The following is a 72089-nucleotide window of genomic DNA, read 5'->3' as shown; positions in this document are numbered from 1 at the left end:
CCGAAACTACCGTTCAATTTACTTTCGATGTTAAGTTAAATACAATGAACAACGGGTATAACATGCTCAACGGATATAAGGGATATAACATGCTCAACGGATATAACATGCTCAACTGATATAACGGATATAACATGCTCAACGGATATAACGGATATAACATGCTCAACGGATATAACATGCTCAACTGATATAACGGATATAACATGCTCAACGGATCGCTGATTTAGTTCGATATAACCGTAGTTCGTTAGAAGCATTTCAACAAAAATACGTGGCCGTGATTTATATTTCATATGTACATCAACCTCATCAATTGTACAAACATTCATCTGGCTTCCAATCATCTGGTTATCTCTAATTCAATCCTTGTACTTCACCTAACTGGTTTCCAATCAACGTATTTAATCTCTTATACAAGCTTTGTACATCAACCTCACCTATTGTACTTGGCGTCATTAATAAAGGGTCAAATGATATATAGTACATGTAAAGAAAAGTTTCTCAGAAATAATACAACTAAGAGTGTCATCATAATGTTTAATGCGTTGACAAACGTGACACATCGTGACTTACAGGCAAAAAGTTCAAACAACACTAGCAAATATCAGTTGTATAGACCAACCCCCCAAAATGAAAATGACAAACATGAAGCACTCGGTCTTTCAATATCTTGTGTACCCTCCTCTCGCATCCAAGACACAGGTGCACCTTGTTCTCATGCTCCTTATCAAGTTCATAAAGAAAGCTTGCGGAATCGTATTCCATTCCTCTACTAGAGCTCTGCGGAGTCCTGGGAGATCCACTGGTGCTGGGTGACAGTGTGTACACACGTCGACCGAGTTCATCCCAGGCATGCTCAATTGGGTGGAGGTCTGGCGAGCATGCTGGCCACTCCATCCGCTCTGCACCCTACTACCTAAGGAATTCCGTGACAATCCGTGACAATCCTGGCCCATAACGTTGTCGTCTTGCAGTAAAGAGGGTCGACCATATAAGCCATGCATGGCTTGCAGGAATGGTACTTCTGTAGGAACCAAAATCTCGTCCCGATAATGCTGTCCGGCAAGATCACCGTCGACCACGTGCAGTGGAGTACGTCCAGTAGGAGTTATCCCTGCCCAAACCATGACCGACCCCCTGCTTGGCCACAGTTGCATCTGATCTGTGATTCGCTCTCTATTGCGACGATAAATCATCTGCTGACCATCATGGAAGGACAAATTGAATCTGCTTTCATCTGCGAAGAGAACACGAGAGCATTGACGTTGATTCCAGCGGCCATGATGTCTACTCCATCTCAAGCGCGCCTGCCTGTGACGTGGTGGTGGACGAACTGCAGGTCGCCTACAGCAGAGTCCGACTGCCCTTAAACTTCAACAAACTGTGCTCCTGGATATCCTTACATTGTTAACATTGAAATGTTCTGTCTAAAGATCTGCTGTGTTAAGGAATCTGTTACGTAACGCAGTGTTAATCATGTGCCTATCGTCTCGGACTGTTGTGACTCTGGGGCAACCTGGTCGACGTGCATATTCCACGGACCCATTGGCTTGGAATCTCTGTCACAGTCTACGAATAGCTCTCTGACTCACATTAAAGCGGACAGCAACCTGCTGCTGAGTTTGATCAGATTCCAAAAGGCCTATAGCCTGACCTATTTCAGCAAGTGTCTTAAAAACGTCTCATTTTAAGTTGTGATTTCAAACAGGTACCTGAACAATGAACGACTGTGAAGAAGCATCAATGTTTATGTATAGTCCTCCACTTTCCATGGATAGAGCGACTTGCAGGTGCAAATAATTGACATTAGTGAAGGTGGATTTCCATATTGACAACTTAAATAAAAAATGTGCCATTTGTAACAGAATGTATCGGACGTTAAAGAACGTAATAATGACATTTCAACGGCCTGATGTGTTTTTCCATGCTGTAAAGACAGTTTGTAAATCATTCAATTGTATGTATTTCAAACAAAAACGAAGATTTTACAACATTTAAGAAATAGTGTTACCAATAGCTTGACCCTTCATTAATGACGCCGAGTAAACACATGTATATAAAGCTCATCCCCAATCTATTGTAATAACAACTCATGTATAGATTCTCTCTAATTCTTTCTCATGTATCACTTGCTTGACAACGACATTAGAATCTATGTCGAAACGTCGCCTTTCACAATGAAAAAGTTATATCTCCATAAAATGTATCACCATTCTTCGTTACAAACATGTTCGTTATAAAATTTGTTAACTTTATTCCCCATTAAGTGTGCAAAAAAAATACTTTCGGTAGTCAAGTTATCTGTACATATAATTAATTCAGTGAATAAGCACTCATCATATCAACCCTTAGATATGTCTCTTTATCATAACATATGATTTTACTTATCAGTTGTGCTTTAGTACACTATGTCTTGACATATCCCAAACAAAGTAAACCTACCCGTCGCCATTCATTAGCCTATTTCAATAAGGTACCGATATGTACATAGTCTTAGCTGAATCCACCTTAGGCAAGTGAGTTTGTTCAAAATTGTCTCTGTTCACCCAGCAGAAAATGGGTACCCGGTTGGATAAAGTCGTGTGACTATAACCTTCTAGCGCCTAACAGGCAGCCTGGGTTATCAGGGGTAATAATCATCAGATTCTGATGATGTGATTCAGCACGGCGAGCAATCACTTGGTGGACTGTGCGTTATAGAAGATGACTTATTATTATTATCAGAATACCAAGCACTTGTGTAAGTAATGTGTAAGTCATGAGTACATCATGTGTAAATCATGTGTAAGTCATGAGTATATCATGAGTATATCATGTGTAGATCATGTGTAAGTCATGAGTATATCATGTGTAAATCATGCGTACGTCATGAGTAAATCATGTGTACGTCATGTGTAAGTCATATGTAAATCATGAGTAAATCATGTGTACGTCATTTGTAAGTCATGTGCACGTCAAGTGTAAGTCATGTGTAAATCATATGTAAATCATGTGTAAGTCATGTGTACGTTCCATCCGTGGCTGATGTACAATGTATATGCAGCCAACTCATCGTTTTGTTAACAGGTATATTACCGGAAGATGTGTCACGATATTTGTGTCAAACCTGTCTATTTCTCACAAAGAGCCAATCCTTTTAGCATGTTACCCCAAATGTCACTGAGATAATTGTCAATGCATGTGCTTGCCGAAACATGTGTCTTCACATTATCCAGTATTGAAGGAAAGCATCGTTTTCATACTACATGTAAACACATTATAATTCGTATTCTCTAACAGTAACTTTTAATTACTGTACAAACTATATGCGCTCTTCTACAGTTATTAATCTTAAATAATGAATATGCATTAATAGTCTGTCATATATTTTCCTATAGAATCTTTCAATTTTTTGTGGAAAGATCTCAAAACTTGGGTTCATCGTTACATTAGGAAACCTTCAATAGCAATTCTCCTAGTACAACAATGAATAGAGGAGTGATTACTTGTATCCCTACATTAAACAAAGACCGAAGATTAATTAAGAATTGGTAACATATTTCTCTTTAAACGTTTTATATAAAATCGTAAGCACTTGTATCACAAACAGGGTAAAGAAAACATTAAATCTACTCATCAATGAAACTTCACTACGATATTATCTTTGAAACCAAGAGATTAAAAAAAAATGCTTATTAATAATGTATGATTTTGGAAAAAAGCATTTGACATGGTTTCTAAAGGATTTATTATGATGGTCCTGAATAAATTTGGCTTTGGGAACAAATTACAGAAATGGGTTAGCATTTCAATGTCAAGCAAAACCTCTTGTATTGTACAAAATGGACATTTATCTACTTTCTTCCAAAATGAAAGAGGTTGCTGACAAGGAGACCCAATTTCACCATATTTGTTGACGAAATACTTCGGATTATGATTCGTAGTAATGTCGAAATAAAAGGTGTCACCTTCAATGATATCGAATACATAATAGGTCAATATTCTGATGATACGAAATTATTTTTTGATGGATCTCTTAAGGAAGCAATAGATGCTCTATCAAGCTTTTATAAAATGTCTTGACTGAAAATAAACGTTGATAAAACCAAAGCAATTTGGCTTAAATCACTTGCTGGAAGTAATATAAAACTAACCCTCGACCTTAATCTAGATTGGCATGTAGGAAACTTCGACGTATTGGGAATAACACTGAACGCTTCTTTACAAAACCTGTGGGTCATCAACACAAGAAAGAGACAAGACAACATCAAAAGAATTCTTTGAACATGGAGTAGACATTTTGATTGGCAAAATTACTGTAATTAAAACGTTGGCCTTATCAACCGTAGTTCATATATTTACCTCCCTTCCAAACCCACCACCCGCTTTTATCGCAGAATTGAACACTCTTTTCTTCAAGTTTCTATGGAACGACAAAAAGGACAAAACAAACGAATCAATCTTATAAGAAAGTATGAAGATGGATGTCTTAGAATGACTGATATTAAAACATTCAGTGGATCATTAAAACAATTCATGTATAAAGCCATACATCTCTAAACAGAAACAATATGACCGCTCCGGTTTTCGGTTAGACTATATCTTCCATTTTGGTGCAAATATCCCGTTTTACTTAAAATTAAAAAAACCCTTCTGGAATGATGTTGTAAAGGCGTGGAGTAGATATGTAAAGATCCATTCTGTTCATACTGAGGATATCAACGACATTTTAATGCAGCCGCTGTGGTTAAATCAACACTTTCGTGACTCAAACTTTATTATAAAAACTGGTTTAACAAAGGTTTAGTTTATGTAAAGGATCTCTGTGATGAAAACGGATTAATTCCATTCATAAACCTAAAAACATCTTTCAATACAAAGGGTACCTTACTTGATTACAATCGTTTATTACTTAACATCTCAAAGGTATGAAGAACAATATTGCAAAATATTAAAATAGATTTTTTTCACATTAAAACTGTCTGCCCTTGGAACGATATTAATAATCCCTGTGAAGGATCTAGACTTATCTGTGATAAACTCATCTCAGCTACCAGCTTCCCGAATGTTTGTAATACATGGGAAAGAGAGGTTGATACATCTATTGACTAGCAGTGTATTTTTTCACGATGTAGAAAAGCCATAAGTGACACAAAACTTTTAGAATTTCAATACAAATTCTTACATAGAACAATTTATACCAATAAGAAACTACTAAAAATGAAATTGGTTGACTCCGATGTGTGCTCTTTCTGTGGTCCAGAAGGTGAAACTATCGACCATGTGTATATAACATGTCCATGAGTCAAATCCTTCTGGGAGGATTTTAACTACTTTGTTGATATGATATTCGGAAAACATATTTAAATAACAAACCATGACATTCTTTTTTCTTCTTGTGTTGACAGTTTATTAACTCATATGATCATCCTAGCCAAACGACATATATTTGTTATGAACATATAAGGGCACAAACCATGCATTAATTCATTTTAAGTTACACTAAAAGACGTCTTCACTGTAGAAAAATAGATTGCTTTGAAAATTGATAGAATCAGTCTTTTCAACAGAAAATGGAATGTACTACAAAACATTATTTAACTATTTTGCCCATGTATTAACGTTCACATCTATTGCTGTTTGTATATGTTTAGATCAGCTGTCTTAACTGATCACCTGTTACTACCAGTGTCAATGTTTATCTTGATATACGTTCCGATTCATCAGCTGGAATTGTTACTGATCTGATTTATGCTGCATCTTATTTTGAATGTACTCTAATTATGAGTCAAAAAAGAAACTTCACAAAATGTAATTTGAAAAATAATGAATAATTTTTCTCTGATGATACATCTATGTATCCGAAATGGGATCCCTATCTTTCGACTCTAGAAAAACGTTAGCAAAACCCACTCAAACCCATCCTTTCCTCGTGCAAATGACGTTAGTGCCAAATCAGGTCTTGCACGTGCAGTCGATCACGTGATCTTCGCATCGAAGTTTTCTTCATATGCACGTGTTTGCATTGGCCTCAAGAACTTTTAAACCACAGTTCTAACGGTACTTGAAATGCCACGATTGTCAAATGTGCAACGTGAACGTGCCGTTGGCATGTTGCAAGCGGGAAGATCAGTTATTGACGTCGCAAGTGCAATGGGATGCAGCCGTCGTACTGTGTATGACTTGCGAGGTCGTCTACAACAAACTGGCACCACTTCTGATCGCCCAAGGTCGGATCATCCACGTGTGACGTCACGAGCAGAAGACCGTCAAATCGTCCTACGTCACCTACGTGACAGATTTCTGCCGGCTACAAGAACCAGGGCTGAGATGTTTAGAGGTCGACTGTCCTCACAGACCATTCGAAATCGGTTGCGGGCTGCCAATCTCTATTCTCGACGTCCATATCGTGGGCCAATATTGACGCCGTTTCATCAACGTCAACGTCTGCTGTGGGCCCAACGTCACCTCCGATGGACCCAGAGAGACTGGAATCGAGTCGTCTTTAGCGATGAATCCAGGTTTACCCTCAGATTCGCGGACGGCAGACATAGAGTCTGGAGACGACGTCGTGAACGGTATGCCCAATGTTGTGTACAGGAAGTCGACAGATTCGGGGGCGGAAGTTGCATGCTGTGGGGTGCTTTCTGTGGGAACAACCGTTCCCGACTTCTGGTCATCCGTGGAAACCTCACAGCTGCTGCTTACCGCGACCAGGTGCTCACCCCTGAACTCGTTCCTTTCATGGCGGCTCATGGCCAGGGTCTACAGTTCCAGCATGATAATGCTCGGCCGCATACCGCGATGTTGATACGAAATTTCCTTCAAAACGCTGGAATCAACGTCATGGACTGGCCATCGAGGTCCCCTGGCCTTAATCCAAAAAAGCACGTTTGGGATGCACTTGGGAGAAGGATTCGTTGTCTTAGGAACCAACCTCAGAATTTGCAGGAAATTGGCGCTGCCTTGCAAGAGCAATGGCGCAGAATCCCCAACCACGTGTTCACAAGCATCAGGCAGTCGATGAGGAGACGGTGTTTGGCAGTGGTGAATGCGCGGGGCGGCCACACACGATATTGAACTGAGAAATTTCGCATTTTTATTCTTGTGACTTGACATTCTGTATACCCATATTTTGGAACGGCGGTGTAGCCTAATGGAACTGATTATGGCACTGTCAGTGTATCGAGTACATCACACAAATCTCAGCAATGAAATAATAACAATTTAACCATCTTACCATCTCTTGTTCTTTTATAGTGCCCTGAAGAAAGAACGTGAAGTTTCTTTTTTGACTCAGTATAAATAGAGGATACTAAACGGCCTTCCGTGTTATACCATTTTTATTAAACGAGTTAAAGATTTGATGCTAAATCTTTCACGAGTTTAATAAAAATGGTATTTCACGGAAGCGAGTTTAGTATTCTGTTTATTACTCTCCATCATTTATTGATAGAAACTGCCTACAGTGTGATGGCTCTCAGCTTCTCACGAGTCAAACAAGGTCTAATATAATTGTGATAGAGGTATTAGCATTGTGACGTCATAACTGTATATCATTATGACGTCATACGTCTAGCGGTATTACACTAATGTAATATTGCCGTAAAAATATTACATTGCTGTATCTTCCACGGGCGAGTAATAAAGAAAAGGAAAAAAATAGTCTGTCATACAGACCCAGAAACAAATATATCCAAGAAACCCAGAAACAAAGCTGTCTTAGCGCTACGACAGTCAAAACTGCCATACTTCAACACACATGCACATGTTGTAAGCACAACCAGGCAGGTGTTAAGAGTTATCGCCCCTGCTATGTACCCGGGTCTACATGCACAAACCGGTCTTAGCGCTACGGCGGTCTTTACTGCCATACTTTACCGCAAACTTACGAAAAAGGTGCCGTTAAGAACGCTTTGTGCATGCGAACCCGGCTAACCAAGGCGGTGAACATTTGTGTTACAGTACTACTGCTCCTGGCGGCTGCGCGTGAAGACGGGTGTCATCATGTTGATCACGTGGTCCAGTGTTTCCGGCCCGTTCTACAAATGACCGAGCAGTGCGTGGAGAAGAACGAGATGCGGCTCATGGCGGGTGATGTGGAGAAAGTGATGGAGCTCTGCAGGTGTGAAGTTACCGTATTTCCCCCCTAATAAGCGTTCGGGCACATATATCTTCAACGGACTTCCAGACCCGGCGCTTTTTGCCCTTACTGAGTGTAATTACCGTAATTGTTAGTGATCTGCTTTACCCGGCGCTTATCAGGGGAAATACGGTAAACCATTCTAGCGAGGACACAGGGGTACTAGATCTGCATCAGTGTTCACCTTTAAACTGATGTACAAGAGCATGTACACACCTGGCCCCGATTTCTCGAAACAATCTTAAGTCTGAGTTTTGACTTAAGTTAGAGTTTTTACTCAAATTTGAGAAACTGCATTTCCCAGAATGAACTGAAATCGATATAAAACTCAAACAAAGTAGACAATTTGAGTTTGGTGAATAGAATACTTAAGTTGTTTGGGCTTTTTTTATTCAAAATATGCAGCTGTTTCAAATTGTCAGCCTCAGTTTGAAATTTGAGTAAAAACTTAAGTTTGTTTCGAGAAATCGGGGCCTGGTGTTTTGGGATTATATTTGAAAGAGCAACAACCACAGTAAACATTTTACCCTCGAGAGTGGGTATGGTGAACTGGGAATCGAACCCATTGTTATTGTTATTCTATATAGCGCATTGCAGCGACATAGCACATTGAGCCACCTATGCTAGTGGATGTAGCGTCTGTCCGAAAACTGGTTTGCTTAGCTGCGTTGTTCCAAAGTTTTTATCCTGTCAGTCGTTCGGTTCCGACTCGGTAAGATGTCTCTGAGTAGCAGACCATGTCATACTGCATCATCGTAATTTGATATTTCAGTGGGTAGCTAGATATGCACCTACACGTGCATCCACCTCATTAATAATAATTTCCAGCACAACTTGTCCTGGCCTCCCATGGTTGGACTAACTGTCCAATGACCTATACTTTCAACCACTGTCTGCTCCACCAGTCTTTTGTTTCATAATGAGGACATGGATGGCAAACGCCTGTGATGGTTGATTCGAATGCCAAATTCGCCATATTCTCATTCTTTGTTTTTATGTTAACCAGTATGCATTATTTAACTAAAAGAAATACATTATTTTAATTTCAGTTTATTCTTGGTTTATGGGACTTATACTGGTGTTGGTATGTTTTATTAAAGTTGTAGGGGACCGGCATCACTTTGGTCATGTGTTCCCTTTAAAACGAGGGCGTTGGGCTAGCCTAACGGTTAAAGCATTCGCTCCCGAAGACCGGGTTCGATTCCCCACATGGGTACAATGTGTTCTGGTGTCCCTCGCCGTGATATTGCCGAAACATTGCTAAAGGCGGCGTAAAACTAAACTCACTCACTCCCCTTAAAACGCACACATCGTTGTATTAGTGAGCTGTTCAAAGCAGTGTAAAACCAAAAATTATTCTTGCAAGATGTACAAACCAAAGTCATTCACTCACTCGCTGTTACAGGCATTACTTCAGCGGTCACGGATGCCTGAAAGAAAACCTAAGACGGTGTCAAGGCCTGGATTACATATCCCGCGAGAACCTGAAGATATATGTGGAGAATGTGGTGAAAAGAGGTGTGATTCGTCTGTGCGAGTACCCCGCACTTCTACAAAGTAAGTGACTACTGATTCTAACTTTGTCAAACTGAAAGATTACGCGTTAAAGGGATGTTCTAAACTGGCCCCAAGGCACCCTTGGTGGTGGATGATGCCGAACTTCGACACGTGTTCAAATCCAACCCTCTTACACTGTGCGCACCGTATTATATATACGGGGCGGTGGGGTAGCCTAGTGGTTAAAGCGTTTGCTCATCATACTGAAGACCCGGGTTCGATTCCCCACAAGGGTAAAATGTGTGAAGCCCCTTTCTGATGCCATATGCCGTGATATGGCTGGAATATTGCTAAAAATATATTCCTCATTATTTATACATGAGCGGTGGAGTAGCCTAGTGGTTAAAGCGTTGGCTCGTCACGCCGAAGGGCCGGGTTCAATTCTTCACCAGTGTACAATATGTGAAGCCCATTTCTGGTGTCCCAAGCAGTAATGTTGCTGGAATATTGCTAAAAGCGGCGTAAAACTGAACTCAGTCAGTATGTGTACATCGCTGTGGTGTGGCCAAGTACCCACAAACCGATGCTCACGCACTCATTTAAAAATAAAATGAAAAACCCAATACATTATTTGCTTATATTTTAGAGTTTGCAGAATACAGCGAATGTTTCCGTGCCACCCAGAACACCACGAGCGCGTGTCTGCATGCCAGTAGACGTCAATTCCGTGCACGTCCAGTTCCTCAACACACGGAGTCCCTGGATGAGCTATCTAGAAGACACTGTGGGTTCGTGTTTTCTGATTACTTGGAGTTCTTCAATTATATATTTCTACGGATAGATGGGCGGTGGGTAGCCTGGTGGCGCCGGGTGCTTGTGTGAAGCCCATTTCTGGTGTGTCCAACCGTGATATTGCTGGAATATTGCTAAAAACGGCGTAAAACTAAATTCACTCACTCATACTTACGGATAGTTGTTCTGTTCCTGATGCTATCACCCGTGAAGATCCGGGTTTGAATTGGTCTTCATCAACCCATGCTTGTCGTAAGAGGCGACTAACGGGATCAGGCTCGCAGACTTGGTTTACAGATGTCATCGTATCCCAATTGCATAGATCGATGCTCATGCTGTTGATCAGTGGATTGTCTGGTCCAGACTTGATTAATTACAGACCGCTGCCATATAGCTGGAAAAATGCTGAGTGCGGCGTTAAACAACATCCAAACCAAACCAAAACCACCAGCTTCACGTATCATGGTCCGTACCAGTTTCAGTTTGAAAGCTAACCAAAATTTACCTTATGATGAATATGAAACATTAGTTACTTTGGTTATGGACATATTTGTACGAACCTCCTCTCCCCATAGGACCATTGAAGACCTGATGGCCTGTGGTTACAAGCCTGTGTCGCGCACCTGTGGGCACGTGCAAGGTGTGCTGTACCTGGAAATCATGCAGAGACTGCTCTCAAAACGTGCCGTCGACGCCTGCATTGGACCTCAAGTGCGTCTTCAGTACAGTATCCATGGTTACGAGCACCTGCCATCTCTCAAGATATCGTCAGGAGCAGGATTCGCCCCCATCTCATACCAAGTGTTTCTGGGATTATTCGGCGCCTTGCTCTCTGTGACCAGCGACGTCGGGGTGGATTTCTGACCAATGTCAGCGTTGAACCCCCACATTTGGAACTTTGTGACACAGGAATAATCACGACTTGTGAAGTGACGAGTGACCCTCATTTCAACACGACATCCAGTAACCTGCTGTAACATCTGACAACACATCTCCATCAGGTCATGTAGACCATGGGCTGTTCAGGTCCTCCGTGGAATCCAGAGCGTCGAGCTACACAGTTTGGATATGACGACATGCATCAGCCGTGTCAGCAAGCCTGACTACCTAAACACGTCAGTTGCCCTTGGCGGAAGCATTCAAACAAATGAAATATAAACATTAAGATAAACAAGGGCCACGCAGGTAACAATAGAATTTTGGTTTATGGTACATCTTGTAAAATTGTTTGCATTAAAACAACACATATCGACTAATGTTGTCCTGCGTTCTTGAATATACGGTGCCATAACGCACTCTCTGCCTGGAGCTCCTTACGGTCACCCTGGCACCTATAATCCACTGCATAATGGTGCCATCACGCACTCTCCTGTCCGGAGTTCCTTCGGGCACCCTGACACCTATAATCCACTGCATATACGGTGCCATCACGTACTCTCCTGTCTGGAGTTCCTTACGTTCACCCTTGTACCTATAATCAACTGCATATACGGTGCCATAACGCACTCTCCTACCTGGAGTTCCTTACGGTCACCCTCCTGGCTGGAGTTCCTTACGGTCACCCTGGCACCTATAATCCACTGCATATATGGTGCCATAACGCACTCTCCTGTCTGGAGTTCCTTACGGTCACCCTGGCACCTATAATCCACTGCATATATGGTGCCATAACGCACTCTCCTGCCTGGAGTTCCTTACGGTCACCCTGGCACCTATAATCTACTGCATATATGGTGCCATAACGCACTCTCCTGCCTGGAGTTCCTTACGGTCACCCTGGCACCTATAATCGACTGCATATATGGTGCCATAACGCACTCTCCTGCCTGGAGTTCCTTACGGTCACCCTGGCACCTATAATCCACTGCATATATGGTGCCATAACGCACTCCCCTGCCTGGAGTTCCTTACGGTCACCCTGGCACCTATAATCCACTGCATATATGGTGCCATAACGCACTCTCCTACCTGGAGTTCCTTACGGTCACCCTGGCACCTATAATCCACTGCATATATGGTGCCATAACGCACTCTCCTGTCTGGAGTTCCTTACGGTCACCCTGGCACCTATAATCCACTGCATATATGGTGCCATCACGCACTCTCCTGTCTGGAGTTCCTTACGGTCACCCTGGCACCTATAATCCACTGCATATACGGTGCCATAACGCACTCTCCTGTCTGGAGTTCCTTACGGTCACCCTGGCACCTATAATCCACTGCATATACGGTGCCATAACGCACTCTCCTGTCTGGAGTTCCTTACGGTCACCCTGGCACCTATAATCCACTGCATATACGGTGCCATAACGCACTCTCCTGTCTGGAGTTCCTTACGGTCACCCTGGCACCTATAATCCACTGCATATATGGTGCCATAACGCACTCTCCTGTCTGGAGTTCCTTACGGTCACCCTGGCACCTATAATCCACTGCATATATGATGCCATGACGCACTCTCATGTCTGGAGTTCCTTATGGTCACCCTGGCACCTATAATCCACTGCATATACGAAGCCATAACGCACTCTCCTGTCTGGAGTTCCTTACGGTCACCCTGGCACCTATAATCCACTGCATATACGGTGCCATAACGCACTCTCCTGTCTGGAGTTCCTTACGGTCACCCTGGCACCTATAATCCACTGCATATATGGTGCCATAACGCACTCTCATGTCTGGAGTTCCTTATGGTCACCCTGGCACCTATAATCCACTGCATATATGGTGCCATAACGCACTCTCATGTCTGGAGTTCCTTATGGTCACCCTGGCACCTATAATCCACTGCATATACGGTGCCATAACGCACTCTCATGTCTGGAGTTCCTTACGGTCACCCTGGCACCTATAATCCACTGCATATATGGTGCCATAACGCACTCTCCTGTCTGGAGTTCCTTACGGTCACCCTGGCACCTATAATCCACTGCATATATGGTGCCATAACGCACTCTCATGTCTGGAGTTCCTTATGGTCACCCTGGCACCTATAATCCACTGCATATATGGTGCCATAACGCACTCTCATGTCTGGAGTTCCTTATGGTCACCCTGGCACCTATAATCCACTGCATATACGGTGCCATAACGCACTCTCCTGTCTGGAGTTCCTTATGGTCACCCTGGCACCTATAATCGACTGCATATATGGTGCCATAACGCACTCTCCTGCCTGGAGTTCCTTACGGTCACCCTGGCACCTATAATCCACTGCATATATGGTGCCATAACGCACTCTCATGTCTGGAGTTCCTTACGGTCACCCTGGCACCTATAATCCACTGCATATATGGTGCCATAACGCACTCTCCTGTCTGGAGTTCCTTACGGTCACCCTGGCACCTATAATCCACTGCATATATGGTGCCATAACGCACTCTCCTGCCTGGAGTTCCTTACGGTCACCCTGGCACCTATAATCGACTGCAGATATGGTGCCATAACGCACTCTCTTGTCTGGAGTTCCTAACGGATATCACCCTGGCACCTATAATCTACTGCATATATGGTGCCATAACGCACTCTCCTGTCTGGAGTTCCTTACGGTCACCCTTAGATTAGAATAACTATAACATGAATCTAGTTTTTTTCTAATTATTTTCTAATAACTTTTGATTCTTGTAATGAAAGCAAAATGTCTTGAACAATAAGTGATACCTTTGCAAACAGTTATGTGAATATCGCCGTTAGAGATAAAGGCCGGACTTCCCTTTGAATATTTAACATGTAGAACAATCTACAACATTGGTACTTATACTGGAGAGATGCGACACTTTAAGTGTCCTGTATCGTCTTGCAAAAGTACCTGACACGAAAACGTCAGTGCCTGTCCATTGTGAGATCGATTAGCCTCTTGGTTTCTTTGATGAATTGACGAAGATGACATTTTTCACTGATAAACATGATAATTCTTTTGATAAAGATCATCTTTCAGCTCCGGACTAAAACGTGATTATTCCAATGTTAACAAATTCACTCATGACATTCGGCGGTGGGGTAGCCTAGTTGTTAATGCATTGGCTCGTCACGCCGAAGACCCGGGTTCGAATCCCCACATGGGTACAATGTGTAAAGCCCATTTCTGGTTTCCCCCGCCGTGATGTTGCTGGAATATTGCTAAAAGCGGCGTAAAACCAAACTCAGTCAGTCAGTCACTCATGACATTCAGAACCAAAACACACTCGGTGAAACAATGTACAACATGAAACGTTTGCAAGGGTTCGTGAGTGCAAATGGCGACACACGTCCTTTCGGATCAATCGAACATACGATATTCCTCTGACGCATAATAATACAAATTTAATGTCTTCATATTATGCAGGATGTAATCAACTCACTTAATGCATTCCCTCGTGTTGTCTTACTTCATCCCTGTTCCTTGACTGGTGGATGAAGAACAGCGAACAGAACAGCTGTGAGGAGAAAACGCATGTCAGTCCAGACGAAATCGGTGCCTTGTTATCAACCTGTCTGTCTGAGTATGAATCGATGGCTGATGTCACTACACAGATCACAGTCGTCATCACAACTAGACTATTACACCTCACAGAGCTCTTTCGAGATCACAAGAAGTCCGCAAAAGCCCATTTCAAACTCCGGGATGAATATCTGGTGGAAGTGATGCATCTATTGAAGGTATTTCTGGGCACAAGAGGAAATGAGAACCAGATATGGACGCTAATAAATTGCCCCTCCTGTTTGCAACCAACCGCACCAACTACTTCCGCTGCTTGCCAGTCTCACTGCTGCAGATGAAATTGTTACCACCAGAGTTGGTGACACCATTTGAAAACGAGGACCTTGTTGCAAAGCTGCCGCTCGTAAAGTTGAAAGCTGTCGTGACGGACTTTTCCTCGAGACAATTAAAAAGAAGGTACTGAAGGTTGCGTGAGGGAGAATTGGCTGGACACTGTCATCGCTTCGTACAGTAAACCAAAGACGTATATTCATCTTTAGTGAAGTACTTCACGCAGTTTAACATTTTCGACGGAACAAATGTCTCAGTTCGACTCACAAATAAACAGCGACACCGACATGTTTAGCTATCAAGCCCCATCGTCCCACTGCTGAAGAGCCACGTTTTCACCCACCTAATCTAGTTGACAAATTTTCAGCACCACCCTTCATCCGGAAAGAGAACCGGCCGCCAACAAACTCGAACCAGCACACACATCTGTATCTCAGTGGGATAATGTGGGACGGATTAATGTGGGACAATTAAAAAGAAGGTACTGAAGGTTACGTGAGGGAGAATTAGCTGGACACTTAGAGGTTCAGCTCTGTATAAGATGCTTTCTGGTTTGTCCCTTGACTTCACAGTACTCCACAAGGTTCCAAATGTTATATGTCATGCATGATTGACACAAACAACACGCACCAATACCATGCAGGAGTAAAATCAGTGTAGAAGGTGGAATACAGATATGAAATAGATGTCATGGATGTTTGATAGATCCTCCGTTGATCCGTTTGAGCTGTCTGCAGAGTCCTCACTCATCTGGTGAACTTTGCAACCGGAGCAGTTGCACCACCACCAAATGGCGCCATCACAGCAACTAACACTGATGATCGCTTCGTATCTCCTAAAGGAGTCATTGTTAGCAAAAGGAGCCAATATGATCAAATCCGAAGGCAAGCAATGTGTTAAAAGCTATGGTACACCACTAGGGTATAACCATGGAGAGGCGACGTAACCTGCTTGCTGTGAAAGCAAACGCCGAGTTCTGTCCTTTGAAAATGCTCCAGTGCTACCAGCCAGATGGAAGAACTGGTGACAAAGTGACAGTAATCCAGATATGTGATGCCTTAGTGTGTGATAGGCATACACCAATGCAGATCAACATGGGCTATCTTCCAGAGACATGGCAGAGTGGGTGTTTTAGGACATGCATTTGGGGCGGTGGGGTAGCCTAGTGGTTAAAGCGTTGGCTCGTCACGACGAAGACCCGGGTTCGATTCCCCACGTGGGCACAATGTGTGAAGCCCATTTTTTGGTGTCCCCATCGTGATATTGCTGGAATATTGCTAAAAGCGGCGTAAACTTAAAATCAGTCAGTTAGTCAGTCAGTAGGAAATGCATTTTGCAGCTGCAGCACACTCCTGGTTAATGATGGCCAGCAGATGCACATTGTCTGGGATAAGTATATGGATGTGAGCATCAATGGTTAGCTCTACCATCAGATGTTACTCTTCAGAACCAGAACTATGGGTCACACCGAGCACATTGGCAGAGTACCACAGTGATAAAACGTGCCCCAGAGCTCCTAAAGGAAGGGCAGATCAGATGATATGTCAGTGGCAGCCAGGATGTATAATCTATATCTTTCAAGTTGTAACAGAGGTGGACTTTCTATTCTCTAACCAGGAAGAAACAGATACATAACAATACACCATGCAGTTAGCTGAGGCGGAAGATGGTGCTTAGCCCTAATGTCTGTATCCTTTTGGTGCACCATCGACCTGCAATCAAACTAAAGGAAGTTGTCTTCCTGACTGGTTGTTTCTCACGGCAAACACACCCAACTGACTTGCTACATCCCTGTACACATATACAATATATGATCTGCTCGACATGGCACAACAGAAGATGCTTCTATCAGTCTATGGGGCACTGAATGGGACACTGTCAGCTCTCTTTTTCGGACATTGAAAGCATACTGATAGAACAAGTATAATTGGATGACAACTTCTTTTATTCTAGAGCACGACGTTTCGATACAGGTTCTTGTTTCGTTTTCATTCATACTTGAAAACGATACAAGAACCTGTATCGAAACGTCGTGCTCTAGAATAAAAGAAGTTGTCATACATATATTCTTGTTCTATCTGACTTCCAACTTCTAAAATGAAGCTTGGGGGCGCTGTGGGCGAACCGGCTAAAGCGCCAGGCTAGTGATCCAGCGAGCTTGAGGTGACCGGGTGTAAAAACCTTGGAGTCAACTTTGTGTGCAGACTCTTTCAGTGTTGTCACAACCCCTAGTGTACAGTACACAACCCTGTGCACTTAAAAGAACCCACGAATCCGTTGGTATATGACCAGATGGTGGCCACATTAATACGTGCAAACACCTAGTTGCGGGTACAGCAACGGGCAGTGAACTTGGACAAAGTACTATGACTATGGGTCCCAGTCAACCCAGCTGTGAATTGGGTACCTCGTAAGGATGGGAATGCCACAATAACTCGGTGCGCCAAGTGGCTGCAAGAGTTGTATGATCCCCAGGGAGTTGAGATTGACAATACGATGTGCCGTTGAGATTGACATCAAGTGAACGAGGAAAAAACTAAGCGCCTTTGAGCAGCTGAGCTGAGCTGGATATCGGCGCTATACAAATGTTAGAATGTAATGTAACGTAAAATGCCACTCAACGAAGTGAAATCATACTGCCTCTCCATTAATGATGCAGAAGGCTGGGCAGATTCAACATCACTCTGCTAGGTTGCCATAAAGGACTTATCCCAAAAGAAGTAGCCCGAGCAGCCTTGAAGTGTGTGTGGGAGCGCTATATCTCAAGGATAACTGTATGTACTTTGCAGGCAAGAAGAACATTCTGGGCAGAAACTTCCAGCAACTAAATATGCCTTATGTCTGCATCTCCTCCTTTGTTCTTGTCAGCATCTTGTATAGAGGCAAGCAGTTGAACCCACAGCAGTTAAACAAGAAAAACAAGAAGATAATGTCTCCATTAATGCTCCATTTTAAAATGTTCACTGCCCCCGGTCGGGACTCCTCGTAGTCTCTGTACAGTGTTGTATAACACTGGAATCTCCCTCACACACTGACTACCCGTGAAGATCTCTGTATAGTGCTGTATAACACTGGAATCTCCCTCACACACTGACTACCCGTGAAGATCTCTGTACAGTGCTGTATAACACTGGAATCTCCCTCACACACTGACTACCCGTGAAGATCTCTGTATAGTGTTGTATAACACTGGAATCTCCCTCACACACTGACTACCCGTGAAGATCTCTGTATAGTGTTGTATAACACTGGAATCTCCCTCACACACTGACTACCCGTGAAGATCTCTGTACAGTGTTGTATAACACTGGAATCTCCCTCACACACTGACTACCCGTGAAGATCTCTGTACAGTGTTGTATAACACTGGAATCTCCCTCACACACTGACTACCCGTGAAGATCTCTGTACAGTGTTGTATAACACTGGAATCTCCCTCACACACTGACTACCCGTGAAGATCTCTGTATAGTGTTGTATAACACTGGAATCTCTCCACTGACTACCCGTGAAGATCTCTGTACAGTGTTGTATAACACTGGAATCTCCCTCACACACTGACTACCCGTGAAGATCTCTGTACAGTGTTGTATAACACTGACTACCCGTGAAGATCTCTGTACAGTGTTGTATAACACTGGAATCTCCCTCACACACTGACTACCCGTGAAGATCTCTGTACAGTGTTGTATAACACTGGAATCTCCCTCACACACTGACTACCCGTGAAGATCTCTGTACAGTGTTGTATAACACTGGAATATCCCTCACACACTGACTACCCGTGAAGATCCGGGTTAGAATCGATCTTCAGCAACCCATGCTTGTCGTAAGTGGCGACTAACGGGACAGGGAGGACAGGCTCGCCGACTTGGTTGACACATCCTAGTTGCGTAGATCGAAGTTCATGATCATTAGATTGTCTGGTCCACATTCGACTATTTACAGACCGCGCCATATAACTGAAATATGCGGCATTAAACCAAAAAAAGACAACACCTTTTCAAGCATACCAAACCCCAGTCACTCAATACTTTCTTCAAACTCCCATAAATCTCTGAGCCGTATGGAAGATAACGTTAACTATCCCCCCTCCCCCCAGTTTCAAGTCTCTGTCTCTATTGATGTATGTCCTGTGGGAGAAGAGATGCGAATCAATCACAACAGTTGTTTTTAAACGTTCTACATCTTGTAGTATTATAAACATTTCCCACACGTTGTTGAGCTTTCTGCAAAGAACCATACATCCTCACGAGGTTCTTGTTCGTTGAGGTTAACCTATTAGTTATTACAAACATATAAACTGCTCCAATCTAGTCTTACAGTAGTACAGAGGTATAGGCATTATCCAACCATTTCCTTGACTGCTATATTCAGGTTGATTTTATTCATTTTATTTCCTCATTATACTACACATATTACATGTACACGTACAAACACTTGTGTTATTCCAAAACACAGAACACTACATACCAAGGCAAACAAGCATTGATTCTCCATTAACACAAATCAAAAAAAATAAACAAAAACATTCTAAAAATCCCCCAAACAACAAACCTTTTTCTATACAACATATTCACATGATATTGCTAACAAAAAGACCAATAAAATTGTGTTTCTGGTCTCTGGGTTTCCGTAAAATGACAACAACTGGGGTTAGGGTCCAGTGTTTGAAGGGGGCCTGACACAGAGAACATTCTATAGAACATTTTAAAAAAAAAAGGGAATAAGATCATTTAAAGTTAAAATTAACATGGTGATCAATTACAATTAGGATTTGAATACATTGCCAGTGCACAACACGTTTTGTACATCACCTTCTGTCGTCTAACTGGGTTCCGCGGTGGCTGTGTGTTAAAACCGGTTCAGCCTGGTTCCCGAGGTCTGCTGCGCTGGCGCGTCACGCATCAGTGTGAACCAGGCTGAACTGGTTGGGGTTAACACAGACCTCGCTACGCCGTGAAGTATCAGAATACGTCCCATTGCGGATTTAATCAGACTTCATTGAATAATCAGAACGTCACAAAAGTGAAAGCGACACTCGGAAATGCATTCTAATCATGCACCCTCGAAAAAGTGAACACGTGGTGTTCCGTCAACGTCATCGTCATCTCGTGTCAGTGTGGTTAACATTTGAAACTAAGGGACTTTCCGTATCCCCTATAAAGTACTGCCATACAATCTCGAGTATCTGTTAGACATTTCAGAATTATCTTGGGTTCAGTTTTCACGTTTTGATTCGACATTTTGCAAAGCGTATCCTGGTTGTCGCCTGTTTGAAACGTGTGTCGTCAAATTCTATAAGTGGCATGTAAGAAGTTGGGAAGTACAATAATGACCCGTTCAATAACAATAATTACGAATGTTATGGATGGTAACTTCTTTTATTTCATAAGTGGTATGTTTCGATGCAGGGCCCCGTTCCTCAAAGCGATCGTAGCGCTAAGATGATCGTAACTCCCATACTTTAACATAGACTTACGACAGTCGTAGCACTACGATCGCTTTCTGGAACAGGGCCCAGATTCTTAAACCGTTGTCATTCATACTTGACAACAGTAAAAGAATCTATATCGATATATCGCACCTATGAAATATAAGAAGTTTCCATCCATAACATTCGTCATTATTCTTCCGTACAGCTGAAGAAAACCGTCTACTGATTGGCTAATGTCGACTGCCTGCTAGGTATTTCATTGGTCGGTGAACGATCGTTCCGAGGTGACCTGTGATGGAATGTCCTCAAATCTTTGTAGCGAGCACCAAGACCTGATGTTTAAAATGTGATTGGCATTAATTGTGTTTTCAACAATATTTCCGTCATATCATAGCTTGTTTGCTTAATGTGGGAGATTAATTTAATCGTTAGGTCCCATTTCGGAAAGCGCTCGTAGCATTCAACAGTTTTACTTCAGTAATAAAATATGGGACTTTTAGGTTACTACAGTGTGTCAGTCATGGTGTTTATAAGGCGGAGATGGGTGAGTAACTATTAACATCATAAAAGTTAATCAAGTACATATATTGGTAGTGTTCCCGGCGAATTGTGATCACAAGATAATAATGAAATATATTTCATAACAACATTATATTATACATAACAAAATAATTATCCTATAAAAAACTAATATCACACAACACAAAAATAATAATCGTAAACAATAATAACACTTAAACAAGAAAAATAATAATTGTAAAAGGACTTAAATTGAATTTAGTTAACGATACTTAATATTTCCCAATGAGTTGAGATGAGCAACATGAGGTGTTGCCGTCGCCCTGGATACCGGGCAGCCACGTCATAGTTCAGTGGCGGTTGTCTATACCGTAATACCATAATCAGGCCAAAACACACAAACGCCGGTAGGTATAACCACAGGGGTTCGAGCCACTGTTTGGACAATAATTTTTATAAATCAAAATCAAGAATAGGTAAAATTTTCTAAAATCTTTATTTTTTCACCAATTTTGTTCGAATTTGAAATATATGTTAATCATAACATATAAAACAATATATAATTGCAAAAGTCCCGATTTTTATTTTTAAAAATTATTGTGCAAACAGTTTTTCGAACCCCTGTGGGTATAACCCCTAACCCCGATACGCTGTTAATCCATACCGATCGTATGGAAACAGCGGTATTCGTTACTAAACATGATTAACCTAACTACATAAACATTAATGTAACACGTGTTATATTTGGGAGTACACTTCTCATAAAATATTAACAAAAATAGCATTAACAAAAATAAGAAATCTAAACTCAAGTAAAGGTAAATTAAAATGTACATTAGATATACGTTTGGAGTACACACATAATCATGGTCTTTGATGAATCCGGATGATCACTACCTGGAGATATGAATAATTATAAAAATGTCAGGAGATAGTAAGTGCAGCTCACGACTTTCTCGTATGACACCTGAAGACCCGAGACAATCATTTTTCTGGTACCTTGCCCAAACAGGAATATATGACAACGTCAATAATACATTACATCAGAAACGTGGTCTAATAATTACTGTTAATGTCGTGTCAAATAAGAGCCAATTCAATTGGTCAGCTACCTGGGGACGGAAACATGTTCCCGGGGGAGGGAGGAGGAGGAGTGTGTGCGTGTGTGTGTATGTGTGGTTGGGTGTGTATGTGTGTGTGTGGTTGTTAGAAAGAGAGAGGGGGAGAGGGAGGCAAATTCTTCTAATTACCTGACGTTTGCCACAACCGTAAAACTATTACTTATACTATAGTGCGTTTGGCTCAAAAGCGGACCGATGAATTGCAATCTAACTCGAAAACTAATAAACATATAATACTGAATGAAACACTGATCCTAATCAAAACATAAGATCTGTCATTTGTTTGCAGAATTCATGTCCTAAAATTAAAAGTTGTTTAACAAACAATCGTTAAAATATTGACACAGTTCACTATTTCTTACGAGGGAGGAGTGCAGAGGAAGGGACAGCCAGGTGTTAGAGAAGCACGTGCACAAGTGCCGACAAAGTTATTGATTCATTAACCTGTGCTGTGCCGTCTCCTTTCTCGCACACCAGGCTGTCCCTTTCTCTGCACTCCTCCCCCGTAACAAGTAGTGAACTGTGTCAATATTTTAATGATAGTTTGTTAAACAACTTTTTTATTTAAGGACATAAATTCGGCAAAAAACTCACAGAGTTGGTCTGACGTTTTGATTATGATCAGTGTTTCATTGAGTATTTTATGTTTATAAGTTTTCGAGTTAGATTGCAATTCATCGGTCCGCTTTTGAGCCAAACGGACTATAAGGAGGAATGCACAGGGACCAAACTTCGAGGCACATGGACCTTCGACACAACAGAGTTCATAATACAGATACTGTGATAATGTCGGTACAATTCCGAGACCGCACCCGGTACTAAATTACCAGTACCTAAATACTACTGTGACCATTTCTGACAATTTCCAAAGATCACGTAACTGGTTCCTGAGGCAAAACGTAATTTCTACACAGTTTTCCGACTATTGACAATACTTGTTAAATACACTTCTGTCTAGTTGACTTTCAACCAACTGATATCACAGTAAACTGGTTCTAAACGTCCACCCAATACTCAAGGGAGAACGTGGCTGGAATGTTAGAATAACTGCTAGTGTCTGAAATGAACATATTTTACAGAAAAAGCATTTCATAAAAAAAAAAAAATAATGAAAAAGAGACCTGAGACTTTCTTCATTTTCAGAAACTTCGGAAATCTAGACTTGCCACATAATCTAGACTTGCATGGTCTTTCTGGGATATATTTTTGTTTCAGGGTCTGTATGACCGAGTACTGGAATCAGGGAGGCCGTTCATGACATCTACTGGTTCCCCACTGTTCACGGTAGTTCCTAGTGAACGCCATGAAGGTCAAGTTCAACCGGCGTTTCAAGGTCACTCAGTACTTCGCAGTACCTGCAAAAAGAACATTTAGTGAGTGGTTGAATGAGTGAGTGAGTTTGGTTTAAACCCGTACACCACAAAAGCGTACCCATGTGATGAAATGAATAAAAATGGCAGTTAAAACCACGGCTTTGGATTCTGACAGAAAATGGAAGAAATTCATAGTGAAAGTATTCCTAGCTATAACATGGGTACCGATAACACAACATATGTGACTTCATGAATGCGGGTCATCGTAACTGGCAGCGTCATGATATCGATCACTGGTTTGCGCGTCGTGAATGTTACCGAGTGTGTTGATGAGCAGAATTCATTCACCAAAATTATATTTGCGCTGTGGGTACATGTAGGGGGTCTCTTTGTGTAGGTTTGAATACTAGCTTCATCTGAATCACTTACTTGTTTTTGAAATCCAGAACAATCGCTTTCATCTCCTTGGTTTTTGATAATTCTTCTCTCACTCTGAAATGATGATGGTAGGAAAGAGCCTTTAGTTTAAGCAAATAGGCAGCATCACATAACATCAAGGTAGGATAGGGGCGGTCGGGTAGCCGAGTGGGTAAAGCGTTCCCTCGTCACGCCGAAGACCCGGGTTCGATTCCCCACATGGGTACAATGTGTGAAACCCATTTCTGGTGTCCCCCGCCGTGATGTTGCTTGAATATTGCTAAAAGCGGCGTAAAACCAAACTCGCCCGCTCACTCAAGTTAGGATAATCACCAGAAATATAGATCAATTGGCAAAACGTTGTGAAACCTGTGAGGCCAACTTACCATATTTCAAGACCTTGTGGTGTTTAGTGCTTAATGCTGGCTTGGCGAGCGAGTGAGTGAGTGAGTGAGTGAGTGGGTGGGTGGGTCTTAAGTGAGTGAGTGAGTGAGTGAGTGAGTTTAACGCTGCCTTCAACAGTATTCCATTTACATAATGGCCTATAGGGAAATCTGGAGTGGCGAAGATCTCAGTCGTTTATTAATTTGGTGCTGACAAACCTGGAAACATAACTGAGCGTACCGGGAGTCGAACCCATGATCATAGGTTTCTTGCATACCCATGTGGCCCACCTCTGGCCCACCTCTGGCCCACCTCTGTTAGACTGCACAAAGAAGACCTTATCAGCAATATCTCAGTGTATTATTTTAAGACACCAAGTTGTCCCTTTGTCCAGGCTCACCCCCATTGCCTAGTTTTAACGACTTTAGTGCCTCTGATTTTCGTTCAACAACGTTCGTCAAAATACCAGCTGAAATACCCGACGAAGAATAAGCCATTTAAAGCAAGTTTGGTTTCTGTTCACCCTCTGGAAGGTCAGCCCTAAATCCACCCTGATGTCACTATCACCCCAGTAACATGTCACTGCATGTGAATAGAATGGTCCTTCGATAAGAAAGGAGGGAATGAGTGAGTTTACTTTCACGCCGCTTTTACCAATATTCCATCAATATCACAGTGGGGGATATCAGAAATGGACTACACACATTTTACCAATCTGGGAAATCGACCCGTTTAACCACCCTGCTAACCAACTGTCCATTGACCAGTACGGCAATACTATAGATGTTTAAGTGAAACGTGATGGCTTACCCCTTGTCTATTGACAGAGACTTCTGCCGGACTGAATCAGAGAAACTCGATGCTGACATTTGTGACTTCTGAAAAACAAAGAAGCACAATCAACCAGTTGATTGGAACCCAATCATGATTTGATGCTTACGATTAAAAAATACTGGAAGGAGCAGATTGAAATGTTTTGAGGTCCTGTTAGAGAAGAAGAGACTGAAGTAGCTGAAAGTACCTGGGAGTCGGCTATCTGCCTGGACAGTGCAGCCAATGATTTCTGGATGTCCTCCAGTTTCTTTTCCGCAGTCTGGAGCCGGTCCTCAGTTTCGTAATAATTCCTACAAAAAATAATATGACGTGGAAGAACAGTACAAGTTGGCGAAATCAAATGAAGTAGCAGTGGGTATTTGCAAAGGATCTGGGATTGTCAAAAAGAACAATTTTACTTGTAGAGCTGGATTGCAAGGAGTGGCTGATGCCGCTATCTTATCTCTGACATACAGGAATGTAGGGTTTTCATATTCCAGCAACATAAAATTGGGGAGCACCAATGATATGCTTCGAGCCAAGACTTCACCGCCCAGGCGAAGACCCAATGTGACGTCACCTGGTTGTATTTGAGATTGATTGATTGATTGATTGATTGACTGAGTTAACATACTTCGCCCATTGGTGAAAGCTGTCCTGTAAAAACTTGTTCTTAGGAACACAGTGCGAGGTCCAACGGTCCCTTGAGCTGGAGTGTATTTGTTGAAGTTGGGCCCTGGAAGTATAACATTAACATGGAGAACATGAACAAAGTAGTCTAGTCTTTGTGAATAATACGCCATTCAAATAAATCTTCGCGACGCCATGTTGCTTAATTTCTGCAGTTGTACGTGAAACACAGGCTATTTGCAATACGTTGTTAGCATGTAATTCCACTCACTTCTCGATCTGGTGGACTCGCTCATCCAGTCGGCCGAAAGTCCTCTTCTTCCGTCTTTCATAAAAGCGCGGCACGATGTCCTTGGCTCTGACCAACCACCGCATGTATTTCCTTTCGCTGAAGATGTGAAATAATAAATCTGATAACTTCTAACTCGTGCACAAGATTCATGGTTGGTTCCAGGGCAGATGTCTCCCCAGTACCCAACTGGTAGTCCTATGGGGCAAATATATTGGTAAACATGGTGATTCCAGACTGGAACTGGTTCCTAGAACCATTGGATCAGATGGTCAGCAAAATTAACGCTAAATGCCGACTAGTGATTGATATTATGAGCAACTGTGATACGCAATGAATGAGTTGACCCTGCCTGACTTCCCGAACCATTAACGTGTCACTTTGCAGATGTTCAGACCTTGATACTTTCCGAGTACCCACACCACAAAAAACATCACACCACCATGTGAAAAATATTGTTAAAAAACATCAAACCTCTTTTCATTTCTTACAAGCTTTTGTTATAGGAAAATACACAACGACGTGATTACATGGGGAATTTAAAAAGGCTCCATCAATTGAACAGTCTCCTTCCCTCCACCTAGTCAGCTCTTTGATTCCGGTTAGAAGATGTCTGTCAAAAGTGATAATCATAGCAGATTGGCAAATGAAACGACAGTAACCCCCTTTCCCTCCTACAATAATATGTATGGTAGCCAATGCTGCCTCACCATGAGCAGTTTTCGAAGCACCACGCATGCGCCTCCAGACTGACGTCATCACTTTTCGCGTAGCTGTGTGTAGCCAGGGAGTCTCCACACGCCCCCAAGTCCGCCCGTACCTGAAACCGATTTAGTTGTAAGTGAGTGAGTGAGTTTAGTGAGGACCAGACAATCCAGTGATCAACAGCATGAGCATCGATCTGCGCAATTGGGAACCGATGACATGTGTCAACCAAGTCAGCAAAACTGACCACCCGATCCCGTTAGTCGCCTCTTACGACAAGATAGTCGCCTTTTTACGGCAAGCACATGGGTTGCTGAAGACCTATTCTACCCCGGATCTTCACGGGTCCGATTTAGTTGTAAATATACTAGTGCATGAACTTATTATTCCAGTGAGGTCATATTTTTTATGTTGCAGATATATATTTACAGATAAGAAAAACCTATTTCTGGGAATTAAATGTCAGTCAAGGACTCCGTTCACCTTGTCAATGGTTGACATGATGCTCTCACAGGCGGCTGGCGACCCCTGGCGACCAAACAAGGTGGTAGCCAGATAGTCGACATGTTCGAACAGTGTGTTGACGTAGCTGTGTTTGTTGTGGACGCTGTCTTCCCTGTCTGTCTGTTTCCTCCTGAAATACCAAAACGATACTTGTACATGTTTGTTTGTTTGTTGTTTAAAGCAGAACGCAGCAATATTCCATCTGCATAACGGCGTTCTTTCAATAATCGAGTCTGGACCCGAAAATCCAGTGACTGATGTCAACGAAGTCAGCGAGCCTGACAACTCGATCCCATAAGTCGCATCTTACGACAAGCATGGGTTGAGATCAATTTTAACCTTGCATTTCAAAACATCCTAAATTTAACGTTATGACACCACACTAGTCACTTCTGGCCGGATTTCTTATTGAAAAGAATGATTTTAAATCAAGGATAGTTCATTAAAACAATGTAAGGATTCGAACCCGTGTTTCCGTGACGCGTCACCGCTCTATCTGCAAGGCAATTAACTTGCACGTCATTATTAAGGACCACTTCGGAACAGCAGTGAGTGAGTGAGTGAGTTTGGTTTTTACGCCGCTTTTAGCAATATTCCAGCAATATCACGGCGGGGGACATCAGAAATGGGCTTCACATATTGTATCCATGTGGGGAATCGAACTCGTGTCTTCGGCGTGACGAGCGAACGCCTGAGCCACAAGGCTTCCCCACCACCCCGGAACAGCAGTGACAACTGCCTTCGCTGATCTAGAGGGATGAGGTTCTCCAAAATCGGGGGGCGGTTGACGTGAAAAGTAATGGACTAATAACACACAAAAAAATTAAAAATCAGATGTTTGTTTGTTGTTTAACGCCGCACTCAGCAATATTCCAGCGATATGTCCGCTGTCTGTAAATAATGGAGTCTGGACAATACAATCCAGTGATCAACAGCATAAGCATCGATCTACGCATTTGGGATACGATGACATGTGTCAACCAAGTCAGCGAGCCTGACCACCCGATCCCGTTAGTCGCCTCTTACGACAAGGGTTGATGAAAACCAATTCTGACCAGGTTCGTAACGGGTTCAAAAATCAGATCCAAATTCTGTATCCGTTCTTGAATAATATGGGATTTTATGGCACAGCCAAAGATTGGCTACCAAAACGAAAACTTGAGCTTTTACAATGTGAGTAACATGGACTGACCTCAGCCTCCGTCTGACGCCGATGAAGTGTCTCTGGGCAAGTGATGTCACGTGACTGTGTCTGTGGATGAGCGCCACGTGCTCCATGAGACGCTTGGCGTGCTTGAAATCTACATCCGGTTGATTTGCCGAGGAAAACCTCGTGGTGGTGTCTGTGATGATATAAGCAAAGAATGTCATTGCCAAATGTTACATCACCATGGTTACTGATGTTGCTATGAGTGAGTAAGTGAGTGAGTTTAGTTTTACGCCGGTTTTAGCAGAATTCCCGCAATATCACGGCGGTCGAGTTTAAGACGTTTGACGAGTTAGTGAGTGGTTTTATGCCACTTTTAGCAATATTCCATCAATATCACGGACACCAGAAATGGCATTCACACATTGTTCCCATGTCGGGAATAAAACCCGGGTCTTTAGCGTGACGAGCTAACGCTTTAACGACTAGGCTACCCCACCGCCCCATGTAACTATGAAGTCAGAAATATTCTCATTGACTGAAAGGCCCACTGGTGAATACTGCAATCAACGGCAGTTTAAGCAAATACATTTTCTCTATAACAAAATAACTAAAGTACACACATTAAGAAGAAGAAAGATACAGATATTTTACTTTCTCTATGAAAGAAGAGCCATAATAAAACTTTTTAAGAGGCCATAATAAAACTTTTCTAAAAAGACACAATTCTATTCATCACATTACACAAGGAGCCATAATAAAACTTTTCTAAAAGACACAATTTATTCATCACATTACACAAGGAGCCATAACAAGACACAAGCCATCACATTACACAAGGAGCCATAATTTAACTTTTCTAAAAAGACACAATTCTATTCATCACATTACAAACATGTCCAGCTTAAAATGTCTTAGATGTAAAACCAGAGGCTAAAGTTTAATTTTACTGAAACCGTTTTAAATCTTTGAAAGGCATTTGAAAAGCAAGATTTATGGATGTCAACTTCTTTATTGTGAATAACACGACGTTTCGTATGAATGCTCCTTCATATATCTTGCTTTTCTGAAACCGTTTTGTTTTCTTACAAAAAGAGGATTTTGAGCCATCAGATATTTTTTCACCAGATGCTGTTTAACACGTCGTATGTCGTTTATATGAATCATTAACAAAGAAGTCAGCAATAATATTTCACCCATGGCTCAAGCGTGTCATTATTTCCATTTGTAAAGATCATAGCATGGGCTATTCTCCTACCCTCAATCTCTGTCAGCACAGGGTCGACGTCACGTGTGTCGTCATGGCGGGTCCTCCCTGGCAAGAGGATAACTGGTTCCTCCTGGCTGGTCGTCCGGAGTTCCTGGATACTGTCCGTCTCCTTCACCGTCTCCGTCAACAACACATCCTCCAGCATCAGCAGCTGCTCCGTCACCAACACCCCGGTCTGACGCTCCAATTCCTTCTGAGTATCGCGGACGCTGGGGATCGACAACGTCAAAATATAAAAACAATACGTCACCGACGAGCGCTGGGGATCGATAACGTTAATATACACGACAAATACGTCACTGAAGGACAGCGGGGATCGATAACGTTAATATACAGGACAAATACGTCATTGAAAGATAGTGGGGATCGATAACGTTAATATACACAACCAATAAGTCACTGACGGACGCTGGGGATCGATAACGTTAATATACACAACCAATAAGTCACTGACGGACGCTGGGGATCGACAACGTTAATATACACAACCACTAAGTCGCTGACGGACTCTGGGGATCGATAACGTTAATATACACAACCAATAAGTCGCTGACGGACGCTGGGGATCGACAACGTTAATATACACAACCACTAAGTCGCTGACGGACTCTGGGGATCGACAACGTTAATATACACAACCAATAAGTCACTGACGGACGCTGGGGATCGACAACGTTAATATACACAACCAATAAGTCGCTGACGGACGCTGGGGATCGACAACGTTAATATACACAACCACTAAGTCGCTGACGGACTCTGGGGATCGACAACGTTAATATACACAACCAATAAGTCACTGACGGACGCTGGGGATCGACAACGTTAATATACACAACCAATAAGTCGCTGACGGACGCTGGGGATCGACAACGTTAATATACACAACCAATAAGTCACTGACGGACGCTGGGGATCGACAACGTTAATATACACAACCACTAGGTCACTGACGGACGCTGGGGATCGATAACGTTAATATACACAACCAATAAGTCACTGACGGACGCTGGGGATCGACAACGTTAATATACACAACCAATAAGTCACTGACGGACGCTGGGGATCGATAACGTTAATATACACAACCAATAAGTCACTGACAGACGCTGGGGATCGACAACGTTAATATACACAACCAATAAGTCACTGACGGACGCTGGAGATCGACAACGTTAATATACACAACCAATAAGTCACTGACGGACGCTGGGGATCGATAACGTTAATATACACAACCAATAAGTCACTGACGGACGCTGGGGATCGATAACGTTAATATACACAACCAATAAGTCACTGACGGACGCTGGGGATCGACGACGTTAATATACACAACCAATAAGTCACTGACGGACGCTGGAGATCGACAACGTTAATATACACAACCAATAAGTCACTGACGGACGCTGGAGATCGACAACGTTAATATACACAACCAATAAGTCACTGACGGACGCTGGAGATCGACAACGTTAATATACACAACCAATAAGTCACTGACGGACGCTGGAGATCGACAACGTTAATATACACAACCAATAAGTCACTGACGGACGCTGGGGATCGACAACGTTAATATACACAGTAGTCTCAGACAAGGAAACAAAGGTAATATTCTTCCAGCGTTGCCTTACCTCTGAGAGGCGTTCATATACAGCCTGCAGAAAGGGTTGACGAAGGAGGTCGGACTGAGAACCACAATGGCCTCTTTCTTGAGGATGTCTTCCGCCTCCTGGAAGAAGTCCTCGAACGTCCACATTTTATCTGGATTAGCTTCCATGAGACAGAGGATTAGAGACGCCAAGCGCTTCTTGAAGGACCTGTGAGAAACGGCAGAGAATTATCACACGAACGATCACGTCAAACAGCTTCAGGGCGATGGGGGTAGCCGAATGGTTCGATTCCCGACATGGGTACAATGTGTGAGGATCATTTCTGGTGTCCGTGATATTGATGGAATATTGCTAAAAGTGGCATAAAACCACTCACTCACTCGTCACACGTCTTAAACTCGACCGCTTTAGTGTCTACCATAGGCCAAGTGATATTCACTGTTCACTGTTCTTAATGTATTTACATGGCGACCGCCTCCGTGGTGTAGTGGTTAGAGCGTCCGCCCGGAGAGCGGAAGGTCGCGGGTTCGAACCCCGGTCGCGTCATACCAAAAGACGTTAAAATATGGTACTTGTTGGTCCCTGCCTGGCGCTCGGCATTAATGGGTACAACAAGGACTGGTCGGCTCGGAGTCAGTATAATGTGTCTGAGTGGGGTATTCTTGCTTCACTGCGGTATTGTATCTCAGTGGGCTAGCACTACAAAACCAGCTTAAGTCTGGGCTAGTACAAGCAGCCGCACATACACATACACACGCATGCACGTCGTCATATGAGCCAAATATTCTCAAGCACGACGTAAAACCCAATTTCACCTCACCCCACCTATTTACATGGCTCACATTCCACATATCCTCAATGGCGATCGTTTTTCTGTGAGTGGTTTAGTTTAACACTCATTTGAACGGTATTTCTATTATGTCACTGCGTGTCAGGTTTACACCTTTGTTAAACCGAGGGGCACCAGCGCTGAGCTGACAGGCAAACAAAGACTCGAAAGACGACTGTAGATATATTGGACGCATCATTTTACATTCATTACATGGACACACAAACTATGTAGAAGACAGGGAATACATTGTGTCGGTAAACGGTTTTGTGGGGACGGGTGTTAGTTTGTTTGTCAGCTATTGAATGAGACTGTGTATAGTTCAAAGTTTCTCCTGGCATCGCTTCATTCCTTTGTAAATGCTGCAGAACTTCCGTGTGCTTTCATGAGTGAGGAACGCAGTGTTAACACACCAGTGTAAAACTAAACACACCAGTGTAAAACTAAACACACCAGTGTAAAACTAAACACACCAGTGTAAAACTAAACACACCAGTGTAAAGCTAAACACACCAGTGATGGACTCGGGCACAGCGTACTTACTGTGACATGGGGCATGTGGTGGGAAGTTCATCAAACCATCTGATCTCGCCGCGGTGTTTGGTCTGAACCCCGGCAATAACTCCTGCAGGCTTCTTAGCAATCATTTCAAACCTGAAACATTCAGTCCGAGAATAATCGCATGTTTACGAGGGATGACCACAATGTTCCTAACCTCACATTGAAAAACTTGACTTCAGGACATCGCAAAAGACTTATTGTTCAACATGGCCCCGGCAACAACGATCAAAGTTTTCTAACGATGTTGGTAGGATATTAATTCAGCTTTGTAGAGTCCTTTCGGATTTCAAGACGTTTCGACAGCTGATTTAATGGCTAACTATTTGGGTTTAAGTGAGTTCAACTGTTTGGATTTGTTTTGTTATTACCATCGATAGTCTCACATCGTTGCAAAAACCTGTCTGGAGCAGCTTCAAACAGCGCTAAATTCTCACGAGACATGTTTTGCCTTTTTGTTCATCATGAGAAGGTTCCATATCGTAGATTCTCTGAATGATGTCTAGTACTGCTGACTTGACAGGTCCCCCGGGGAGACCGTCATCCTTAAGGCACTCCATGCAAGGCTTACACGCCCACCTCCTTACATGGGTAGGTATATATATACCTCGTGTGGTACTCATATCGTCACGAATGGGTTCTGATGTTAACCCCGTTTTGTGCAATCACTTCGTCACTGCAAGTGTCTCAGGTTTGTGCACATTCCAAAGGTCACGTACACCAGATCATATTGCAGACTTGTGACAGGAACAATGTGCTCATCTGACACGTTTTGTGGGCATACCCATACAACATCATGTAATGACCACAACAAAATATTTCAGTACTACTTGTCTGTCTTATAGTCCCTGAAACTCATTATTTTCCGAGAGCGGAAGGTCGCGGGTTCGATCCCCGACCGCGTCATACCAAAAGACGTTAAAATATGGTACTTGTTGGTCCCTGCCTCGCGTTCGGCATCAATGGGTACAAGAAGGACTGGTCGGCTCGGAGTCAGTATAATGTGTCTGAGTGGGATATTCATGCTTCACTGCGGCGTGGTATCTCAGTGGGCTAGCACTATAAAACCAGCTTAAGTCTGGGCTAGTACAAGCAGCCGCACATACACATACACACGCATGCACGTCGTCATATGAGCCAAATATTCTCAAGCACGACGTTAAACCCAATTTCACCTCACCTCACCCCCCATCTCAATGGGGCTCCTTTTCAATTTAAAAGGAAGTATTTGTTTCTATCAAAATTATATATATTCAGAAACTAAGCGTTGGTCTACGCAATCCTCTCTGTGTCTCCTCAGAAAATATCAGTCAAAACTTGTGTTACTCTAACAACTAAATACAAAAACTATGAAGAAAACTAAGAACACATTTACAGGACTTGAACTTCTGTTTCCGATCTGTTTACAAAAGGACCTGTGTCATTGTCCTTGAACTCACATGGTCAGTTTGTCGGCCCTGCCATGGTGCGGCCGGAAGGGAACTCTCCCAGTGGCAGAGTGATACAGCGTGGCTCCAAGGCTCCATAGGTCAACAGAATGATCGAATTGGCGATCCCGGCCTCTCTCCAGGAACGCAGCTTTGTAGATATCTGGGTGCTGGAATACAAGGTGTGATGATTTGAGGCTTAACTTCGCTGCCATGGTTATTTCACTTACGGGGCGTCTCACACTCGTATGTATGTGCGTGCACGTGATTTTGAGGCTGTAACCCGGACCCTTTTTCCATGGGGGCGGGGAAATAGTGTCTGTAGTGTTCTCTACCCATGGGCTGAAGTCCGACCAGTAAATGATGGAAACTGCCATTGTTAAAAATCTGCTACAAAAAACTACTCCTTTGTGGCTACACTCTTCAAATGACACGATTCCATATTGGTGGTATGACGAATACAACGCGGACCAGGCATATGACTTTGAGGGCAGGGTACATAAATTTGAGGTTCAGTTGTGTAACTCTGAGGCATGAGTATATGATGTTGGTAACACGTATATAACTTTGAGGCCTCGGTATGTAACTTTGAAGTCCAGTTGTGTAACTTTGAGGCATGAGTATATGATGCTGGTAACACATATATAACTTTGAGGCCTCGGTATGTAACTTTGAGGTCCAGTTGTGTAACTTGGAGAAATGAGCATATGATGTTGGGACCTAGTCATTGTTCATACAATCATCCACTTTATATGACCAATCCTTGCGCGACTGTATACGGCCGCCATAGATGTTTCTGACTTTGGCGTAAAATAACATGCATTCTCTCTCGCGTTCAAGTTACGTTTTACGAACTCCCATTTTACCACTTTACTGTATCTAAATATTCCACAAAGTATTTAAGTACCAAGTATTCTTCCGTTCCCACAAGAGACTGGAAACATTCGTCCGGCATCAATGGCTTCGCGGTACCAAAATCTGACAGCTTGTACAGTGAGCTGAGAAAGAAAACCAGGCATAAATTCAAAGTGAAAGTTTTGAAATCTAAAACAAGACATTGAAACCTCTTGCAGCTGCAGTGTATCATTGACAGACCCTGCATTAACGAATTCCCGTCTAACAAACCGGCATGGATATTGAGTAATGTGACTTTGTATGGATTTCCCAAAAGGTCTCCAGAGGAATATTGGACGAACTAAACAAGTTTCACTTTTATAATACGTTTTAGTGTCTTTACATAAGGGACCGGAAGGTATTCTGTTACAGCTTTTTCTCAGTACAATCACATTAATCAGAATTATGAAACAAATGACATTATAAAGCTGTCAAGTCAACCAAGATCATGACGACACTTTAATGTCTGACGTTGACACGTGTGGACACCAAGGGGGCACGCGTGGTGGAATAGTGTTTAACGTCACGTACAAAATCATTTCACTCACACAGGCACGTGTGGTGGAATAGTGTTTAACGTCACATACAAGATCATTTCACTCACACAGGCACGCGTGGTGGAATAGTGTTTAACGTCACATACAAGATCATTTCACTCACACAGGCACGTGTGGTGGAATAGTGTTTAACGTCACATACAAGATCATTTCACTCACACAGGCACGTGTGGTGGAATAGTGTTTAACGTCACATACAAGATCATTTCACTCACACAGGCACGCGTGGTGGAATAGTGTTTAACGTCACATACAAGATCATTTCACTCACACAGGCACGTGTGGTGGAATAGTGTTTAACGTCACATACAAGATCATTTCACTCACACAGGCACGTGTGGTGGAATAGTGTTTAACGTCACATACAAGATCATTTCACTCACACAGGCACGTGTGGTGGAATAGTGTTTAACGTCACGTACAAGATCATTTCACTCACACAGGCACGTGTGGTGGAATAGTGTTTAACGTCACATACAAGATCATTTCACTCACACAGGCACGTGTGGTGGAATAGTGTTTAACGTCACGTACAAGATCATTTCACTCACACAGGCACGCGAGCAAGAGTGTGTGTAAGTGTGCGAATGCGTTTGCGTGCGTGTGTGTATGCTTGTCATATTGCATACATATTGCTACGATTCGTCAATGTAAAATGGATGTCCAATCCAATCCCAGCAGCCGGTTCGCACCAAAATACGGTAACATATGGCACAGGGTAACAGGTACCATCGTTTAACGTTGTCTGGATATGACACAGCCTTGGGATGGAACTACCGACCTCCACTTCTCAAGGCAGACACTCCGTCCACTACACCAAGGAGGATGTTGCAGTCACCTGGTATGAGTGAGTGAGTTATTTTTACGCGGCTTTTAGCAATATTCCAGCACTATCACAGCGGGGACACCAGAAATGGGCTTCACACACTGTACCCATGTGTGGAATCGAACCCGGGTCTTTGGCGTCCGGAACCACAAAGGTAATTATTTATTGCTTCACATAAATCTTCCTGTGGGGTAGCCTAGTAGTTAAGGCGTTCGCTCGTCAGGCCGAAGACCTCGGTTTGATTCCCCACATGGGTACAATATGTGAAGCCCATTACTGGTGTCCCTCGCCGTGATATTGCTGGGAAATAGCTAAAATCAGCGTAAAAAAACTCACTCACTTACTCACTTTCCTTGTATATTACCTGCCGTCTTCGGAAATACATCGGAGGATGTTAGCTGGTTTGATGTCTCTGTGAATGAAGCCCTTCTCGCGGTAGTGCTTCATGCCATCCACTGTTCAAACAAAATATTTAAACTAAAGAATCTATGGATCTTCTCCAGTAATCCTCAATGCAGAGTTTGTTTACAGAGGCTTTCTCTCTACCACAGAGAGTAATATGTTATTTGATATATTGTACAACAAATTTGAATGTCAGTAGTTCAGAACAATATGTTGTATGGTTGGTACAATTCTATTTAAAGACATGAGTAAAATTTCACTTTGTATCCGTTCTCAATACCAACTTCGAAACATCACATATGCCTGTGGATTTGTAACAATAGCGGGCTTAATAGTAAGTGCGTGAGCGAGATAATTGGGTCTGACGCACCATTTGGAAAAATTCCAGATCACGGTGTTCACCCAATTAATCATCTTCAACGTTTATAGTTCATATGGCTAAGCCTGGGGTGTGGCAACGTTCCGAGTAAAGTAGTTAGGAAATTTCCCAAAATACGTTGAGAAATTGGTAGAGGCTTTTAAATTGAACCTCTTAAAATAGTGACAACATAGTGACAATGAAGCAAGGATGGCGGATTAAACTACAAGAGTTCAGATATATATAACACGTCACAATTTAATTCTGGACTCACAAAAGTCCAGAAACTCTCCGCACTGTGGGCACTTTCTGACAAGGGATTTGAACAAATTAAACATGCAGTGGTTATGAATATATGCCAAGGATGAAAAAATGAAAAAAAATTCTTTCGAAAACTTTAAATTTAAACTCGCTCGCCCATGGGCAGGCCCATGGGCGAACAGTGGCCCATGGGCCGGCCCATGGGCGAGAATGTTTAATTTCGATCAGAATTCATGTTTTGGAGGTTGTAAATGAATGAGTGTATGTTTGTAAGCACCATGAAACAAATTTCAACTCATTTTGACTTAATTCGACTAATTTAGAGCGATATTAAAAAATCTCGCCCATGGGCGAAAAACATTTTGGCCCATGGGCGAAAATATTGACTTTTACTCAAAATATATGTTTTTCCATGTTTTGGAGGTTGTAAATGAATGAATGTATGTTTATAAGTACCATGAAACAAAATTCAACTCATATTGACTTAATTCGACTAACTTAAAACGATATTAAAAAATCTCGCCCATGGGCGAGAATATTGGCTTTTAATCAAATACATGATTTTCCATGTTTTGGAGGTTGTAAATGAATGAGTGTATGTTTATAAGTACCTTGAAACAAAATTCAACTCATATTGACTTAATTCGACTAACTTAGATGGATGCTAAAAAATCTCGCCCATGGGCGGAACACATTTTGGCCCATGGGCGAGAATATTGACTTTTACTCAAATACATGATTTTCCATGTTTTGGAGGTTGTAAATGAATGAGTGTATGTTTATAAGTACCATGAAACAAAATTCAACTCACATTGACTTAATTCGACTAACATAGAGCGATATTACAAAATCTCGCCCATGGGCGAAACACATTTTGGCCCATGGGCGAGAATATTTACTTTTACTCAAAATACATGTTTTTCCATGTTTTGAAGGTTGTAAATGAATGAGTGTATGTTTATAAGCATCATGACACAACTCATTTTGACTTAATTTGACTAACTTAGAGCGATATTAAAAAATCTCGCCCATGGGCGAGAATATTGACTTTTACTCAAAATACATGATTTTCCATGTTTTGGAGGTTGTAAACGAATGAGTGTATGTTTATAAGTATCATGAAACAAAATTCAACTCACATTGACTTAATTCGACTAACTTAGAACGATATTAAAAAATCTCGCCCATGGGCGAAACACATTTTGGCCCATGGGCGAGAATACTGACTTTTACTCAAAATACGTGATATTCCATGTTTTGGAGGTTGTAAATGAATGAGTGTATGTTTATAAGTACCATGAAACAAAATTCAACTCATATTGACTTAGTTCGACTAACTTAGATGGATGCTAAAAAATCTCGCCCATGGGCGAAAAATAGGTTGGCCCATGGGCGAGAATATTTACTTTTACTCAAAATATATGTTTTTCCATGTTTTGGAGGTTGTAAATGAATGAGTGTATGTTTATAAGTATCATGAAACAAAATTCAACTCACATTGACTTAATTCGACTAACTTAGAACGATATTAAAAAATCTCGCCCATGGGCGAAACACATTTTGGCCCATGGGCGAGAATATTGACTTTTACTCAAAATACATGATTTTCCATGTTTTGGAGGTTGTAAATGAATGAGTGTATGTTTATAAGCATCATGAAACAAAATTCAACTCATATTGACTTAATTCGACTAACTTAGAACGATATTACAAAATCTCGCCCATGGGCGAAAAATAGGTTGGCCCATGGGCGAGAATATTGACTTTTACTCAAAATACATGTTTTTCCATGTTTTGGAGGTTGTAAACGAATGAGTGTATGTTTATAAGTATCATGAAACAAAAGTCAACTCATATTGACTTAATTTGACTAACTTAGAGCGATATTAAAAAATCTCGCCCATGGGCGAAAAAGAGGTTGGCCCATGGGCGAGAATGTATAATTTCGATCAGAAGTCATGTTTTGGAGGTTGTAAATGAATGAGTGTATGTTTATAAGCATCATGACACAAATTTCAACTCATTTTGACTTAATTTGACTAACTTAGAGAGACATTAAAAAATCTGGATTATTTACGGTAACATGGATTAGCGAATTGCCGGGAGACCCACTTTCACACGATCACTCAACCATACCCATTGCCGGTTGAGCCAAACCATTTTCAACTCTTGTTCTCTTAAAAGTGGCTTTCCCGGACTATAGCTATCAGCACACCCCAATCCGACCATCTGTCATTAATTACCTGTCATGAGCTATCAGTTGTATTGAAAGCTCTCGCCTATTGTTTCATTACTTAATGGTTTCACGGATTGGTATGTAGTCACTCCAAATTCACCCATATGTGCGTGACTGTCCTCTCCGACGTCCGCGCCCACCTCTCAACCTAGCAATCTCGATCCACTTTCTGCTCACTATCAAGCCATCTACAACTTCACCTCTCTCTCCAACCACCTGTCTTCTCAGAGGTCCGCGCGCCTCTATATTCCTTCATTTTTCACATCAACTCTACCTCCCAACAACTACTGTCTCCCTCCGAGGTCCGCGCGCCTACAGCCACCACCGACCCCGCCGCCTCTCAAGTACCATCCATAACAAACTCCACGGTCAAGGCCGCCCATAGCCCTCAATTACTACACTCGCTCAGCCTGCCTTGCCCCCTCAATGCTCCCATACCACCCTTCACCCCACTCCACCCTAGAAGGACTTACAAGGTCCTTTCATACGTTGGCGACTGTGCACAAATTTAGCCATCACTTAAAAACACAAGTATCCTACTATTATAAACCTGGTGTATCTAAATTTACTTCAAATGTTTTTAGACATACGTACCCTCTCAAGAAGACAAAACTGTGAAACCCGTAAAGGTCCGGGTCAGAATTGGCCTTCAGTAACCCATGCTTATCGTAAAAGGTGACTACCGGGATCGGGTGGTCAGGCTCGCTGGCTTGATTGACACATGTCATCGGTTCCCGACTGCGCCGAACCCGTGAAGATCCGGGTTAGAATTGATCTTCAGTAACCCATGCTTGTCGTAAGAGGCGACTAACGGGATCGGGTGGTCAGGCTCGCTGGCTTGGTTGACACATGTCATCGGTTCCCAATTGCGCTGATCGATGTTCATGCTGTTGATCACTGGATTGTCTGGTCCAGACTCGATTATTTACAGACCGCTGCCATATAGTTGGAATATTGCTGAGTGTGGCGTAAAACTAAACTGACTCATCCAACTGCTTAGATCGATGCTCAATTTGTTGATCACTGGATCGTCTGGTATAGACTCGATTATTTACAGACCGTCGCCATATAGCTGGAATATTGCTGAGTGCAGCCTAAAACTAAACTTACTCGCTCACTCACTCCAAACTGTGAAAATTAGGAACACCTCTAGCTACCAACAATGTCAACAAGAACATAATGGAGTCCCTGCATCAATACATCTTCAAGACTAAACGAATCGATAAATTATTCTAGACCAATATCTGTACGCAAATAATTAAATGTAACTGCAAGTTCAAGGTTCCTAAGCACGTACGTACAATGCACATTTACCCTACCTCATGTAATAATGTCCATCTCTGATTGATTCACGTGACCTTGAACAAATGGTGGACGGAAAAAAGTCATGAAAAAAAAGACATAGAAAAAAATAACTATTATAAAACATCATGTCCTCCAGTTATTTACTTTGTTTATACTATTTCACTTTCAAGTTAATTATTCCTTTAGTGTGACGCTTTAAGCAATTGGATCTTATCAAAACAGGAGAGATGAACAGATTGTGGGATTAAAAGTCACAAGTCACCTGATTGTTTATTTAACTAGCTTTGAGCTTGACGATATCACAGCGATTAATGAACTCATGGGATTATCAGTTAATGCTCTTACTCAAATGGCTCCCTTCTAGCAGCTAATATAAGACTCGCTGCCCGTCAGACTGTGATCCAAACTCTTCATGGCATTGGCTGGAACATTCGGTTAAATATAATAAAAATATGCTGGGACAACTGACTGATGTAGTGCTGTTGCAGATCAAAGTGTTATGATGACAGTGCATTTTCTGATGTCATGTATTTTACTTGAATGATTACATTAATTTTATAAGTTAGGTTCAAATGTGGTAGTGCTGTTGATGATAATATTGTTATGACTTGTTAAAAAATACATCATCAATACTGACCTTTTTGAGTTTATGACTTTTTCCTATGACTTTTTCCTACCCAAATCTATTACTTTTTCCCTATGACTTTTTTTCTACAACCGAACAAATTACAATGTATGCCGGGTGCACGGTTGTGCACTGCTTGGGTGGTGTTGTACAAATCATTAGGCAGAATAAATCATTTATATCCCGCCCCATTGAAAAAAACGGTATCTTCCCATAAGACAGACAAAATAGTTTATTTATGTGTCACGTGAATGTACATAAGATAGACCTCCCAAAAAGACAGACCGCTTAAAACAACACGTTTTATGGTTGGTTGCATAAGGCTTAATGAAGCTGTACCCTTGAAAATGTGCATCCACGGCAGTCAGTAAACCGTGAAGCAGTGGTTCAAATCGACTGGTCAATACCTTGTTAGTGAAATATATGACTGAATTTCAAGCTATATTTACATGAAGAGAGATTTAAGATATTTTTGCCTAAGGTTATGTATAAATATGGTTTTATAAAAATCTTTCTATGATGTATATTTTGACCCTCTAGATAACAGTGTTTCATAAGCCTGTTAAGGCTGGATGTATGTAAAACATTATGCGTTTATGTTATATGTATTATATATCTTGTTTACATACATGGGGCACTTTGATAAACTATGTCTAGCTGTCTGTCTGTCTTTAAACATTCGTTAAGATAAATTCTGTTTACTATTGTGATGCGGTGTATTCGAGGATTTTTGCGTCCCGTTTTATCCACCTAGCCGAAGGTGTCAGTGACAGTTTGCTACTACTTATGATAGGAATTAATTTGACGTTTTTGTTTATCCAGTTCTTGTGTATTCTGTTATATTTTATATGTACCGGTGAGGTATTAATAAAAGCAATGTTTTGCTTGTTTACCAAACCAGATGCTCTGATAATATAAATATGTTTAAACCATATGTTCAAAACTGAAATACAATATGAACATGCACACAATAGCAAAATTGAAAAGCACATCTTGCCAAACAAGGTTTTCAAGAGCATATACGCATAAATGTGCACGTCTTGAGAAAGGTCAAAGTTCCTATTCCTGTCTCAGTAAACAGGGTTGTTCAATCACATATATACACACCAATTTTGCATGACAAATAAGTTGATGCACAAAAGAGAATTTAACACCATTTCGACACCTTATAATACAATCAATTCGAGATTTCCTTAGAATGTACGATATTTGGCTGCGCGATAAGCGCAGTCAGTCTTTTTTTAACAAACACCCTCACGAGCACCTGTACATCTCACACCTAGCCCAGAGTGATCAATGGATTGTATATATTTGGAAAGCAAAATACACTTGAAAGTCGTGGCTGTATAACTCCAATACACAAGACCAACGGATGGGACACAACGACTTTTTCGACGCAAATTGCCGCAGGCGCTTTGCGGAAATTACGTAACTGAACGCGGAGATACACTAAACGTCATCGTTCCGCTCCGTGACCTCGTCTTTGCGAGCCACACTGAAATACTCAACTAAGGTGAAACTCAGAATGATGAAATTGGAAATGAGGAAGAAACCAGCTAAATCAACATGTGGATGACAACACAATAACTTGAAAATCTCTCTTGAATTCTTATGACAATGCAATATCTGTTGAGACCATGATAATTTGAACAACGGAGAAAGTTATATGGATATACAACTTCTTTATTATATTGTAAGCGGCGTTTCGGCGCTGTACCCCCAACAGGCAGCAGGGGTTACCTGGGATACGAGGACACACATGAATGAGCGTGCAGGGCAGGTTGTTCCGTTTGTAATATGGTCCAGGATATTTTGGCTGCCCATAAAATTGACGCTGTGACTTCATTCATTCATTTATGTCAATATACATATTATCACCATCATCAATCTCATCAACAGTATTATGAAATACAACCATTAGGCAATATTAGCACTACCACCATGATACAAACATACATTATTATAAAATATCACATTATACACAATATCACAAGCATACATCATTATTCATAGTCCCACAAGGTGAGACACACCGTAAGCAAGTGGAGTCTCGACATCATCTTGCAGCAGTCTACCCTAGCCGTTCTTCAAGCTGGCGATATTTGTTTTTTCTTAGGTCTCACACAACCACGACCCTGCAACTACATCAATGTTATTTCTGTGTAGTTCTGTTATGACCTTATCAGATTGATATGTCAACGAGATAAGTGATGTGTTCAGTTTAAACATAACACCAATCATTAATTTAATGACTCACTCGTTTTAGTGTCGGTTCAGGTGAACTCTGTTCACGGGCTCAGCGCAGTGGTAAGGTGAACCGTAATCCCATAAAACCAGTGAGGCATGAAGTCCCACATAGCCTAATGAGCGGTATCTGCCTAACTGGATAATTGTAGGCCTAAAAAGTGTATCACCTGTTGTTTCAAGAGATTAGCATGGTTCAGTGACCTGAAACCTTTAAAAATATCTGCTGGCAAACTGGGGACACCCCGTTTCGGCGTAGCTGCTAAAACCGTTATCAAGCAACTGATGTCTACTGGGTAGACCCGTAAGTTAGACCAGAGACCATATAATAGATCTATTATATGGTCTCTGGTTAGACCTTTGGGTCGAGGTAAAATCCTTGATGTTTGATGTTGTGACGACGGTGTTGTTTTAAGGGAATAGGACACTAGCTTTCTACCAAATGTAAAATGTGTTAACTCAGCTCACCCTACATTTCGTGGTGAAAGATACCTTTGTGTAAATGGTTATAAGTTCATAGTGAAAAAGAGGAAAAGGGAGAATGGATCTCGTGAAAATGCATGCAGAAAGACTGCATACAGATCAACACTCTCAACTGTCTTAACGACATAGTTTCTAAAATACCGAGAGACCACATCCACGGACCTGTGCATAACGAGGTCAAGGTAAATCTTTTCGGCTGTTGCAAAATATTGACAATTTTAAAAGGTAAAATCAAACTCAGTCTTGAATATATTGTGTATTCCTCATTGCCTAATGTAAAGACTACATATTAATACTATGGATAGTTCAATGTATAGTTTAAACATGTTTTCTTCAAGTAATCATGACGGATTGGCAAACAAACATAAACATGCATGTCAATGCCGCTCCATAACAATAATACAATTACATAGATAGTGATGTACACTGTCTGCAAAACATAATGTGTGCAAATCATAATGGCAATCCACAAGGGCAATATTAAAATATTGCATGCAACTTACTCTCTGGTGTCCTCCGATCAGTTAGACGTCCCAGACACGTCAAATCAACATAAGTTATGGTTGGTTGCACGCAGGTACACTGCACTGTTACCTTTAACAAAGTTATGTGCTTAAGAATATATTAAGCCATATAATTAATAGGGCTGTAATGATGCATCAAACTATCGATGAATTGCAATTATTCCGAAAGCAATTAATCGATGGTAGAAATGAACAATTATCGATCCATAAATAGAATGTGTGACTATCGATAGCTTAGTGATGGTTATTTATTCTTATTAAATATTTGTGTTGTTTTGATTTTTTTTATTGTTAAGGTGCAAACCTGCAGCTTCATTGAGTTTATGTTTTAACTGTTTACTCCATCTTGGTTTCAAGTTTCTTGTCAGTTATTCATAGGGGGAGCAGAGGAAGCCCAACAGCCATTCGTATCCACCATTGTACCGCTGGGAGTAACTCAATTAGTTACATGGGGAATCTATAATCCTGTTTTGATCAAAGTGAACATTATGAACACAAACTGTGAGAAGCCGAAGTCAATTAATATTAGTATTCTGATCAAAGTATTTCTGCACAAAAAGTAACAAACTCATAATTAGTGTTAAAATATACCACTAACCACTAATATGAAAACATCTCGTTAGTCTATGGGACGGGTCTATTACGCCACTGGGTAAAACTAGGTTTGTAATCACAGTCACGCCTGATTGATCCAAAGTTGTCTGATACTGTCTAGTAATTGGCGTGTCTGACAAATGGGATGTCTAACTTATGAGAGCAAAAGCATACATGGAATTTGAGACCCCCTTCTTCATCTCGGTTAAATGTGTGTTTAGCAATAATAAATCCTAAATAAAAAAACCCAACTTGCTTATATATACAGGATGTACAGGAGGACTGCAACAGTCACAATGGATTGACATGAGAGTGAGGATGAGAGCTATCGGGATAGGTTTGTATGTTGAGGTACACTATCTTCTTATAAGTTTTCATTACTATCAATGCATCCCACTAATATATGATAACATTCATGATAACAGCACTCCGTGTCCAGCTCGTTAAACGACACAATAAAAATACAATTAATATAATAGACTCACTCCCTTAAACCTCGGGCGAAGAATGTCTGTGACGGGCAGACGGGAATTACAAAATAATTGATCACAAAATATTAAAACGAAACGTGCGAACCTGGGTAGGTACACCTCGCAAGTGTGGGGTTGCCCACGATAGAAGTTATTCAACAATGAATACTATGACGACATACCGAGTGTCACGTAGAATAAAAACACAGTTTTGATGCTTTTTGTTTCCTTTGTGAGGAGGTTTGACAAGGCCCTTCGCTCCCGAGTGGTGACGTGTGACGTCCTGGGCAGGAAGTGACAGTGTATTGACTTCTCTCCTTAATTACCCAGCTGGGGCTCCCTAATTGACCTTTATTTGTTCTGAAGCAGCATGGACTATTTATTTTATTTGGAAGTGGTTACTGGCAAATGTCAATAGGATTGACAAGACATATTTCAATGCAGTTACATTTTTAAGCTCTCACAATACTGTTTATGTTCCAAGAATTACAAATTAACAGTAATATTTCATATTCAACAATTTCTTAATTTTGACTGTTCTGACGTGTATGTTTTGATATTATCTGTTCGTACACGCATACCATTGACGAGCCACATTTCATGGCATTACTTCTAATGTTTTAAGTGCCTAGTGACTACATATGATGAGGTAGGTGAGAGCTAAAGTAATAATTAATATGTTTATAATAAGGGATAAACCACCATACCCCAAAAACATGGAAAACATATATTTTGAGTAAAAGTAATTATTCTCGCCCATGGGCCAACCTATTTTTCGTCCATGGGCGAGATTTTTTAATATCGTTCTAAGTTAGTCGAATTAAGTCAATATAAGTTGAATTTTGTTTCATGATACTTATAAACATACACTCATTCATTTACAACCTCCAAAACATGGAAAATCATGTATTTTGAGTAAAAGTCAATATTCTCGCCCATGGGCCAAAATGTGTTTCGCCCATGGGCGAGATTTTTTAATATCGCTCTAAATTAGTCGAATTAAGTCAAAATGAGTTGAAATTTGTGTCATGATGCTTACAAACATACACTCATTCATTTACAACCTCCAAAACATGGAAAAACACATATTTTGAGTAAAAGTAAATATTCTCGTCCATGGGCCAACCTATTTTTCGCCCATGGGCGAGATTTTTTAATATCGTTCTAAGTTAGTCGAATTAAGTCAATATGAGTTGAATTTTGTTTCATGGTACTTATAAACATTCATTTATTCATTTACAACCTCCAAAACATGGAAAATCATGTATTTTGAGTAAAAGTCAATATTCTCGCCCATGGGCCAAACTGTTTTTCGCCCATGGGCGAGATTTTTTAATATCGCTCTAAATTAGTCCAATTAAGTCAAAATGAGTTGAAATTTATGTCATGATGCTTACAAACATACACTCATTCATTTACAACCTCCAAAACATGGAAAAACACATATTTTGAGTAAAAGTAAATATTCTCGCCCATGGGCCAACCTATTTTTCGCCCATGGGCGAGATTTCTTAATATCGTTTTAAGTTAGTCGAATTAAGTCAATATGAGTTGAAATTTGTTTCATGGTACTTATACACATACATTCATTCATTTGCAACTTCCAAAACATGGAAAAACATATATTTTGAGTAAAAGTCAATATTCTCGCCCATGGGCCAAATGTTTTTCGCCCATGGGCGAGATTTTTTAATATCGCTCTATATTAGTCGAATTAAGTCAAAATGAGTTGAAATTTGTGTCATGATGCTTACAAACATACACTCATTCATTTACAACCTCCAAAACATGGAAAAACACATATTTTGAGTAAAAGTAAATATTCTCGCCCATGGGCCAAAATGTGTTTCGCCCATGGGCGAGATTTTTTAATATCGCTCTAAATTAGTCCAATTAAGTCAAAATGAGTTGAAATTTGTGTCATGATGCTTACAAACATACACTCATTCATTTGCAACTTCCAAAACATGGAAAAACACATATTTTGAGTAAAAGTAAATATTCTCGCCCATGGGCCAACCTATTTTTCGCCCATGGGCGAGATTTTTTAATATCGTTCTAAGTTAGTCGAATTAAGTCAATATGAGTTGAATTTTGTTTCATGGTACTTATAAACATACATTTGTTCATTTACAACCTCCAAAACATGGAAAATCATGTATTTTGAGTAAAAGTCAATATTCTCGCCCATGGGCCAACCTATTTTTCGCCCATGGGCGAGATTTTTTAATATCGTTTTAAGATAGTCGAATTAAGTCAATATGAGTTGAAATTTGTTTCATGGTACTTATAAACATACATTCATTCATTTGCAACTTCCAAAACATGGAAAAACATATATTTTGAGTAAAAGTCAATATTCTCGCCCATGGGCCAAAATGTTTTTCGCCCATGGGCGAGATTTTTTAATATCGCTCTATATTAGTCGAATTAAGTTAAAATGAGTTGAAATTTGTGTCATGATGCTTACAAACATACACTCATTCATTTACAACCTCCAAAACATGGAAAAACACATATTTTGAGTAAAAGTAAATATTCTCGTCCATGGGCCAACCTATTTTTCGCCCATGGGCGAGATTTTTTAATATCGTTTTAAGTTAGTCGAATTAAGTCAATATGAGTTGAAATTTGTTTCATGGTACTTATAAACATACATTCATTCATTTGCAACTTCCAAAACATGGAAAAACATATATTTTGAGTAAAAGTCAATATTCTCGCCCATGGGCCAAAATGTTTTTCGCCCATGGGCGAGATTTTTTAATATCGCTCTATATTAGTCGAATTAAGTCAAAATGAGTTGAAATTTGTGTCATGATGCTTACAAACATACACTCATTCATTTACAACCTCCAAAACATGGAAAAACACATATTTTGAGTAAAAGTAAATATTCTCGCCCATGGGCCAACCTATTTTTCGCCCATGGGCGAGATTTTTTAATATCGTTCTAAGTTAGTCGAATTAAGTCAATATGAGTTGAATTTTGTTTCATGGTACTTATAAACATACACTCATTCATTTACAACCTCCAAAACATGGAAAAACACATATTTTGAGTAAAAGTCATTATTCTCGCCCATGGGCGAGATTTTTTAATATCGCTCTAAGTTAGTCGAATTAAGTCAATATGAGTTGAATTTTGTTTCATGATACTTATAAACATACACTCATTCATTTGCAACTTCCAAAACATGGAAAAACATATATTTTGAGTAAAAGTCAATATTCTCGCCCATGGGCCAACCTATTTTTCGCCCATTGGCGAGATTTTTTAATATCGTTCTAAGTTCGTCGAATTAAGTCAATATGAGTTGAATTTTGTTTCATGGTACTTATAAACATACACTCATTCATTTACAACCTCCAAAACATGGAAAAACACATATTTTGAGTAAAAGTAAATATTCTCGCCCATGGGCCAAAATGTGTTTCGCCCATGGGCGAGATTTTTTAATATCGCTCTAAATTAGTCGAATTAAGTCAAAATGAGTTGAAATTTGTGTCATGATGCTTACAAACATACACTCATTCATTTACAACCTCCAAAACATGGAAAAACACATATTTTGAGTAAAAGTAAATATTCTCGCCCATGGGCCAACCTATTTTTCGCCCATGGGCGAGATTTTTTAATATCGTTCTAAGTTAGTCGAATTAAGTCAATATGAGTTGAATTTTGTTTCATGATGCTTACAAACATACACTCATTCATTTACAACCTCCAAAACATGAATTCTGATCGAAATTAAACATTCTCGCCCATGGGCCGGCCCATGAGCCACTGTTCGCCCATGGGCCTGCCCATGGGCGAGCGAGTTTAAATTTAAAGTTTTCGAAAGAATTTTTTTTCATTTTTTCATCCTTGGCATATATTCATAACCACTGCATGTTTAATTAGGTCAAATCCCTTGTCAGAAAGTGCCCACAGTGCGGAGAGTTTCTGGACTTTTGTGAGTCCAGAATTAAATTGTGACGTGTTATATATATCTGTGACGATATATCGTAGTATCGATAATCGTGATACTTTATCCGACAATAAATATATCAATACTTGTTTTCGTATCATGATATGTATCGTTGACCTTAAAGTAGTGAATGTTCACTAGAAATTGACGGTTGTGTCGAAATTTACATTGTTACTTGCTATACTTTTTTAAAGAAAATAACTAAAGATAGCATATCGTGATATGCATCAAATCGAATCGTATCGTTCCAAGATATTGCGATACGTATCGTATCGTGATAACCTTTACTCTTTTCCAGGTTTCTTCACAAGGTATGTATTGCACTGTGAGTGAAATTCTGGAAATAAATAAAGGAAAACGCGTACTTTCACGTGTACCCTTATTTGTTTCCATGAGTATATTATGGGCGGGGGCAGCGGATGTAGTTACAGGGTCGTACATACAGAGATGGCGGAGAACCAGCAAGTATTCCTCCTCGTCCAGGCCGTAGGCGTTCTCTGGTCTGCTGAGATGGTCCAGCAAGCTTCCTCCATCACAGAACTCGGTGACCACCACCAAGCGTCGGGACCCAATCTACAACAAGCACATCTTAAACATTGGCAAACTCGACGACGGGGGATTGTTTTAGCAAAGCCTCCATAATCTCTGGCATGCGAGCACCTGCTGCTTTTCTTTTTGGTTTAACGTCGGCCCGATCTGCCATTGTTCTGAACAATATGAAGAAATATAAAAAAAGTATGAGCGCTGTACCGCCATGCGGGCGGTCGTGCTTACTTGTCTAACGTCATTCGTCACCACTCGCCCCTTTCCGTAACCCGGAATAACACGAGTGGGTCACGAATGGTCTAACGTGCAATGGAAGGGAGATAACTCCAGCTGGACTTATGACGATAGGAAATCGAAGGGAGGCAACTGTGCAAACATTTACTGCCTCACGTTAAAATATATTTTAAAACATTAAAATAACACCAAGCACATCTTAAATATTCAGCGTGTCCAATAGTTAATTATGTTAGGTAAAATACCATTGATTGTTGTTAGACGAGCACACAGCAATATTTCCGCGACATAAGGAAGGTCTACATAATTGAATCAAGTCAGTGAATCTGACCACCAGCTCCCGTTAAATCGCCCTCAACACGAACAATTTTAACCCGGATCATCAGAGCGTTAAAATAGATTTCCGACATTGCTGTAATATAGAACTTTGGGTTTTTTTTATTGATGACTTTCTTTTTTCAGAATAGTCTTGTTCTCGCCGTCATATTGCTATCAGTACAAAACGATCCTGAATTCGTCTTGAGTAACCTATAGGGGTGGGTATTGCAGAGAATTTTCATATTGCGATATATTGCATGAAGTATTTTTAAACAAAAAACTACCTATAATCGAGTTTATGCGTTATTTATAGAGCAAAATCACTATGCTTGATTAAGCTTCAATAACAACTTTTAATCATGATAAAATTAAAATGTGAATAATATTTGGCGCAAATGAAACAAGGAAATATCCGAAGATTTCCGAGTGTTGCAAAGATTTCCGAATGCAAGTCAAAATACCGGTTTTCGATCAGCGCATCGCAATACGTATCGTTTTCATGTCTGAACCGGTAAATACCGGTAAACCGGTTATATTGCGCAGCCCTAGTAACCTATGTTCGTCGTAAGAGGCGACTAACGCCTCGCTGACTTGGTTAACACATATCATCGTATCCCAGTGGCGTTGATGGAAGCTGATGTGAATCACTGGATTGTCTGGTCCAGTCTGTATTATTTACAGACCGCTGTCACACAGCTGTAATATTGTTGAGTGCGGCGTTAAACAACATACAACCAAACAAACCAATAGCACCAAGGCATTCTGATCTCAAACTTTCCGATTAAATATATGAATGAATCTTACATATATATTATAATTAACAATACTTATAAACAACACATGTCATCCCGCTCTTTCAATATTGACAGAGGTATAGGAAACTGTTCCTAACAGCGCATATCCAACAAGGAAAATAATATAGTGCGTGACAATCAGTTGAATCTAGAAGCTCAGAGTAGTTAGGTCAAATCCAGGTGTTTAGTTTTCAACTCAGTTACATAATCTTGACATTGAGCTCTAGAAATTTGAAAGCAATCGAGTTTTAAGATTTAGATATAATCTTTTATGGGGTACATTCTAAAAGAAGAACGCAGCTGGAATGCTTGGTAATGTATCACCATGGCGACAGGCGGTAGTGGTAATGTATTGTTTGGTTTAACACTGCATTTGAAAAGAGTTTAGGTATAATCACAAGGTGACAGCTTGATAATGAAGAAACGCCCAACGTGCGCCATATACGTAATCTCTTTCGTGAAAGGGAACAGGGTGACCGAGTAGTCCGAGGCGCCGCAATTCGCTCAGCGGAGTTGCGTCCCTTGGATGCCATCATCGTGAGTTCTATTCCGGGTCGCCTGGAGCAGGTGTCAAGATCAGCACCATACCCGTGCCCGTTGGTTCCACCAAAATGGTAAATGTCCTGTATTACTTCCGGTTTTCCTCCAAAATCAGGCTGACATGACGTTATATAACTGGAACATTGTTCAAAAGCAGCGCAAAACCTAACTCACCTCACTCACCCTCCTGTGACATTAACTAATACAGGCCAGCTAACAAACCATAAATCAAAATAGAGGTGAAGCTGAATTTATAGCAATTATCTACAAGACATAGCCCCACTCAGCGAAGTGGTTTTCCGAACGTTCTTCCAATTAGCCACTCGTATAAAAGAAGCATGAAGTTCTTTTGTTTTGTCAAAATGAACCCTGTATACAGATATGATCTCAAAACTTTGTAATTTCTCCAATATGCCGGTTCAGGGAAAAACCCCCATTACAATACGTATAGTTTGAAAGGTGTATTGCAATATACCGGTATACCGGTAATATCGTGCAGTCCTACTAGAAAAATAGTAGAATGAATGAATGAAAGAATGAATAAATAGCTCGTTATAACGCTCACTTCGTTATAAGGTGAGGTGAGGTGAAATTGGGTTTAACGTCGTGCTTGAGAATATTTCGCTCATATGACGACGTGCATGTGTGTGTATGTGTATGTGCGGCTGCTTGTACTAGCCCAGACTGAAGCTGGTATTATAGTGCTAGCCCATTGAGATACCATGCCGCAGTGAAGCATGAATACCCCACTAAGACACATTATACTGACTCCGAGCCGACCAGTCCTTGTTGTAGCCATTAATGCCGAGCGCCAGGCAGGGACCAACAAGTACCATATTTTAACGTCTTTTGGTATGACGCGGTCGGGGATCGAACCCGCGACCTTCCGCTCTCGGAAAATAATGAGGTTCAGGGACTATTAGACAGACAAGTAGTAGCGAAATATTTTGTGCATGCGTGTGTATGTGTATGTGCGGCTGCTTGTACTGCTTTTGGTATGACGCGGCCGGGGATCGAACCCGCGACCTTCCGCTCTCCGGGCGGACGCTCTAACCACTACACCACGGAGGCGGTTTCGTTATGAGCGTCTTCGCACGTATATTATCTATCCCATGCCTATGCACAGCGGTCTTTAAATCCTTTTTGTTCAGATGTTTTTGTTTCTACAGCACAATGGTCTTGGTTATCATTCGATCAATACAGTTTGATAACCCAGCAGGCTGACTATCACCAGGAAGGTGTTTCTCGGTGTAAAGTGCACATATCATAAACCTGCGTGGGTACTTACAAGGTCATGGTCGCAGCAACATTGATAAACCCGGAACAGGCGTTTGAAAATTGACCGAAATAAATATTTGAATACGGATCAAACAGAGCAAGACGAGCGATTAACGAGTCGCATTTAGATCCATATAACCCGTAACATATCACGAAATTTAATTTTAAAAACCCAACATTTCTCTAGTCGACTGTCTTGGTATTCTGTGAGGCTATTATTTATTGCCTGGTGGAAAATGGCTGTTTGGTGTTTTGTTGAAAGTGAATGGAAACATTCATTAAGTAACAAATTTCTGTGTGGAATTATTCATTGTGAAACGAATACACCCAATGGCCAGGGTTGAATAAACTCTATCATGGTATGAGCCAACTTGACCAGCTGAACAAAGAATATGAAATATGTGTGTACTTATGTACATCAGTCTCATTGTGATAGGACTTCATGAGACTTTTATTTTATTCGCCCAGTATAGATCAACTATCCAAATAATTCACTTACGTTGAACATAGTTTTTTAATTCCTAAAATACCTTTACCACTGAGCCAAAATAAGGTAGGTTTTAACGGTGGAATTAGGTGAGGCGAGATTGTGTTTTATATATGTCGCGAGCATGATTATGTCACAGCGACCATGATTATATCACAGCGACGTGCTTGCGTGTGTGACTGTACTAGTCCGACTTACAATGTCAAAAGCTAGTCCTCTGATATACCATGCTATCATGCAACAGCTGAACCCCAATCTCCCACTCATGAACAGTGTACCAGCTCCCAGTCGATCGGTCCTTGTTTTAATGCTGATCGCCAGGCAGTGTGACAACAAGTCCGTTGGCTATGGAACTTTTAATTAGTTCATACACATTTACTCAGTATTGATAAAGCTGGTGTCGGTAGATGGTAAACGCGGAGAAAGGGACAGCCGGGTGGGCGAGAAAGGATGGACACGGCACAGCACAGGTTAATGAATCAATAACTTTGTCGGCACCTGTGCACGTGCTTCTCTAACACCTGGCTGTCCCTTTCTCTGCACTCCTCCCTCGTAACAAATAGTGAACTGTGTCAATATTTTAATGATAGTTTGTTAAACAACCTTTTTAATTTTAGGACATAAATTCTGCAAACAAATCACAGAGTTGGTCTGATGTTTTGATTATGATCAGTGTTTCATTGAGTATTATATGTTTATTAGTTTTTTGAGTTAGATTGCAATTCATCGGTCCGCTTTTGAGCCAAACGCACTATAGGTTCTATGTATAAGAAAGGCGCTATTAGGGTCACCCACCTTTGGGGAAGAGAAAATGTTATGTCATAAAGATATTATCAGTTCAAACGACATAACACGTGTAATAATTCCCGCTTGAGTGCGGTGTTTAAAGGTCACATAAACCCTAGGGGGGTAAAAATACATAAATCACTAACTGGCATCGTTATAAATGAAACCCCGTCATTAAAACTACTCATTTCGACCTTTAATTGACTTAAATCGACCTTTTTGACAACAGTGCACAATTCTCACCCGCGAACGAAATTTCAACCAATCAGAGCGGCGCGACTCTGTGACGTCATATGAGGAATAGCTTTGAGGGCCGATGCAGAATTCATCTACATTTTAGGGGGTAAATTATCTTGTTTACAGGCTTGTATAAACCTGAAATCGTGACAATTGTTGTTGAAAATGAAAGCTATATGTTCTCACAATCTACTGGCATTTAATTTTGTCTCCTGCTTTGCCTAGTTTCCGAGTTACAACTTGTTTTCATAGACGCTTCTGTCACAATTGATTGGTGTCGTTAGGCCCTATTTGTATGACTGATCCAAATTGATCCCATTTCTGTGTTTTTTTACCTCGATATTTAATCATGTCATGTAAAAATCTGTTTGTATTCTCAAAACAGTGTCGGCCCATAAGTTTTCACATGCAATACAGCAATTAATACTCCCTTGTTGTAACCCGTGTTAGGTGGTATAAACCTACACATGTTATTTGTCATCATTCACTTGATGGTCAGTTAATGAATTTATAACAGGTATAATTAGTGGTAACACACTTAGATTACCCGACAAAGGTTCCCATTTGGCATTTCTTGTGTCTGGAGTAAATATTCAACATTATAAACATCGATCAAAGGATTAACCGATAACACGCTGATTGATTAATTACTTTTATCTTACACAGCGGATTTGTCAAAAGGTAGTGTTTATGAGATTTACTAATCTATACTGAATACACCTACACATGTTATTTGTCATCATTCACTTGATGGTCAGTTAATGAATTTATAACAGGTATAATTAGTGGTAACACACTTAGATTACCCGACAAAGGTTCCCATTTGGCATTTCTTGTGTCTGGAGTAAATATTCAACATTATAAACATCGATCAAAGGATTAACCGATAACACGCTGATTGATTAATTACTTTTATCTTACACAGCGGATTTGTCAAAAGGTAGTGTATGTAGATTTACTAATCTATACTGAATACACTCTGCCGTGTCGGTGTCTGCGTAAAAACAACGTCCTTCTTTCAAAGGATTAACCGGCAATACATTGATTGATTGCCCATTATTGGCTAACTAAATTACTGTTTTTAATGAAAGGCGGACATTATGCAATTAGTTGCCAGGTGTGCTATCTTGGGTGACCAATGACACTATACACCAATACCTGAACAGATTTATCACTTTTTCGTATATTAAACTGTTAAAAGACACATCATTTGGAACAGTTTTGTGGATATTGATGGATACATTCCCCAAACAAGGTAATGGCCTGATATTGTTCCTATAACTTTAATCTGTTTTAATTTTAATATTTGCATTTTGTTTTTTATTCATTTGTCGTAGCATTCAACAGAATAATTGTTTTCGCAGTGAGGTGTAATGAGACAGACAACATACACTAGGGCGTGTGTGCGAATTATGATTCACATTGGCAAACTATAAAATGTCTAGATATTACAGTCCTGTTATAAATTCACTATAAGTATCAGCAGATCGTCAGCTTTTTATTTAGTTTCAAAATGCATAAAAGTATGATAATAAACTAATTAGGATTATAAGACCAAATATAAAGACGCACATTGACTAGTATCTACATACTGGTGAGTGGACATTAACCATGTGAATGTAGCAAGAAATTTATCGCGCAGTATTGTGACTTCGACCCCCACCTCGCTTCCGTGGAAGAAATCGTTATGTTATAAGTTGTGTCATGCAAAATCCTTTTGGTTATGATTCCAATACATATTTAACTACGAGTAGAAAGTAGTTTTGATTTTCTAACTTGATGAAAACAGACTATAATCTCATTAATTCTAACAGACTTTACGATTTTCAAAAATGGCGGCGCCCTGTCGGGAACATCCGCCAGTCTGTGGATAAATGCTATTTAGGTTTGTTTTCACCGAGTTACAAATCAAAAACTTTCTACTGGTAGTAAAATATGTATTTTATTGATGGCCAATAGGATTTTGCATGACTATAACGTATAACATAACAATTCTCTCCGGCAGCGAGTGGGTATCAATATAATACTACTTACAATATTATTGTTACTTCGACCACAACCTCACTTCCGAGGAAGAAATCGTTATGTTACAAGTTGTGTTATGGAAAATCTTTATGGTCATCAATCATATACATATTTTACTATAACTAGTAAGTAGTTTTGATTCTTTAACTTCCGTGAAGCGATCTGAACACAAGTAAGATATCGTTTCAGGCTTCCACAACGCTCGCTTCGCACTCACAAACATAACCCATTTAGCACGAACTGCGGGGTCCTGTGGAAATCTGTGCATGGTGACACCATCACCCGACCCCTAGGAGCAATTGACGACAAAGCAACGATTCGGCATGTCGTCGTTCATGTCGAGAAATCATCAAAATGATGAGCGTGCTACACACTTTCTATACAACTAACTGAAAATCGTTCCTCATATGACGTCACTGCAGTGCTCTGGCGACAGAGTTACGTAACCTGTCTGTGGTTTCGTTGGCGGGCGAGAGGGAAGCAGGCGACTTTTTGGCCACTTTTAATCGCTCGGTATTAATTAACCACAAGTTTTTAAAGAATGAACTTGGTGTTCCACATAAGACTAACCACAAATCTTTCATATGTAATGGTTAAAAGAGTAACAAAAAACAAAGTTTAGTGGTTCTTTAACGTCGTTTGGTTTGAGGGAGTCGGGGGTCGAACGACCGACCTTAATCCTTCCGGGCTAACGCTATATCCACGGATCTATCACTCAAACCTAGCTGATATACGAAGCAGGTACCCTAATGACCATTAAGTATAATATCGGGGTTAACATTTTTCATACAATGCCCTAGGGCAAAATATCACTTTGTCATGGCACTCGTGTCGTAAACATAATATGACATGGGCACTCATATAATAGCCTCTATATATTTTTTGTTAAACACAGAATAGATTTTACTACTTTGATAGGAAAACCCCCAAAGTCTTTCAAAACACGTCTTAAAGCACATTAAGTATGACCAACACTTTTGTTGTTGTAAAACCAGAATCAATATATTATTTTCAACAATATCTTGATAATAACTTTTCATTCCACTACAATCCCAGGTCCTCCCCAGACTACCAGAAAAACAGTGGTTCCCACCTCCTCCTCGCAGCCGTAGTATCTGATGATGTTGGGGTGGTTCAGCTGTTTCAGGGCCTTTATCTCCCGGCCGATGTCGCCATCTGTCCTGGGGCCGAACACCTTCAGAGCCCGGATCTCGCCAGACTGCAATAAATCATACACTTGATTACAGTGACCATCTGTCTCACAGTCCCTGAACCACATTATTTTCCCTTCTGTTTAGCCCTTTCTGCAGTGCTAAAGCCCTCAATGAAGCAAGTCTATATTCCCACGGGCCCTGAATCACCTGTCTCACAGGGGCTCCTTTTCAATTTAAAAGAAATTATTTGTTTTTATTAAAATTATATATATTCAGAGACATAGCGCTAGTCTAAGTGACCACTTGATGAATCGTAATTGGAATATTATCTGACAATTAGCATATTTTGACATAGAGCGAGTGAGTGAGTGTGGTTTTATGCCGCTGTTGGCAATATTCCAGCAATATCAGGGCATGGGACACCAGAAATGGGCTTAATACATTGTATCCATGTGGGGAATCGAACTCGTGTCTTCGGCGCGACGAGCAAACGTTTTAACCACTAGGCTACACCACCGCCCCTTGCCTATTGTGTGATGCTATTAAGAAAAGATATACTATCATGGTCGAATTTGTGTCTTTTGTGACGCATGTCACCATATCACAACTGCCTAGATTGATGCACATGCAGTTTATCACTGGATTGTCTGGTCCAGGCATGATTTATCTACAGACCGAGCGCCGTAGCTGAAATATTGCTGAGTGCGGTGTTACTGTTAAACAGCCAACAAACACAATCAGTGTCATTTGTCAGTTGTCCCATGAGGTGAGGTGAGATGAGGTGAGGTGAGGTGAAATTGGGTTTAACGTCGTGCTTGAGAATATTTCGCTCATATGACGACGTGCATGCGTGTGTATGTGTATGTGCGGCTGCTTGTACTAGCCCAGACTTTGGCTGGTTTTATAGTGCTAGCCCACTGAGATAGCATGCCGAGGTGAAGCATGAATACCCCACTCAGACACATTATACTGACTCCGAGCCGACCAGTCCTTGTTGTACTCATTAATGCCGAGCGCCAGGCAGGGACCAACAAGTACCATATTTTAACGTCTTTTGGTATGAAGCGGTCGGGGATCGAACCCGCGACCTTCCGTTCTCCGGGCGGACGCTCTAACCACTACACCACGAAGGCGGTCCCCATAGATATGATGCTCATATCAGATACAGTCAATGTTCCGACATATGATATCACACGCTGTAATGTTGATATCACTGTTATCGCGAACTAAAGTAGACGATATCACTAATCAGTATAAAGTACTAGCTGTCGCATTGTTCAGTCGCATTCGGAGCATCGGATGATCAAACATCCGTCTATCACAGAGCAGTATCAAATTAAAGCTTCTTAACTGAACTTACAATATATGAATTTTAATATATATTACTACAGAACACATAGAGGTCGAGGACTTGTACACTATGTAGCAGAACGGGCTAGAATGCACTTTACCGGGCGCAGCCCTCGCTGCTCCCTTTACGGTCCTTAGGGTTAGGGTTTAGGGTAAGGGTATGCTACCCTTCACGATCCTTAGGGTTAGGGTAAGGGTATGCCACCCTTTACGAGCCTTAGGGTTAGGCACCCTTTACGATCCTTAGGGTTAGGGAACCCCAGCAGCGCTAATTAATCTGAAAAAGTGCGCCCGGTAAAGTGCAGTACTCCCGCAGAACGTATTTCATCGTATCGACAAAACTACATACCGGATATAATCAACAACAATAGGAGTGTTTGTGTTTACATTAGGTTTACAGTGGTAAACATTTGTTCCGTCAATCTCACAACAAGGAATAAATATGTGACAGATTAATGTAGACGTGTTTCATAAGTATTAAAACACTTCCATATTGTAGGGAGAACCACAAACCGAAAGTAAGTTGCTGCATCGACCCGGAAACAGGGGGGCCTACAACACAGCAACTGTAAACATGGTTACTGACAATATTCGTTACATACAAACTTCATACATATCATTTGTATGTATTTACCTTGGAGATTCCTTTATAAACTTCACATGTTGCTCCAATTCCTAAACAGTCATCTGTAGAATAGGAATGATTCGCAGTAGAACGAACACTCGCCATTGCGTGTTTGTATTTGTGTGACGGCCATTCAGGGGAGGTAATATTCAAGTACTACGGAGACATATCTATTTTTAGCTTGTGCTTTCCCCGAGAATGAAATCAGATCGACCGTGGGCTGGTAATGTCGGTAAACCCCTGCATACAGGGCTTGAAATCCCATACACAAGCGTCAGAGGGTTCCTTTCACATAGTGCTTAGATCCCGAAAGTTACAAAACATGCATGTACCTTGATGCTAGTTTTAGCGTCACCAGGCCCCTTGCCCGCCCACGCATGTCGCGATACTATATGTGACGTCAGCATAGATCTAATCGTGTGAACGTGAATAGTATTTATAGTTATTTGCGGACTTTCAGTGACAGCTTGAAAAAGTAAATGTGAAACAGTACCACTTCATGAAATCTGTGAACACTCACCCAGATTCCTAATGAAATGTTCATGAATGACTTTCCTTTCATATCGTGATATTGGGATATGTTAAAAATTGTGTATATTTAGTATTTTAAACAAACCTCTTCTATATAGATATTCAGTCGTTCTTATCCAGCGTATTTCAGTGTTACATATTCAACAATCAACACATACATACGTATGTTGTGCAAAATAACATTCACACTTGGAGAGTGTTAAAGTTTTTATCACAATAAATACCATTGACGTGATCTCCGTTCAGCAGAGTTTCGGAAGAAGAAATACAGTGTAGTGTTACCCAGTAAATGGTTAGTCTTTAGTTCGAACCCAAAACGTTTTCATCATAATAAATCTCAAATAAACATCAATCCTGTTTTACATATGTTATTCTTTAAGTTCCATAGTCGATTCATCTTTACAAGATATCTAATGCAGCATCAATCAATGAATGCTTGTCTGTGTATCTTCCAGATTGCGCACGTGTTTTGCCGCATTTTAACCGTGATTAAGGTTAATTGATTATGTGAATTCTAGGTGAATGTTTTAAAGGTGCTAATATGTCATAACTGCAACGACATATTAGGTTGTATCCCATTACCCCTACATTACCCCTACATCCTAGTACCCCTACAATTAGTTAAAACAACACACGGCATTTACCTGTCTGGCATAATGAACTTACCCATGGGAGCGATTAAAGTGTTGTGTATACAAATTAGAAAGGATTAAGGTGTTCTTGGTTAGAGAAAGTTTGTTAAGATGAAATGAAGTAAAAGACAAAAATTAACATTAAAAAAGTTAACATGACCTGCTGTTCATATTCATGTCACGACCAGGAGGATATCTGTGTATTATATTCATTTATTAGTGTAATTAAATCCATAAATCAAAACATTAAATCTTGTGTTCATGTGTTTGGCTAGTCCATTGTCCAGGTAACAGGTAACAGGAATGGGATTAGCAGTGCATTGGACCGTGAACTTTGTTGTTATAAGCTGTAGGGGTAATGGGATGTAGGAGTAATGGGAGGATACCACATATTAATATTAGATAATCTTGAAAGCGCAGTCAAACGTAAAAGCAAAAGAAAAGAGAAGTACACTGATTGGTTTCTTTTCCCGGACACATCCAATCATATTACAGTATTTACAGGCGTAATAAGGTATCACCGGCCCAGCTCGTGAATATTAATCACATTATTGATCGCGCAGAACTGAAAACTCGCACCAGCTGGGTAAATGTGCATGTGAGTGAGTGAGTTTGGTTAAACGCCACTTTTAGCAATATTCCAGCAATATCACGGCGTGGGACACCAGAAGTGGGTTTCACACATTGTACAGTAGGGAATCGAACCTGGGTCTTCAGAGTGACGAGCGAACGCTTTAACCATTAGGCTACACCACCGCCCCCAAATGTGTATGTACACGTATTTACAGAAGGATACGGCGACCACCACAAAGTGAAAGTTCCCCTTCGTATTTTCAAAAAAGCAGCGGACCATAATTTGGGGGCTGCTGAATTGCAAACAGTGCAACAATTACTGCTCTCTTGTTGTCATCCGTGTTTAGTGGTATAAACCTACACCTGTTTAATTGGCGTTCTGCATTTGCTGCTCTGATGAGTGAGTGAGTGAGTGGGTATGGTTTTACGCCCCTGTTAGCACTATTCCAGCAATATCACGGCGGGGGACTCCAGAAATTGGCTTCACACATTGTACCGATGGCGGGAATCGAACCTGGGGTTTTGCGTGACCAGCAAACGCTTTAACCTCTAGGTTACCCCATCGTACTTGCTCAGTTAATGAATTTATTACAGATGATAGTAAGTGGTAACGGCAAGCTGATTAATTGACAAAGACTCCCATTTGGCATTTTTCGTGTCTGGCGTATAATTACTCAACCTCGTAAATTCAGGTCTGATCTGGTGATCAAAGGATCAAAAACATCGGTCAAAACATTGATAACACTGTCAGAAGTTTATGTTTATAAATGTCGGTTCACTAAAACAGACGGAGCAGAGCCAAATGTCGGACTTCTATTGTTACAAATATTAGTATTAATGCAACCTGTATTGAATTTCCTAAAAGCTATTCACAAGTAGGAATAAGGTTTTTAATAATTATCTGTTATTATTGTTTTTATTTACGTCCTCAAAATATAGTCTGTAAACGATACTGAACGGGTTTATCCTTTCATATTAGAGATCTTCCTTGCGGAAGTCACGGAGCTATTGTGGCCGATGTGCGATTGTTAATGAGTTTCCTTCCACGCCTGAAGCGTCCTTCCGTAACGCAAACCAGGTAGCAGTTATAGTATACGAGTTAAAATGTCGAGATGAGAAACATGCCTAGCTATCGCTAACGGATGCAAATTTCAGCAGAGAATTACCGGAGACAAATACGTTATCCCTTGTATGTTGGCAGACTCCCATTCGCGGATCCAGAGGGAAAATCCTGAATCCGCCCCTGGACTCCTGCAGTTGTGGTTTAAAGCTTGTATGATTCAAGGAAGTGTGTTTCAAACGAGATTTAATTCTTAAGGTTTCTCGGGCGGCGGGGTAGGCTAGTGATTACAGCATCCGCTCATCACACCGAAGGTTCGATTCCCCACATGGGTACATTGAGTAAAACCCACTTCTAGTCTACCCCGCCGTAATATTGCTGGAATATTGCAAAACGCGACGTAAAATCCAATTCCATTCACTCTGAGGATCTGATCGCATTTTCGCTTTGAGGGATGGTTGCGGAGCCCAGTGGGTTCGGTTTCACTCATCACCCTGAAAGACCGAGTTCGATTCCACATATGTCTCCAGTGCTGTCGTGATGGAATGTCTAAACATTTAACATCATCTGATGGTATTAAATGTTATCTTAAAACTTACATTAACACACATTATCATTGGTCAACCGAAAGTAGAAGCCGGGCAACGGAAAATCCCGGACAGGTGGATAATATCGCTGACACATGACTCCCGTACTTCGTTTTCTATTGATAATTTAGAAACCGATAACTAGAATTGAGAAAGTAGGAAAACATGTTAGGATAACATATCCTTGGTTGTTGGAGTTATTTACGTTGAGGCAAATCAATTACGGAACTAGAAAGGAAACTGGGTGTGTATGCAAACGATCATATAATGTCTTTGTGAGTATGCACTAATATTCATGAACTGTATGTATGGTAAATATGTTTAGTATTTATGAGTTATGTAAATTTATTTCAAAATATATTTGAATAAATATTCTATGATTATCAAAAAAATAATAAAGAGAATAAAGTCAAATCTATACTCTCCCAAAAAAGAAACGCATAAAGGAATTTCAGCTGTATTTTTACTTGATCTCTGATTTTTACAAAAAGATGTGTGTCGCGGTGGGGTAGCCCAGTGGTTAAAGCGTCCGCTCGTCCCGGGTTCGATTCCCCACATGGGTACAATGTGTGAAGTCCATTTCTGGTGTTCCCGACTCGATATTGCTGGAATATTGCTAAAAGCGGCGTATAACCGTATTCACTCACTCATTACAATATGAGGGGCGGTGGGGTAGCCTAGTGGTTAAAGCGTCGGCTCGTCACGCCGAAGACCCGGGTTCGAATCCCCACATGGGTACAATGTGTGAAGCCCATTTCTGGTGTCCCCCGCCGTGATGTTGTTTGAATATTGCTATTCCACGACATCCTTCCAGAATGATGTTTTACACCAGAATGATGTATTCCAGCTGCAATACACTACGTTTATAACGAACATGCTTATTGCGAACTGACTGTTTTGGGTGGTCAGGCTCGCTAACTTGGTTGACAAATGTCATCGTATCCCAATTGGGTAATTGCTGTTGATCACTGGATTGTTTGGTCCAGACTCGATTATTTACAGACAGCCGAGTATTGTTGAGTGCGGCGTTAAACAACAAACAAACAAAATCGAGAATGATGCTATGACTGCCTTGTGGGATACACCATCCAAGGACGCGACATTATAGGAAGGCAAACTCCACTACAAGGTGTACATCCCTACGTATGTATTGTGTTAAAATCCGCCTATTGCTCACTAAATATTACATAAATGTGGGATTGTTGGAATTTAGCGTATATACCAGTTTCAGTGTAAAAAACAATGTGCAGTGTAACGAATCAGTCGTGTTGTGCCGTATCCAAGGTAACAGAAATGACCTGTTATTAAAGTATATGAAGTATCCTGAACAACATAACAGGCCTGTTGTTAAAGTATATGAAGTATCCTGAACAACATAACAGGCCTGTTATTAAAGTATATGCAGTATCCTGAACAACATAACAGGCCTGTTATTAAAGTATATGAAGTATCCTGAACAACATAACAGGCCTGTTATTAAAGTATATGAAGTATCTTGAACAGCATAACAGGCCTGTTATTATGAAAACCTATTGCTACCACTTGTGTAGCATAAAACATTTTTTTCAGCTTCAAGTTACTTTCCAAAACATGAAATTTCAAGTATTTACTCGTTGTTCGTGTATTTTCTCGTTACTTCAAGTTTTTGAACAAACAAATATAGCTTACTGACGGATATAACGAGCTATATTTGTGCTTTTCGAGTTATATTTCAAATTTCTTATATGTCGAACATAAAGAATTTCCTGGATTTCATCTTCTTTTTATTCTTTGATACAACGTTTCGGGGACTGTTCCGGCCCCATCATCAGGTAAAACTAATATGTTTTATATATTTCAAAATATGTTATATAATATGATATGTTATGTGTTCATCAACTAGCATCTTCTAAAATGCCAACCAAGGATCTAATTCGTTTATGTCCTTAGCTTACAATATGCCACTTAAAATATATAAAAATACGTCAAACTGTTGACTTGGAAGAGAAGCAACAACAATCCATGATATTGTATCATGACATCACATCCCAGTTGCGCAAATCTATGCTCATGATGACATTCACTGGATTGTCTGGTTCAGACTGGACACTGGAACAATACTGAGTGCGGTCTCGGTTGATGGTGCTCGGGATTGGGTGGTCAGGATCGCTGACTTGGTTGACACATGTCATCGGTTCCCTACCCGTAAAGGTCCGGGTTAGAATGCATCTTCAGCAACCCATGCTTGTCGTAAGAGGCGACTAACGGGATCGGGTGATCAGGTTCGCTGACTTGGTTGACACATGTCATCGGTTCCCAATTGCGCAGATCGATGCTCCTGCTTTTGATCACTGGATTGTCTGGTCCAGACTCGATTATTTACAGACTGCCACCATATAGCTGGAATATTGCTGAGTGCGGCGTAAAACTAAACTCACTCACTCACTCGTGTTACATTCCTACGGAAGCGCTGAAGGGACATGAGTAGGAGAATTTTATTTTTATATATCGTGCACACGAGATACTAAAATGTGCGCGCGATGTAATATAGTGTGCGCACGATGTAAGAAAGTGTGCGCACGATGTAATATAGTGTGCACACGATGTCAGAAAGTGCGCGCACGATGTAAGAAAGTGCGCACGATATTACAAAGTGTGCGCACGATGTAATGTAGTGTGCGCACGATATGATATAGTGTACGATATGTTATATCGTGCGCACTATAACATTCTCCTACTCATGTTTCTTCAGCGCTTCCGTACATGCCTGCGTGACAACGGTACAAGAATCTGTATCGAAACGTCGCATTCTCTTGTTTCCCGCGATTTCTTGAAATTTCATAAAATTCGATACTCTTGGCAAAATAAATAGCATGTATTATTAAGAAAGGTTTTAATGTTTAATACACACGTTTTAAAGTACTGTCGGAAATATAAAAAAACTGTTTTTAGGCTGTTACTCTGTATCCAGAAAAGCATGTTTACTCGTAAAATAGGGCAAAACTTAGAAAAAGTACGAATAGCTGCTCAAAACAATAGATCGGACTATAGATGGCAATTTGGTCGCTCAGCTGGCATGAAATGCACGTCCTGCCTACATGCACAAAGGGTCATCTCAAAGATATTTTATGCTTTTTCATGTGTGTTGAATATGTCTCATCTTTTGATCATAAAGTTTATGCTGTGATACGTAAAAGGTATGATACCCATGGAAAAGCTTAAATCAGCCATTGTATTAAATGTCTCGAAATATATAGGTGGCATGACCACCCGAAGATCGACAGGACTGGATACTATATGTATTTATAAATTGTTATGACATGCCGTTTGCTTCCCAGTTTCATTCCCCTAAAGGATTATATCGTGTCTTTGTTACGTCAGCTATCGTTTATAATGATGCTAAGTTTAATTTCAAAGTGGACATTTAAAAATTATCCTTTGTAATATAATATCATCACCACACAGCACAATAACATAAGCCCTTCCCCACTTAGGTCCTTTTGTCTTTATAGCCAGCTTGGGCAATCAGCGTAGCTTTACACTTTTACACCTTACAAGGTTTGTGGTCACTCCACATTCAATCTTCAGTGTGTCAACATGTCTTGATCATTTTCTGGACATACCTTTGGATCGTATCTTTGGATCATATTCTAAGGTAATTTGGATATTTTATCTATTTATTGTTCATGTATATCATTTGTAGATATAACTTGTAGTTGTATCAGTGTGTGTTAGTCTTAAATTAGTACTGTGAAGTTGGTGATAAATACTCTACATTCATTATAATGTTATAGTTAAGTAACATGATTATTAAAAGGCAAGGTTAACCACGTGAGCATGTGATGAATGGATGAACACAAGTATAGCTTTGTAATCATAAATGGGTGAATGAAAATAAGCACGAATGAATGAATGAATGAATGAGGTCTTATTTTGCATTGTTTTATATCTTGCTCAGCTACAGCCAAGTTTGTGTTTGATTACTGTATCAGTGCTGAGAATGCTTTTGTATATGTTCATCATTAGCATGTCTGTATATATTATTGTTATTTTCTCTACAGGCAAACATTTAATACAGATACAGCAGCGTCCCCAGGTGTGAAATAAACCTAGGCCCACACACCTGGTAGGTTTATATGTTGTATATATGTCATGTATATCAAATGAAATACATTTTGTACACAGTAATTGTTTACTGAAGCAACTATTTTGTAATGTTATAACATATGTACGAATTATATGTGTATATTTGTGTTTGGATATGTGTATATTGCTGCATTTATTATATTGCACACCTGATTGTTTCAGGGTTGTCGTTTTCACCTATACCATATCTCCAATAAATCATCGGCCCTTGAAGAACAACAAAAGTAGCGTCTGTTGTCTGTGCGTGACTGACGCAGTCCTGCTACATTGGAGCCCCCAGGGAGGAATGGCCTAACTGGAGATTTGAGGGCGAGCTTGCTGTCATCAACATTCGAGATCCTATCCACAACCGCTCACGGAACCATGACGTGATCAACGGTAACAACGTGACGCGAGGTGCGTTTTGTCCTGTGATATATACAACTTGTATCTTGTTACCTGCAGATATAGAGACACTTGAGTGTAGGTTGAACTACACATATTATACACTGTATGTACAGATCTGTGCTGATGTTATACTTGACGTTTGCAAACGGCGGTTCAAGGAACCATTATTTACACACGGAATTCATGTACACATGTTCATTATTTAATGCAAGTCAATGTTTGAACATGTTCTGAATTTTTGCTTGTACATTTTTCTGAATATCATGTACCCGGGTTGTGCCTGCGTGCACAATATTTCTTGGCCAATTTAGATCTTGTTGCATGCATGTGTGGTGAATACTTAGACTTAGAATGAGCGCTCATACACTTCAGTACTGACTTCCATAAACGTAGCTGTTATTTAGTGGGGTTTTAATCCTCAACCTCGGTGATTGTGTGCGTGAATGAGAATACCCAACCTATATGAATGTTTGAGTTCCATGCAGTAAAACAAATAAAGTGCATTTATGCATTCATGTAAATAGACCAACACTACTTTAATATCATAAATAGGTGTTGTGTTGTTCAACAGGTTATGGTCATGTTTTTTTCTCTCTGTGTTTAGGCTTCTGGTTTCATGGATCATGAGTAATTGTGTTTCCTTCTGTTGGCTTGATGTTGAGGTCCATACGAATGGGTAGTTGTGTTAGGTTTAGTCGACATACCCTATGGGTGTCCCCTTACTCTGCTGCCCCAGCCAATTCATGACCATCCCAAGCACTCAGTCACAACTAACACCTTCTCATGCATTTAGCCCTAATTGTTTCGGGATTTTGTTTTGTTTTGTCTCAAGCTAAGGTATTTTCCATCTTTCATGAAGTCAAATGGCCAGCTCATTTCGCGAACATTTGGACGTTTACCTATACGGTTACCACACCTGCTTTTCTTCGTTTACATTTGACTACTTCCCTCGTTTCTGTCACTATGACTGAACCAACACCAGAAGAAGTAAAGAATCTGATTGGAGCTTTCAAGGCGCTCAAGACCTGGCCCAAGTCCGATAGCCCCGAGGACTTAGTACAATGGATGACGAGTTACACTCAGGCCAAGGTAGAGGCTGAAGATGAACCTCAAGGTGCAGTTAGTTCAGGAAAATTTCAGAAGCAATCTCCTTCTGGTTTTCCGTCACCAGTTACCTTGACACAAGCCCCAAGGTTACCATCCTTCTCAGGTGAACAGAAGGGCGAGACTTCATTCGAAGTCTGGAAGTACCAAGTTGAATGTTTGCTACAGAACAAATCGTTGTCTCAACAAGCTGTTGCCAATACTGTGCAGCATTCTTTACGTGGGAAGGCAGCCACTATTGCTATGTGCCTAGGGCCAGAAGCTGATTTAAAACAGCTCATCTCAAAGTTAGAAAGTATTTTCGGCAGTGTTGACAGGAACCAGTCATTGTTAGCATGCTTTTATGGTGCACGCCAGGGAGAGTCAGAAGATGTTGCTGTATGGGATTGTAGGCTCGAACACCTACTGAACCAGGCTGCAACACAGGGATCCATCCCACTGGAGACCAGGAGTGATATGTTAAGGACCCAGCTATGGTCAGGATCTAAACCAGATCTGCGAGATCTGACAGCACATGTATTTGACCAGGGCAACAGTTATGAAGATCTTCTACGAGCTCTTCGGCGAGCCGAGGCTGACTTACAGCAAAGGGGAGCAAGGACTGGGAAGAAGGGTGCAACCCCCAATATGGCCGCTGTAGCAGTCCAGGATCTAGAAATGAAGGAGATCAAGGGGATCTTGAAACAGTTAACAACTGAAGTTGCTGAGCTGAAGAAGCAACGGGACACTTCATATTCTGACAACAGCACACCATGGCAATACTCACATTGCCATCAGGGATTTAATACAGTGGTTGGGTCAGAATCATACTGGCATCCACAACACCCATCTCAGGAGCAGCATTGGTCATTGCCCCCGACAGGACCACAGGTTCAAAGGTGGAATCAACCAACTTCAAGAACCCCCCAGGACCAGCATCGTTCTAGACGTCCAGACACCCAAGAGCCTATTTGCTTCAGATGTAAACAGCCAGGACACTTACAGTATGGATGTCGAGTTAGGCTCGATCATTCCAAGTTCTCTTTAAACATGAAGACGCCTATGGGACGGGGCAAACCATAGGCTTTGGTCACAAACGCCCACCCAACAGCAGTCAGCAGGTAGCCACCCTGATAGGTAAACCTAATGAAGGAACAGTTTTCGTAAATGGGATAGAGGCGAGAGCCTTATTGGATACTGGGTCAACAGTGTCAACTGTGTCCCATAGTTTTTACGTTCACTATCTATCAGCTACACCCCTACAGCCCTTAGATGCTATTCTGAAGATAGAGTATGCAGATGGCCAGCATCTCCCTTATGATGGGTTTATAGAGGTTGAAGTACAGGGTGTAGGTGCAACCTCAGCTAAACTGCCTTGCATTATGCTTGTGGTCCCTGATACCCCGTATAACACCACAGTCCCAGTGCTGCTAGGTACAAATATTTTATCTTGCTACATGGATGAATGCAAGAATCAGTATGGAAGCCGATTCCTTCAAAAGGCTGATATCCATACACCATGGTATATGGCATTCCGCAATATGCTCTTACAAGAGAGGGAACTGGCAAGGCATAACTATTCGTTGGGTAAGGTTCGCAGTGCTGAACATGGTCGTTTTACCATTCTACCTAACACTGAGAGGGTTATCCAGGGATATTTGTGCAAGCCTATAGTCTGTGCTGTGCTGTTGTACAACCGACCAAGAACTCTGCTATTCCACCTGATCTAGACATTGCACCAACCATTGTCGATTTTCATCACGATGAAAAGATCATGGTTCAAGTTCATGTTTCTAATGTCACCACAAGGACTGTATCTATTCCAACAAGAGCCCTGTTATGCGAGCTTCAAGTTGTCTCCATTGAAGATCTCCCAGCCAAAACACCTACCCAGGATGAATGTCAACAGGCCATGGACTTAATGGATTTCAATGAGGCTGATGTCACGCCTGAACAACTCAGACTTGGAAAGGAGACCATTTCACAGTTTCTTGATGTATTTTCCACGGGCGAACAGGACATTGGACATGTGACAACAGTGAAACATAGGATTGACCTTGAAGATGACCGACCCTTCAAGCAGAGGCACAGAAGGATTCCACCCGCCATGTACCAAGAAGTGAAGGAACATCTTCAACAACTTCTTACAAGTGGAGTCATCCGTCATTCCTTCTCACCCTGGTCTTCTAATGTTGTATTGGTGTGTAAGAAAAGCGGAAAATTACGCATGTGTGTGGACTTCCGACAGCTTAACCAACAGACCATAAAGGACTCCTACGCTCTGCCACACATAGAGGAGATGTTTGATGCCCTTGCAGGATCCAAATTCTACAGCACCTTGGACATGAAAAGTGGATATCATCAAGTGGAGATTGAAGAGTGCCATAAGGAGAGAACAGCCTTCACCGTTGGTCCATTAGGTTTTTTCCAATACAACCGTATGCCATTTGGACTTTGCAATAGCCCAGCAACATATCAGAGGCTCATGGCTGAGTGTTTCGATGGACTCCACCTTAAAATATGTCTAATTTACCTGGACGATATTATCGTGTTCTCCACAACCTATGACGAACATCTGGAGCGTCTTCAACAGATCCTTCAAAGAGTCAGAGACACTGGAATGAAGCTCACCCCAGACAAGTGCTCCTTCTTCAAGACTAAGATCAAATGTCTTGGACATGTCGTCTCAGAACATGGTATAGAAGCTGATCCAGATAAGGTACAACGGATCAAGGATTGGCCTATTCCTGGAAATCCTGAGGAAGTTCGAAAGTTTCTGGGATTTACAGGATACTACCGTAAGTTTGTACGAGACTTTGCGAAGATTGCCAAACCATTAACTTC

At 41.0% G+C, this 72089-nt stretch overlaps 1 protein-coding gene and 2 long non-coding RNA genes across 3 annotated transcripts; 2 read left to right on the top strand and 1 right to left on the bottom strand.

Moving 5' to 3' along the window:
• The first annotated feature begins 10274 nt into the window (after positions 1–10274).
• LOC124286358 lies at positions 10275–11666 on the top strand. Its single transcript, XR_006901019.1, has 2 exons — positions 10275–10410; positions 10990–11666. It is a non-coding gene; the product is annotated as an uncharacterized LOC124286358 (long non-coding RNA).
• Positions 11667–23087: 11421 nt separating this feature from the next.
• Positions 23088–60577, bottom strand: LOC124286378 (serine/threonine-protein kinase TBK1-like). The gene is made up of 18 exons (XM_046722740.1): positions 60277–60577; positions 58232–58357; positions 50337–50466; positions 36785–36875; positions 35051–35141; positions 34156–34313; positions 32702–32812; positions 31351–31536; positions 29702–29922; positions 28489–28639; positions 27276–27426; positions 26798–26907; positions 26070–26186; positions 25803–25904; positions 25377–25479; positions 25166–25233; positions 23984–24046; positions 23088–23596 (listed from the first exon to the last, which is right to left on the bottom strand). The coding sequence occupies exons 1-18, from the start codon at positions 60370–60372 to the stop codon at positions 23533–23535; spliced, it is 2139 nt and encodes a 712-aa protein (XP_046578696.1). The 5' UTR covers positions 60373–60577; the 3' UTR covers positions 23088–23532.
• Positions 60578–67255: 6678 nt separating this feature from the next.
• Positions 67256–67982, top strand: LOC124286384. The gene is made up of 3 exons (XR_006901025.1): positions 67256–67284; positions 67691–67755; positions 67938–67982. It is a non-coding gene; the product is annotated as an uncharacterized LOC124286384 (long non-coding RNA).
• Positions 67983–72089: the final 4107 nt, after the last annotated feature.

Source organism: Haliotis rubra, unplaced genomic scaffold, assembly GCF_003918875.1.
Source record: "Haliotis rubra isolate DU_JTF1 unplaced genomic scaffold, ASM391887v1 Scf381, whole genome shotgun sequence".
Lineage (NCBI taxonomy): Eukaryota > Metazoa > Mollusca > Gastropoda > Lepetellida > Haliotidae > Haliotis > Haliotis rubra.
This window is presented reverse-complemented; position numbering and strand designations above follow the sequence as displayed.

Bases quoted from the DNA above. Each gene is read 5' to 3' on its own strand.
- LOC124286378 (XM_046722740.1), bottom strand. From the start codon at position 60,372: ATGGCGAGTGTTCGTTCTACTGCGAATCATTCCTATTCTACAGATGAC. The intron at 36,876-50,336 runs GTATGTACGACC...TTGTTTGAACAG, and splicing joins GCTGGTTCTCCGCCATCTCT to TGGATGGCATGAAGCACTAC. The intron at 31,537-32,701 runs GTAAGTACGCTG...CGTTTCTCACAG, and splicing joins ACCACATGCCCCATGTCACA to GTCCTTCAAGAAGCGCTTGG.